The 72,089-nt window shown below is 41.4% G+C and overlaps 1 protein-coding gene across 5 annotated transcripts; it reads right to left on the bottom strand.

Moving 5' to 3' along the window:
• Positions 1–1,579: 1,579 nt before the first annotated feature.
• Positions 1,580–46,330, bottom strand: LOC120406648 (uncharacterized protein C1235.01-like). 5 transcript variants are annotated; one of them, XM_039541651.1, is made up of 6 exons: positions 46,173–46,330; positions 17,101–18,090; positions 7,913–7,939; positions 5,070–5,152; positions 4,299–4,374; positions 3,812–3,867 (listed from the first exon to the last, which is right to left on the bottom strand). In XM_039541651.1, the coding sequence occupies exons 1-6, from the start codon at positions 46,210–46,212 to the stop codon at positions 3,851–3,853; spliced, it is 1,233 nt and encodes a 410-aa protein (XP_039397585.1). In that variant the 5' UTR covers positions 46,213–46,330; the 3' UTR covers positions 3,812–3,850. The 5 variants fall into 5 exon arrangements, with proteins under 5 accessions (XP_039397588.1, XP_039397585.1, XP_039397587.1 ...); XM_039541653.1 differs by lacking the exon at positions 46,173–46,330 and adding an exon at positions 26,514–26,532; XM_039541650.1 differs by lacking the exon at positions 46,173–46,330 and adding an exon at positions 26,057–26,279.
• Between the last annotated feature and the right edge of the window lie 25,759 nt (positions 46,331–72,089).

Genomic DNA, 72,089 nt, shown 5'->3' on the forward strand with positions numbered 1-72,089 from the left:
GATAGTGTGGCAGAGACTTTCACCCATTGCCAGTCTAAACAAATAAGCTAACATCTGCAATTACTAATCCTCTGAGTCCTGCAATTCCCCTTCACCCACTCCTCACCACTTCCCATCCACAAGACCCTTTTTTTCCCTATAGTGTTAGGCTGCTTTAGACAGTTGGGCAGTGGTGAGTCTGCAGCTGGCATGTTCAAGAGGGCGTGAAGGGAAAGGAAAAGAGAAGTGAACCTGATAAAGTGAACGTTAACAGACTGGAGGATGACTTTGCATAAAAAAGCATTGCTCCCTCAAAGCCCGATATAGTGTACTATGATATACTCCTACATAGAGAGAAGTACTTGGTACACTGTGCACTTAAAAAAAATGATGGCTATGTACCAGTCCATTGTCTGATCCGACTACATACTTTATCAAGAGTCAGTCCCTGTTATTTTCTTTTGTCTACCTTTTGATGTGTCTTTGTTGCACTCCACACCACCTCAACTTTAGTGAAGCCAGTTATGTGAGGGCAGTCATGCCAAAGAATTTTGCTGTACACAGATATTGCAAAGGGGAGCAAGGGTGGCATTCTGGGCCCATTGGAGCCAATGGCAAAAGTCTATTTATTTCATCAACTTCTGTTAGAAGGCATTTATAGTGATATCACTGTAAGATGTATAATTGTTTTAGCTCCTTCTCCCCAAAGGCATTTTTAACTAATATAGAGGAGTGCTTTAATACAGCTATTTTAAATTATTATTTATAATTTCCAAAGCATCATAGCTGAGTATAGTGCAATTTTTAAATCATGTGAAATATAATTACAAATGAAAAATCCCCAACATTATTACTAACGTAGTATATATATTTCTTGCACTACCTTCCTAGATAAATTTTCATTTCTTATGTCATATTGGCACCAGCAAAAAGAAGTTTTAAAAACATTTCTTCACTTTTGTTAACAAACATATGTGATTAGTGATATTAGCTAATATGCATGAATAGACATCTGGACCATATTCAGTACCTGACATAGAATGTTTGGGCCCAAGGCTTTTTTCAGAATGCAGATTTCAACTATACTTATACAGGTTATTAGCAAACTACAGCACTGTCTAGTATTTTCTTTCAAATGCAGCATAAAGTATAGTGAGATTTTGATTAGAATAAAAACCAAACATAAATGTGCAATATTTGTCTATTGACTGTAAGGCGGTAATGAAAATATTCCTTGATATTACTGAGAAAGGCCTATCATAGGTTGCTACTCTGATTAAAAGGTACAGGGAAAGTGCATTGTACTTTTTTGACAGTGCAGCCATAGCACAATACACCACTAAATCCATGTTCACTGATGCATATGCTTAATTTATATAGAGTAATCCCATTGCCTTGAATTGGAATATTCTGTGAGCCTGCTTCTGCAACGTTCAACCAGCGCTATAGGACCATACAGGGCAATAAAATCTAGTAAAGCACTTAAGCATATGTTTAACTTTCAATTAATCCAAATTAACTATGACATTTCTTTAACAAAATACCCTGAAATCTGCAGACTATGTCAATATCAAGCAAAACAAAATGATAGATTGCTCTTCCAAAATTCGGAGTTTATTATTCTTTTTGTGGAAATGAAAATTTAATTATAATTGCAATTCTTAGTAAGACTGAAGTGAAACACAATTCTTGTAATGAGCTCATTCTTAACTCAGATCATGTTTACAGAAAAGGAAGATTTTAGCTCTCATTCGTTAAACACATAGGAAAAAAAGTGGCCAACATTTTCAATTACCCATCTGTGTTATCAGTCTTATCCTGATCCACTGAAGTCAGTAGTAAAATTCCCTTTGCCCTCAATGGTACTGAACTAGGTTTCATCTTCTCTTCCTCTCATGCAAGGAACTTCTATGCTTTAGATCTTGCATCCTCATAGAATATTGATTACTGGTTGAAGGCTGATATAACTCAAGTCCATATTATTATTAAGAAGGAAGATATCATGCCTGAGCAGATTTGGAAACAGGCCAAAACCTCTGATTAGATTTTCTGGATAGGGGACTTGCAAAAGCACCTGTTACCTGAGCACCTCAATCTTTAATGTATTTATCCTCACAACATCCTTGTGAGATAAGGAATTGCTATTCTTCCTGTTTTAGATATGGGGAACTGAGGCCTAGAGAGACTAATTAGCTTGACTATAGGCCACACAAGAAGTCTGTGGCAGAACAGGGAATTGAATCCAGCTCTCCTAAATGCTGGGTTAGTACCATACCCACTGGATCATGCTACCTCACCTTGCCACTTTATTAATATGACAACTTTACATAGTATACTGAGACTAATGTATGAGACTACTAAGTGCTGGATTCTGCACTCACATTGCATAGTACTTACTCACATGAGTCGTTCCATTGACATCAGTAAGTAAATAAATGCTACCCACTCAGAGTAGGGTAGTGGAACAAGGCCCTTAGACTGTACTATGAAATTCAGGAAATGCCAGATTCCCAAACTTAACTGTCACCTTTTTATTTATTATTGTTATTTTTAAGCACAGGGGCTGAATGAGATAAAAGAAAACCACAATTCCTACTCTAAAGAGTTTCCAATTTAAAGCTTGCACATTTAGGGGCCTGATTATGCATTGATACTAGTTTTTGCGCAGGTGTATCTTCATTAGCTCCGGTGGAGAAATTCTTGATTTATACAGGTGTGAGAGGAGAAACAGACAGGCCCCTATATTACAAAAGAGTTTTTCCATCTAGGATCATACAACTCTGATTAAAATAACACTATTTAGCAAATAACTTCATACCAAGGAAATGAGCTGCATTGTTTTCTTACATTATGTTTGTAAAACTGTAAACATGGTATACAGGATTGTAGGCTTCCATGTTAAAACTACACATTCTTTTATAACACTCTATGAACAAATACAACATTTTGTGTTATGATTAGAGAATAAAAAAAAAACCTACTGTGCAAAAGTGTCTCTGGAAACCTGAGGCCAGATCTTCAGCTGGTGTCAATCAATATGGCTCCAATGAAGCCAAGGAAGCTATGTCAGTTTGCACCAGCTGAGGCTCTGGTCCCTTAACTCTACATTTTCTGATTTTAGTGAGCATAACATTTCAATCTTAGCAGTGCATCAGCATCATTTTTGCATTTAATAGAAATACACTGTGCTGAGACTCACTTTTACTTAGGTCATTTATTATAAAACAAGCTATGTACAAAGAATTAGGGGCTAGATTGTCACAGGCTTTTGGACGGATGAATCAGTGGGAGCAGAAGGCATAAGGAGTTTTCCCCTCACTCCTTAGGGACTTCACATAAGGGCCCAGAAAGACCCCAGTCCCTATACTCAGGGAAGCACAAAGACTGCCCCCCTCCGTGACTCCTTCCTGCTGTGCAACCTAAGGGCCACAAATCCTCTAAAGGAAGCAGGGAGGGGCAGGAAGAGGAAGGGCCATGGCATGCTTCTTCTGCATGCTGGAGAGCTGGGAGAGGGATTATGCCTCCCCCTGTTCCTCATGTGCTGGTGCAGATTTGTGCCTAAATGGTGGAATCTGGCCCTTAGATAACTATATTAAAGTAAGGCGAGCTTTTTTCCACAACCAAAAAGGAACAAGCAATGAATAAAGATTTGTAGCAGCCAGCACCAATGAATACCTGCTTATTACTATGACTAGATTCAGGAACACTCCAAAATGTGTCATTTAAAAAGAAGTTTACACTACTAAGAGTGCCCTTTTCCGTGATTAAGTGGATCTCTTTGAATTTCAATCCATTTTAATTTCTCTGATGATTCAGCCATATTAGTTCTTTCTGTGAGATCTTCTTGAATGGCTATTAAGTGAGAGTGCTTTCATTTCTTCTCCCCACCTGAAAATGATACAAAGAAAAACAGGAAACAGTAAAAATTCACATGAATTAAGAAAAAGATGGTTAACACACCCCACTGTAGTGTATAATATAGTCAAATAAAAAATATGGACCATAAACCATGGTTCAGAAGTGAAGCTGAGTCCCACAGGTTATTGTATGCTGTAGCAAATGGCTTTGACTGAGTCTTGTTTGGAGATTGAGAGGTTTTTTCAAAATGATACTTTGGATGTGTGAAACTATGTTGGGGTTGAAGCTGAAGAAAATGTCATGGATTCCTGTGAAGCACACAGCTCTAGTATGTAGGTTCACAGAGTGAGAGTAAAGCCGCAAGTAGATTATATATGCTCAATCATAAAGAGTACTCTCCTACTACATCCTCCATTTTAGTGGCCATGCAAAAGAACAGAACGAAACCAAGGACACTCTACCTGAGCTTGGTTCTTTTGTTTCAATGGAATTTAAGGGAATAGTTGCTTCCACTAAGTTCAAGTCAAATGAGCTTTTCTATACAGGAAATAGAAATATGTTAACATCACTGCTGTACACATTCAAGCTGTAGAAACCAAATGGAAATATTATTACAATAAATAAAAATAAAAGATCTGTTGGTCTTATTTTTAATCGCTGTAATCTATTTTCCTCATACTCATCAGTTTCAGTCATATCATTGCATGTTAAAATTGATCATGCTTTAACATTTCAGTAAGCATTAATTTATTTTTTAATATTAAGGTTACAGATAAATGGCTTGAAATGTTGATGTGCCGACATATTATTAACTTTCCATGCATCTTGCCTATAGTCATCAGATAATTATAGAGCACAATCGAAACTGGATAGGCTATGTTCACTTAGGGTCAGTGACATTTTCAGGTGGACTGTCATTTGCTGGTGCAGAACCCCCTGGTGACAGAAAAATATCTCAGAAAGGGATAGCATTGCAAACCAGGGACCAGCATTACTCCAAAAGAGGCTGGCTTTGGCCAGGACTGGAGTATAATCAAGGTATCAGGAAAATATGTATATCCTAAAAGGATTAAGGATGTCATCCACTGGCAGACTCTCACAGGGAGATCAAGCAGTGGGTGAAACCTCATTAAACAATCACTGCAAATCTGAGAGATCATTGAAGAAATTAAAAAATAAGAATAATATAATAAAAATATAAGAATAATAAATATAAAAAAGTTTACACTTACTCTTGACTTTTTCATTATACAGCATACACAAATAATGATGAGAGTAATAAAAAGCATCCCAAAGAAAATGCCGAGTCCTAACGCTGAATAAGCAAACAAATAGCATCAGTTACTGTGAGTCATCAAGAAAGGGAACAAACAAGTACATCCTTTGGCAGGATATAATGGCATAAGAGAGAACAGTTATAATAATACAGTGAAATCTCAATCTTCAAAAATGAAAGTGCAAAATTAAAAAAAAATCTTGATGATCACAGAAAGTAGCAAATCAGCTCAGGACAACTAACCCCTAACCTCCTCTAAGCGTCTGTTGAACTTCATGAAGGACAGCACTAAGTTTAGAAACATTTTCCCAAAGAATAGGTCTATGTTTTATATGAAGACACTCATGGAGCTCTAAACTTTTTGACCTGCCCTTGGAAAATGTTTGGAATACAAATGATTTGATTCCAAAACTTGGGTTTTGTTGTTTTTTGCCATCTTCTCCAGCATGGGCATGGGCCACTTGCAGATTTAAACTAGTGTAAATGATGGAGTCTCTGTAACTTTCAGTCTTTAAATCATGATTTGAGGACTTAAACCCCTAACCTCTGACTGAGTTATTGATTACAGGAGTGGGTGGGTAAGGTTCTGTGCCCTGCAACGCGCAGTGTGTCAAACTAGATGATCATGATGGTCCCTTCTGGCCTTAAAGTCTGTGAGTCTATGATTAATCCCTTGAGCAATAAGGTATCACAAACAGTGATAGGGGAAGTGTGAAAATTTTACATTTCTTTTTCATTCAGATAAGCAGCCTGTTATTCAGGTGTTAGTACTATGATTATCTGAATTTCTTGGGCTGTTGGTCAAATAAGAACAGGCTTTTTCAGTATTTAAACACTTCTTGTTCCAGTACCAGCCAGAAACAAGAATGAATGGGAGGAAAGTATATTCTATCCAAATATTTCATAGCCTAAAAACTTATTCACATTGATTTCAGTTGCTGAAACCCATACTAATTTCCCCCTATTGTTACTCACACCTTCTTGTCAACTGTTTGAAATGGGCCACTCATTACCACTACAAAAATGATTTTTCCTCCTTTGTTTTCCTACTGTTAATTGAATTGTCTCGTTAGACAGACCTCCCACTTGGTAAGGCAAATCCCATCTTTTCATGTGCTGTGTATTTATACCTGCTACTGTATTTTCCACTCCATGCATCTGATGAAGTGGGTTCTAGCCCACAAAACCTTATGCCCAAATAAATTTCTTAGTCTCTAAGGTGCCACAAGGACTCCCCGTTGTTTTTGCTAAAACAAAACAGAGTTTCTGCCAATGTGACCAAAGGGAAAATTTCTTCCTGATCCCAGATATGCTGGTCAGTTGGACCCTGAGCATTTTGGCAAGACTCAGTGGCCAGATACCTAGGAAAGAATTCTCTGAAGTAACTCGGAGCCCTCCCAATGTAGTGCCTCATCATCAGGCGGTGGGGATATTTGCTGCTAGTAGTCACAGATTGCCTACACTGGCATGTAGCCTGTCTTATCACTGGATCCCTCTACAAACTTATCAAACTCAGTCTTGAAGCCAGTCAGGTTTTTTGCCCCCAGTGCTTCCCTTGGAAGGCTGTTTCAGAACTTCACTCCTCTGATAGTTAGAAACCTTAATCTAATATCAAACCTAAACTTGTTGCTGGCCAGTTTATATCCATTTATTTTTGTGTCAGCACTGGCCCTTAACTTAAATAACTCCTCTCCCTCCCTGGTATTTATCCCTCTTGTGAAGTGCTGGGAGTTGAAGGTGCTTAGTACCACTTCATGGGATCTGACCCCCCCCAAATCCATCACAATAGATGTTTCTTTAAAAGCCAAATATTCAGGTCATGTAATGAAATAGTATAATTTTGACGGAGTATTTGTCTTTTCAACAAGAAGTCCAACCAATTCAATAAATTCCTGGATGTAACCACTTACAGAAGGTTTACAATACAAGGCAGAAATTCCCAACTGTTGGACCACAGAGAGCTGGCTAGTCACATATTTCTGGCTCCTCTTCCTCACTTCAGCCTGATAAGACAACTACAATATGTAAAACCCTTGTTTATTTCTCTATAAACAACCGCTGTAGTAGCCACAGAGATGTTATGTAATTATGGAGGGGAGAGGTTCCATGAAACAATTCCTCTGTTAAAAGATGGTCCACCCTATGAAAAAAACTCAAGAACCTTTGCTTAAGGCATCTGAGTACTGTAAAACCTCAGCAAAAAGTTATTTAAGGAGTTAAAATGAAAAAAACATCATATAGCAGGGGAAAAACACACTAATAACTATTGCTAGCCACAAAACCAAAAAGTACATTTGTAAAGTAATTGTAAAGTTTTCCTTCGTTTTGTCTCTCCTAGTCACTCACCACACTCTCCCAGTACTTAACCCCAGTCTTGGCGTACAAGGAGTAACATTATCATTGGAATTAGAGTACTTAGTGAGAAAAAAAGATATTGAAAAACAATGAGGAGTCATTGTGGCACCTTAGAGACTAACAAATTTATTTCCACTCTGAAAGATATTGAAGTTATTATTAAAATAAAAATAAATCAATAGTACTTCAGTGGTACTAACTACTAATATAGCATAATGCATTATTATTAGTCAGATGAATATACAACAAATATATTAAGGTTTGCACTAAATAAAAAGTCCTTTACAATTTCCTTTATAGATGCAGTTCTTTTCAGGCCACTGTGGGTATGCAATATAATGTCTGTTCTTCAGAACTAGCAACGGTAAAAGAAACCCAGCAATGAGAAAGAAATGTGTGGCCTATTGGAAAGTGGAAATATACATATTAAAGTTGTTGACATACCTAGTCCAGTTGATTGCTGTTCTTTCTCTATGGAAAAAACAAAACAAAAACAACAAATTTAATTTGGAAGGGGGAAATAGGCTCTTTGGAGGCAGGGGCCTCGCCTTCTTTTGCGCTTGTACAGCATCTAGCATGATGTGGGTGCTACCAGAAACAAATAATAATATGCAACTTCTTATCTGTCACAGTTAGTAATTTTCCTTCCAGCTATTAATTACTGCGTGCTTATATTCACTCTGACCACTTCGCTTCTATGCTGCATCCCATTTTCCCCTCCCTACATCTCTCTTTTGTCTAGACTGTAAGCTCTTTGGGGCAGGGACTGTTTCTTCTTACATGTTCATACAGCACTTAGTGCAATGAGGCCCCAATCCTGACTGTAGCCTTCAGCTCCACTCTAATACAAATAACTATTAATAATAATCTGCTACTAATGAGGTAAGGTGGATCCTGACAGTGTGGGTTGAGTTGGAGACGAGCATGAGGGGGCAGCCTGATTTCACTTCTCCTTCCTGACTTTCTTCTGGATACTCCACTCTCTGCCTCAGGTGTGTGTTGCAGTGAGAAGCACAGAGCAGACAACTGGGATAGGGGAAGGAAATCCAGAAGTCATCTGAAGGGCAAGCAGAATAGCTCTAACAGCTGTTAGAGGAGAATAATACACCACAAAAAAACCCATCAAACTCTGGCCTTGAGGTCCTGCCGTGACAAAAGCATAGCTCTCAACTTTTGTGAAGCTCTGTTTTTATGTAAATTGTTACTTAAGTTAATTTGCATAGATACACATAGCTTGCATATAGCCACAAGTGTCAATAAAAATTGTGGCATTAGTGCTTGTGAAAGGCATTGGTTTGACACCAGATTCCCCTGACAAGGTGTGACGTTATTGATATAAATGGGGACCATATAGAACATGGGTTGCAACCAAGGTCCTGTAGTGGCTCCAAATCCTAAGTAAAGGGGGTCATATAAGGTGTCTAAGACCAGGTTCTGGGTTGCTGATTATAATTATGCTGTCTATATGTCTGTATCATTTTTAGTTGAAGTTATGAATGTTGGCTCGATGCTGTCTGTATTTCAAGTTGGTGCTGTGCTTCTGAGGGAAGCCTCCCAGACAAGCTGGTGTTAGCTCTGCCTAGCCTGTTTGATGGCCCGTTAAGGACCATCAGCTACACAATGGACCCATGGAGCGAAGGCAGACACGCCTTGTGACTCAGCAAAGTATGCAGGGACTGGCCCATGTGACTCCAGGCTCCATTTTGCTGTAAATTTCCACAGTGAAGACAAAGAGATTCTTACACCTGGAAAAGCCTATATAAGGCTGATGCTTCATCTCCATCTTGTCTTCAATCCTGCTTCTGACCTCTGGAAGGACTTTGTTACAATCTGAAGCTCTACTCACGGGACTGACTGACCCATCCCAGCGGGGGATGTATTCCAGAGACTCAAATTGAACCTGCAGTTTACTCCATCACTGCTGCAAGCCTGAACTAAGAACTTTGCCATTACTGTATGTAGTTGATTCCCTTTAACCAATTCTACCTCTCATCTCTACCTTTTTCCCTTTGGAAATAAACCTTTAGATTTTAGATTCTAAAGGATTGGCAACAGCGTGATTTGTGGGTAAGATCTGATGTGTATATTGACCTGGGTCTGGGGCTTGGTCCTTTGGGATTGAGAGAACCTTTTTCTTTTATTGGGGTGTTGGTTTTCATAACCATTTATCCCCAGGACGAGTGCACTGGTGGTGATACTGGGAGACTGGAGTGTCTAAGGAAATTGCTTGTGTGACTTGTGGTTAGCCAGTGGGGTGAGACCAAAGTCCTTTTTGTCTGGCTGGTTTGGTTTGCCTTAGAGGTGGAAAAACCCCAGCCTAGGGCTGTGACTGCCCTGTTTAAGCAATTGGTCCTGATTTGGCACTCTCAGTTGGGTCCCGCCAGAATCGCTCCGTCACAGTGGCGTAGTCGGCAGGATCCACAGAACCAGGTCAATTAAGCTTTGGGTCAGAACCCCATGCTATCCAAATTTTAACTTTGGGATTGAGAGTTTGGTTGGTTAAAGATCAGTGACCATGAGACAGAAAGCATCAGGAAAAGCAAGGAAACTGCAAGCCTTGAGAGACAGCCTGCAGTTTGATTATGAGCAAGAACTGGCAAAAATTCGAATGGAAGAGAAGCAAGTCTTGGCCCAGCTGGAGAAAGAGGCGGCTGAGAGAAAGAGAGAGGCTGCTAAGAGAGAAGAAAAAGCTCGTAAGGGACGTCTGGAGCTGCTGGCTGCTGAGGAGGAGACTCGCAAGGTGCAGCAGGAGACTCACAAAATGCAACAAGAAACTGCTAGACTCCAGCTCCAAGTCAAAAAAGCAAGGGAAGAACGGCAGAGACTGTATCCTCTTGAAAATCCAGTTTGTAACAATGTTGGTATGTGGTATAACTCTGAGCAGTTGTCTGGGGGTAACCAAATGTACCCCAACAATGCCACCTTTTATGTCAATGCTGTTACTGTGTGTTCAGTAGGGGGTGGCCCCATAAATTGTGGCAGTGCTATGTATGAGAGTGTAAAAGTCAATGGTAAAAGCTGTTTAGGGCAAACTATGGCTTCTAACATCACTCTTGTTAAAGCAGATCTGGTCAAAGAGGAAGATTATTTACCAAATCAGAGTGTGAATATTGTGATCCTCTGTGAGTTTACTGTCCATGTGCCTTTAGCCAGAATCCACCTTGAGTGGAATGGGGCTCAGCATGAAGTGATAGCTGGCGTCAGAAAGTTATTGCCTAAAGATCTTTTAATTGGGGAAAATGTTAAAGCTTTGTTCAATCCAGGTAGCCAGTCACAGGAGAGGAATGATCTTAAACCTGTGTCTATTGTGAGCAATGATTTGCCTGAGGAGGGTTGCTCCAAAGGTTTGTCTGTGCAAAAAAGCAGTTTGTCTGGGAATGAAGTTTCTGAATGTCTGTCTAATGTCTCAGAAGTGAATCTGGAGTTAGATCAAGAGCAAAAAGATCTCATTGGGGAGGAAAATGTTTCTCAGGTTAAATCCCTAACTGAGGAAGGAGAGGGTAAATTTGTAATGGGTAATGGATTGGTGGCTAGTGCAGCTTGTAGAAGTAAACCTGAAATGGGTAACTGTGATTTGCTAAAAGTAGCTCAGTGTAGTGAAAAGAGCAGCAGCTTATCTGTTGGGAGAGGCAATGTGCCTGGTAGGGAAAGTTTGGAGGGGCCTAGGCAGCCTTGTGAGCTGATGGCTTTGTCTAATCAGCAGTTTGGGAAGGGAGGGATAGTGGAAGATGAGTGTCCATATCCCTTACCTGTTTCCTGTGTGGAGAAATGTGACAGTGGAGGGAATGTGCCTGTGTCTGTCAGGAGTATTGACTTGCCTATAAAGGAAGCTACCCCAGTCTCCAAGCAGTTGTCTGTGAACAGCCCTGTGTGCTGGGACAAGGGAAGTAAAATCCCAAGCTGTGTGTCTGGTAAAGGAGAATGTGTCTCCGGCTCTTCTGTGTCTGTGGAGCAGACAGAAGGTGCCTGTCAGCCTGTGATGGTTGAGGGTGATTCAGTTGTCTCGAAGTTGGTTGTAAATACAGCTAAAGCCCAGGAAGGGAATGGTCCTGAGTTTGGGTCTGCTGGGGAGAATGGCACTGTGACTAGGTTGCATCCAGTTAGTGTCTTAGCAAAATCCCAGAGAACAGACAATTCTGGTGCTTGTGGTTTGCCAGTTGCTAATGTGTGGTTGGAAAAGGGTGCAGCAACTCTGTCTGATCAGGGTGATACCCCAGCCAGGGCACAAGGAGAGCATAAAGGTGATTTAATTGTGTTACCGACTGACAGTTTGACAACTTGTAGCAAGAAGGAAAAGATTCCTGAACTTGTTCATGGCCAAGGGAAGGAGACTGCTTCTGACCTGTTATCTAGAAAGTCTGTAGCATCTGTGGTTGCTCAGGGAAGTGTTCCTTTAGAGCAAGCCCTAGGTGAAGAGGGGAAGGGCAGAATTTCTGAGAGGGGTGAATTGCTGCTTAGAGAAGCTCCTAGGGAAAGGAATCCTCATGGTAGCCTGTGCAAGCAGTTTACTGCAACTGAAGGGTATAAAAGTGATTTAATCAAGAAAGTTTCAGTTCCTAACAGCCAGAAATTTTCTGTTGTGAATGGATCCACTGACTTTCCTTTTGAGAGATCCAGTGTGGGCAGCTTTGAAAAGGTCTCAGGTGGAGTAGAAGCTGTTAAGGAAGTTGAGCAGCCCTATAACCACCTGGCTGTGTGTGGCCAGCTTGTTGGTGGGGAGACAATGCTGTTGGGACAGGAATGTCTCCATGCTGAATCTGTAAGTGAGCAGTCTGTGCTTCAGGATCTGAGGACAGATTCAGTTACTGGTGTTTCAGAGCAGAACAGTTGTATGGCTAAATGCTTGAGGAGGCAGGGGAGAGCAAGCCAGCTCTCACCCTCAGACCCTTTGGATTTGTGTGGTATCTCTGTGAGACAAAGTCCAGCCTTGGAATCCATAGCAGCTAAGAAGTTAAAAGCTAGTGTCTGTGTTGATGCGAATTACTTGGCTGGCAGGGAGAAGACAGAATTGCTAATAGCTGTTAGCACAGAGGGCCCACCCCATCAGCCAGTGAATTCTGTTAAGCAAGAGAAATCAGGGTTTAATCCAGAAGGAAAGAGAAGACTGAATTTTGCAAAGGGAAGCCACAGGTTAACCCTAAAATGCCCAAACTCCAATGGTATTGAGCCAAGGGTGTGGCATGACAAACATGATTGTAAATGGACACTTGCAATGAATTTGTTGTTATTGCTAATGCTAATTTTTGTAACTAATGTGTTGCTATGGCCAAGAACTGTAACAATGTACAATGTGCCTAATCTTTTGGAAAATCCCTTAAACATGTTGAAAGGAATACATGAAAACACACTTTATGTTAAAGGGCCTTGCTATACTGATGTTTCACAGTTAATGCATGTAAACAGTGTTGGAACTTTTCACAGGGGAAAATACATTCCAGACCTGATGTGCTGTATGAAAGGGGAAACTGAGGCACACTACCATATTGCTTTCATGGCTAAATGCCAAGATTCCTGTACTATGAACAACCTCAATATCTACATTGGTTTAATGTTATTTGGGTTCAAAACATTGGCCAGAACTGGTATGGATAAAGTAGCTATTTTCTTTAGCTCTTGGCAAGATCACATGAAACATACAGGAACCATGCTGCAAAAGCTAACCAAGTTATACCTTGAGTTTGTAAAGAGATCCATTCATGTTATTGAACATGACTTTGATAAACCATTTCGGTTATACACTGGTACGGCCTCTAGCCCAACACTAGCTGTAGTGAGACAGACCCAAGGAAAGGGGGCTCTTGGGATGCAGTCAGCGATGTTTTGTCATCCCTTCCTGCATCAATTTTGCGTTGGGGGTGTGACGTTATTGATATAAATGGGGACCATATAGAACATGGGTTGCAACCAAGGTCCTGTAGTGGCTCCAAATCCTAAGTAAAGGGGGTCATATAAGGTGTCTAAGACCAGGTTCTGGGTTGCTGATTATAATTATGCTGTCTATATGTCTGTATCATTTTTAGTTGAAGTTATGAATGTTGGCTCGATGCTGTCTGTATTTCAAGTTGGTGCTGTGCTTCTGAGGGAAGCCTCCCAGACAAGCTGGTGTTAGCTCTGCCTAGCCTGTTTGATGGCCCATTAAGGACCGTCAGCTACACAATGGACCCATGGAGCGAAGGCAGACACGCCTTGTGACTCAGCAAAGTATGCAGGGACTGGCCCATGTGACTCCAGGCTCCATTTTGCTGTAAATTTCCACAGTGAAGACAAAGAGATTCTTACACCTGGAAAAGCCTATATAAGGCTGATGCTTCATCTCCATCTTGTCTTCAATCCTGCTTCTGACCTCTGGAAGGACTTTGTTACAATCTGAAGCTCTACTCACGGGACTGACTGACCCATCCCAGCGGGGGATGTATTCCAGAGACTCAAATTGAACCTGCAGTTTACTCCATCACTGCTGCAAGCCTGAACTAAGAACTTTGCCATTACTGTATGTAGTTGATTCCCTTTAACCAATTCTACCTCTCATCTCTACCTTTTTCCCTTTGGAAATAAACCTTTAGATTTTAGATTCTAAAGGATTGGCAACAGCGTGATTTGTGGGTAAGATCTGATGTGTATATTGACCTGGGTCTGGGGCTTGGTCCTTTGGGATTGAGAGAACCTTTTTCTTTTATTGGGGTGTTGGTTTTCATAACCATTTATCCCCAGGACGAGTGCACTGGTGGTGATACTGGGAGACTGGAGTGTCTAAGGAAATTGCTTGTGTGACTTGTGGTTAGCCAGTGGGGTGAGACCAAAGTCCTTTTTGTCTGGCTGGTTTGGTTTGCCTTAGAGGTGGAAAAACCCCAGCCTAGGGCTGTGACTGCCCTGTTTAAGCAATTGGTCCTGATTTGGCACTCTCAGTTGGGTCCCGCCAGAATCGCTCCGTCACACAAGGTTACCCCTAAAGCAGCAGGAGCAGGTTTTATTTCTTATATCACTCAGAAGATGGGGGAGGTCTTGTGGGGACCTCAGAAGCAGCTTTGTGGAGAACCAAGGAATCACAGTTCATTGGCAGGATGGAGTCAGTGGGCTGTTGGAGTGAACCTGGCGGGGTAACTGCACAATGACATTAGCCCTATTCTCCCCTGTTCTGTTCTCCCATTAGATCATTTCCCACACAGCAGCTTCTACTCTTCCCTTAGCTCATGTCCCCTCTTAGCTCACTTCCTATCTCCTGTCCCCAATGTTTTCTGCTCCCCATCATTCCTGCTCCCTCTCAACAGCTCCTGCTTCCTCTCCACCTATTCCTCACAAAAAGCTCCAGCTGCTTTCCATAGCTCCAGTATCTCCTCCATTAGTCTCTCCCTACCCTGACAGTTGGGCACTGCAGCCTCTGCTGCTACCTCCTGCCTTCTGTGAGCCAGATTAAGGGCTAGACACAAGAGGCACAGACTCATTACTAAAATCCTGTGTTGACTTATATTCTACATTTTCATTTTTAAAATTGATGGTTGCAAAGAGAAGCTTGAACATGTGACCAGAGTATAATCAACAGAGTGATGTCTGCCTGAGTCTGCATAGAGGGAGGAGAAACTGCCAGGAGGTTGCCTGGCCTCATATCCACCATGAAAGCAGACCAAGTATGCTTTGGGAGTCAGTCTGATCAGGGACATGCTTGGATGCCCCACTAGACCTGTGAGAGGGATAGCTCAGTGGTTTGCACATTAGCCTACTAAACCCAGGGTTGTGAATTCAATCCTTGAGAGGACCATTTAGAGATCTGGGGCAAAAATCTGTCTGGGGATTGGTTCCCCTTTGAGCAGGAGGTTGGACTAGATGACCTCCTGAGGTCCCTTCCAACCCTGATATTCTATAAAAATTAGACAGTCAGAAATTATTCCATACTAGCAGGCTATAACTGGCTTCTCCTTGGACAGGTGTGAACATTCTGCTAGCTCTGCAGGTTTGGCTCCCTTCAGTGAGGTGTGGGATTCTGTTGGGAATCCACTCCACTTCTGGCCTTTTGGCTCCATGGATCAATTTGGAGACAAATGCTGGTAATATCTCCAGTGCTAGCCGTTCATGGCAGCAAATGGACATGTCCCTCACATTAGGCTGAGCAGTCCTTGTCCCTCTCTTTGTTTGGTGATGAAACAAGTTAAAAGCTTAGTATTTAAATTATCAACATTGAGCATCTGAGCTAACCCACCGAAGAGATGAAAGAGGCAGTTCACAACTCACAAAAATATTGCTTTAGGCTATCTGTACACCCAGGTGGATGTCTGTGCATAGGTTATACTCATTCATATTTCCATCATATTTGCTTCCTGGGGTTGAGATAAGGGAGAAAGAGAGAATACACACACTAGAGCTGGTTGGGAATTTTTAGACAAAATTTTTGTTTCCTGAAATGCTGAAACAGAAACTGTTTGCAAAACAGGGTCTGTTTCAACAGATTTCCCAACTCCAAAAAATGGAGACAGAAAAAAAAATCAAAATTGTCAAAACGTTTCATGAAATAAAATTTCTTGTCTTCCAGCTTCAACATTTTTATTTTAAAATTTAAGCTAATTAGAGTTTTTAAGAGGTTTAAAAAAAGACCAAAATGTAACATTTTGACTTTGAAAAAAACAACAACAAATTTTTGGTTCGTAACATTTTTAAGATTTCTACTTTTCATCCTGATTCAAAATGGCAAAAAGTTTTGAACTCTTGAACATATACATAGAATGGGAAAACCATTTATAGTTCTCCCACTCTCTCTCATACCCCTCCCACCCCGCCCATCCATGTACATGGCTTTTTCCTCCTGCATGTTGGCAGGATGGGGGTATTTTTCCCTAACTATTCTAAAATTAGAGAACTAAAACAATTTCAAAAATAGAACTGGTTGAAAAGCCACTGAAAATGAGCAATTAAAAATTCTACTTCTTTAATGTTTAAATTTTGGGTTATTTTGGTGGGTTTTTTTAGAAATAGAAAAATGTCATACTAATCTATGGCTGGTCAAACTCCAACCCCCTCCAAAAAAAAAGAGTCAATAAAAATTTTGAAATTTTCAGGGGGTTGTAATCAAAGTATTAATATTTGAAAAATTTAGTCCAACAATGTTAAAATAATTTAACCAGTAATGTTAACTCAGTCTAAATCAAACCATCGAGGCATTATAAGCTCTTTGGCCAGCAAGTACACTCTGACCAAAATTACCTCGATATAACAGCAGCGGCATCAGGCCGCAAAGGACTGCTTAGCTTAAACCTGAACTGAGCCCTGCATTTTCTGAAACTGGGGATAGCAAGATCGTTGCTGAATTTCTAAGACTGAAGTGCAGGCATTTTAACTCCACAGCACCTTCTCGGATGGTGATTTAAGCAGCAGGAGTTAAAAGCAGTTAAGAAAAGGAACCTTGTACCATCTCCATTGCACTAGCAAGGATGAATGGGCAAAGAAACCCCTTAATTCTTTTCTGTCTAAGCAATGTGACTTTGAGGGCGAAATCTGCTTTGAGGGGGAAATAGGCAAGAGTCCATCACTGGAGGAGTGGCAGGGAGAGCAGAAAATAGTGACTTAACAGGACTAGTATGTGTACAGTGAGGGGAGAATGGATTCAACATTGTAAGGAAATAATGAATTAAAAAAAAACAGACCTGGCCCAAAAGTCAGGTTGGTAGAGTTTGATCTGACTAACGTGTTCTCCTCCAAAGTTAGTTGTTTAGCAGTAGACTTGAAAAAGAAAGTTAATTCTCTACTTATTTTCACTGTAGAACTTGAGAAGCTTTTTACTAATGGCAGCCCTGAAGTTGAGATTTTTTTATGTCCAAGCACTATGGTCATTGTTGTCATAACTGGGACGGTTGCCTTTGTGATGGGCGCCACTGTCTTCCCTAGCTTGTCTGGGACGGTCGCCACCGTCTCTCCCGCCGCCTCCGTGATGGCTGCCTCCATGACAGGCGTCACCATCTTCTCTGGCGTGTATGGGACAGTCGTCTCTGTGACGGGTGCCACCGTCTCTCCCGTCACCTCCGTGATGGCTGCCTCCATGACAGGCGTCACCATCTTCTCTGGCGTGTATGGGACGGTCGTCTCTGTGACGGGTGCCACCGTCTCTCCCGTCACCTCCATGATGGTTGCCTCTGTGACAGGTGCCACCATCTTCCCTGGAGTGTCTGAGACAGTCGCCTTTGTGATGGGCGCCACTGTCTTCCCTAGCTTGTCTGGGACGGTCGCCACCGTCTCTCCCGCCGCCTCCGTGATGGCTGCCTCCATGACAGGCGTCACCATCTTCTCTGGCGTGTATGGGACGGTCGTCTCTGTGACGGGTGCCACCGTCTCTCCCGTCACCTCCGTGATGGTTGCCTCTGTGACAGGTGCCACCATCTTCCCTGGAGTGTCTGAGACAGTCGCCTTTGTGACGGGCGCCACTGTCTTCCCCATCTTGTCTGGGACGGTTGCCTCCATGATGTGTGCCGTCGTCTCCCCTGGGGTGTCTGGAATGGTCGCCTTTGTGACAGGCCCCACTGTCTCTCCCACCTTGTCTGAGACAGTCGCCTCTGTTACAGTAGCCACCGTCTTCCCCACCACGTCTGGGACGGTCGTCACCGTGATGTTGTTTGCCGCTGCCATCATGACTATTAAACCTTGTGCATACATAATATTAAAAGAAAAAAATTATTTATCACTGTTGGGGCTGGTAGCACTGCCTTTTATTAACTCTATCTGACACTTTCCTTATAAGACTCTGGTTTCAGCTGCTTATAACTTTGCCAAACTTTAATGATTCAGGCTGAGTTTTTTGGAAAGTTTCAGCTAAATTGGTTTATCCATTTAAGCAACATTTTACCCCTGTGAAAAATATTCTTACATCCTTTTCTCCTGGATGGGCTAGCACCTCCATGCTTTGGTGCAAGGACTTGATATTTGCAATAGATTCACACTGGTGTTGGGGTTGTGCCTTTTGCCCTCCCTGTGAAAATCTTCCTAAATCTGGCTGAGTTATAAACCTCTGAAAAATCTCTGTTTGCACACATTCAGCAGCATGAGCTGAATGCCCAGGGCTACAGGGACTGAGCAGGACTTTCCTTGCATTTGCTCCTCCTGCCCACTGAAAGCTGCTGTGGTTCCAGACACCAGAACTAAGAGCAGAGAGACTGTCTCTCACTACTCGGTGCTGGCAATACTCCCCCCTGCAGGCCCCCAGGAAGGGTGAAAGCTGCCTGATTTAAATCCTGAAGGGCCAGAGATGGGCTGGGAAGAAGTCAGAACCGAGGAGCAGAGATGGGTTGTGGGAAGGGGTAAGGAATAAGATGGGGGTGGGGAGGAGACAAACTATGGGATACATGCTAAAGGACAGGGACAGACAGAACTGCAGAAAGGCCTGGAACCACTGCAGCACGCTCCCTTCCAGAACCTGGACTAGAATCCAGGATTTGCATATGTCATCATTCCATTGCTGTCTAGCAAATAGCTGTAAAACCCACTGGCAAAGTGCGTGTCTGATCCCATCTAATGGCTGGTTCACATAGAAGATAACAACCTACCAGACTGCTACCAGTTATTCCATTAGTTCATATTTTAGAGTCCTGTGCTGTGGCTCTAAAGGTTACTACCCTGTTAATAACAAATAGGAGGGTCAGTATTGTTCCACATGATAGTTTTGTTATTGTTGTTTGTTTGTGCTTTTAAAAGTATAGGAAACTACATACAAAAATCTATGTTAAAAGAATGTTAAAGGTGCAAAGTCAAGCTTGTAAAAGTTAGGAAATACCAGAAGTCAGGTTGCCTGTCCACCTTGAATTCATCTTCCTTGCGTGTAAGCAGTATGATACACACTTTAATCACACTTTGCTATTTCCACAAGACCCCTGCCTCATTCAGTGTATGCACAAGGGGGTTCCTCTTTATGAAGAACAGAAAGGGGATGAAAGAAGAGAGAAATTTACATAAGTAGAAGGAAGGAAAAATTAACCAGAGGGAAAACAAACATTGGACTACACTGAAATAGAGAGACAGAGATAGAACAAAAAACGTAATGAGAGAAAAGAAGTAGAAAAAGAATGTCATGGTAAGTTATTATATTTTGTTATTGAAATGGCAGTGAAATATAAAAGATACTGTATAGGAAGACAAGTAAAATAATAAATATATAATGTACATCAAATACAATTTTATCTATAGCGTGTAATGCAATGAGAAAGATTCACCTGGCATCACTGCATGAAAAATTAAATCAATCTATGTTCGAAATAGTTAAATAGGTGTCATACAAATATCATAGATCGATAGCTTAAATATAATGGGCTTTTTTCTTGCCTTCCTCCTCCTTTTGTTGTTGTTTAGGAGTGGGCATGTCCTCTGTGACTCTGTTATAGTATGTTTAGTGGCATCCAAGCTGAGTCTACGGATTTTAGTTTAGTTTTAGACTTTAGAGATTTTTTAATTAGTTTCAAGTATCAGAGGGGTAGCCGTGTTAGTCTGGATCTGTAAAAGCAACAAAGAATCCTGTGGCACCTTATAGACTAACAGACGTTTTGCAGCATGAGCTTTCGTGGGTGAATACTTGCATCTGAAGAAGTGGGTATTCACCCACGAAAGCTCATGCTGCAAAACGTCTGTTAGTCTATAAGGTGCCACAGGATTCTTTGTTGCTTTTAATTAGTTTCCCCACTGTTTTTTTTTTAAATCCTCCTTTCTAGACTTTGATGTTACAGTGCTAGTTTTTGGTAGGATTCTTCCCCCGGAGGATATCAAACTGTTCCACTGGCTTCAGATGGCATTTAGTTTTTGTTGTGCTGTTTTCTTTTAACATGGATTCTCTGAAACAAAACCCAGACTGAACCCAGGTGTCCCCATCTGCAATTTAATTGACTTTGCAGCTTTTGGAAGAAGCATGTTTCCTGTGGAAATCCATTCTGATGAATTTAACAACCAAATGCTCAAGAAACTTGCAGAAACACTGCACAGATTTATTTACAGACAGTCACAGGACTGAGGGAACCAGAAAGAGTGGAAGGGAGAGAGAATATAGTGCCCTTGCTAAAACAAATTAATTAGTTTAATATAGGATGTGGGTGAAATTCCTCTCTGGGCAAAGAGCCAGCAGCACAAGGCCTCAAATTAGGGTATATGTAGGACTTCAATAGTGCATAGGTCTCATGCTGGCCCTTTGCACAGGGTGCTGCTCATTCTGTATGACGAGAGAACAGAGAGCAATGAGCATTCCCCTTACTAAAAATATGCCATTCTTAGATCATAAAATTTTTGGAGTGGGGATAGTGTTTATGTCTGTATATATACAGAATCTATCATAGCAAGGACCAAGTCTGATAGGCATCTCTGCGAGCTATTACAATATAAATATTAAATAAGAAGAACATTCAGACAACAGACTGGTACATCAGTTAGCTGTAAAGGTGTTAAGTTATTGGTGTCTGCATTTAATAATTAAAGTTACAGCACTATTTAGATAAATAGTGGATGTTCTCCAAGTCTGGGCTACTCTTTCAGAGTGAATTTCACCCCATTGCAGAAGGCCAGCAAAAGGCCAATGCCCCACTTAAGTGCCACTCAAGGCATATTTAGAAGATAAAAGTGGTGCATAGGCAGTGTGCTGACCTTCAGGCCCTCTTGGTGCAAAGTCAAGAAGAGAACAGTGCTTTATTTACTCTGGGAACATTACATTAAAACCAAATGGCTAGGAATGGTAGATTCTCATAAGAATTGCCATACTAAGTCAGACCAATAGTCCATCTAGCCCGGTATCCTGCCTATGACAGTGGCCAGTACCAGAGCTTCAGGGAGAGTATACAGAACAGGGCAGCTGGAATAACCACCCCTGTCTCCGCCTGTCTTCTGGCAGTCAGAGATTTAAGTTCTTCCCAACCCTAGGGTTGCATCCTTGACCATCTTGACCTATAGCTATTGATGGATCTATTTCTTATCTAGTTCTTTTTTGAAACAAGTTATACTTTTGGCCATCTCAACAACACATGATAATGGGTTTCACAGGTTAATTGTGTGTTATGTGAAAAAGTACTTCCTCTTGTTTGTATTAAACTTGCTTCTTATGAATTTCATCAGGTGACCCCTGGCTTTTGTATTGTGGGAAACGGTAAATGACACTTCTCTTTTCACTTTTTCCATACCATTAATGATTTTATAGACCTCTGCTATATCCCGCCTTAGTCGTCTCTTTTCTAAGCTGAACGACCCTAATTTTTTTAGTCTCACCTCAAATGGAAGCCATTCCATACTCTTAATCATCTTGGTCGCCCTTTTCTGAACCTTTCCCAGTTCTTCTATGTCCTTTTTGAGATGGGGTGCCCAGAACTGCACCCAGTATTCAAGGTGTGGATGCACAATGGATTTATATAGTGGTGTTATATTTTCTGTCTTATTTTCTATCCCTTTCCTTTAAATGAAGACTAGATCCCTTTCTAAAAGTTATGCTATATATCCAAAAGAAGTTATGATTATAAGGTGAGGTTCTAATCTTTAACTGGACCTGCTAACATGTGAAAACAGTAAAAACTTGTGTCTTCCCTAGAATTTTATCTCAAGTTAGTGAGCTCAAGTTAAGAACACATCTTTTTTCCTAATGAAAGCACAGCCTTAATGCTTCCCCTGATGGTAAGCAAGCAGAGTGGAAGAGAAGGAGATGGGCCTGACTGGAATAAGGAAGAAGGGTGAGGAATGCTGTGGGGGCTGAAAAGCAGGTTGCAGGGGCCAGAGGCGGGAAGAAGCAGAGGGGCAGGTGGTCAGGAGCTGATGAGGATAGACAGGAGCAGAGGGAAGGGATCTGGAGGGGCATATATGCACCGAGAGGGAGTGGGTCAGGACTGGGGGGGTCAGATAGGGTAGCAGAGAGGGGAAGGGAGAAGGAGTTGGGAGGGGAGCAGGTGATGAATCAAAGCTGTATAGTGAATGAAGCTGTTGTCTGTAAGACCCCGGACTCTTGTTGCAGAATTGAGAAGGTGAATGAAGCAGGAGATTACCAGAAGAGAAAAGATGCTCTCATAGCTAAGGAAGCTGAATACCACCCTAGAGAATTGGATTCTATCCCTGTCTTCCTATGTGATGCTGGAGAAGTCATTTTAACTAATTTTTTCACAGGTGGTCACTAATAGTGTGTTCCTCATTTTCTGGGTGCCCAATGTGACTCATGGGGTCTGATTTGTAGAAGAACTGAGAACTTATGTCTACAGCTGAAGTCAATGGGAGCTGTGCTTAGAACATATAAAGTGCTATATAATTCTAAGTACTTTGAAAAATCAAGTCCTAGGTATCTCAAGCTGGGGACCCAAAATTAGTGGGTACTTGACAATTTTGGCCTTAATCGCTCAGTTCCCCATGTGTAAAACAGAAGTATTAATCTCACAGGGTTGTTGTGAAAATAAATTTGCATTGATACTATAAGGATGAGTACCACAGAAAAGTCCCTATGGAAATTCATTTTGTGCTCAGTGCAGGCTTTGAATGGAGTGCATTTAAATAATGGCCACACATTCAATGAAGACGATGAAAATAAATATTGAGTAACTTCTCATTCACTGAATGAGGTGGGGGAAAAGGGTATGTTATCATGTAATTAAAGTCTCTCTCACAATGCATACACATAAGGGGGCAAATTAAGGTTGCGCAGGTAACCTGGACTCTGGTATTTCCTAATTTTTGAGTGCTTGACATTACAATTTTAATGCTCCTTTAATATAGTTTTTTGGATGTAATTTAAAATATATTGATGTATATCACATATTGGCATAGCATTGAGTTTAAATATTGGGGAGAGCTTTGTTACATTTTAGCATGCTTCAGTCATGGCAATCTCTCTGAATTATGTGTGTAGTGCATTATTACAAACTAATGGAAAATTAAGCAATAAGACAAAACAGTGTCTGGTATCAAGTTGTGATATCATTGTGGTGATATCACAACTTGATACTGCAAGTTATCTTAGTTCACTTCCACTTTTTGTACAGAACAAATTACATCTTTTTCCACTTTTATTGTAAACATTGCAAACATTGGGGCTATCAACAAGCATTGCCATGTTTGGGGAAATTCAGGGACCACAATCAGATTCCTGTTTTGGTGCATGTCACTTCTAAAGCTAAGTAAGTACTCAAAATATTTCTCACAAATTAATAACAGTTTACATTCATCTAGTACTTTTCACCGGTGAGTTTCTTAAATACTGTAGTCATAGGTGCTATAGAAACCTCTGAGACAGTTACAGTAGATTAGCTAGAACTCAAAGACTTTTAAAAAGTTGGGCAAACGTCATTACTCCATTTTATGATGGTGTAATTAACGGAGAAGGTCTATGTGCCATGCTTATCACTGTAGTTGTTGAGGGATTGATTTTTCTCTTATTTACACGAGTTTAAATCTCCATTGGAGTCAGTGGACATAAACTGGTATAAGGAAGTTGATAATCAGGCCCAGACAGAAAGTTTAAATGACTTGTCCAAGGCAACAAAGTCATTCAGTGGCTGAAGTTCAGAACAGAACTCTGCCAGTTAGTTACAGAATGAAATAACAAATATACAATTTTTTATAAAATCTTAGGTACTTTTAAGTTTACTTCTCAATATTCTGACATCAAAATTACTACTAGAGTGTAGCCAAGTTGCTATTTCCATTAATAAGGCTAGGTAACATACTTTTCACCTCTACTGGGGAAAATGTGCAAGAAAACAACATGAAAGTGTTTTCTAGAAGGAAAAATTCCCATTGGACAATACATTAGAGTCTTTTTGTGGTGCTGGGGTTTTCCATGAATCTTGTCAGTTTCTCCATTTTAGTGTCACCCTCCCAAACCAGAAGTGTTGACTCCAATATGGAAATCTGACAGAGAGCAGTGATTCCAATTATTTTATCTCAACTTCTGAGATAAAGAGACTGATGAAATATACATGTGCCACAAAGACAGCTTAGTTTATTTCTCACCCACTTGGTGGAACAGAGAAAAATTATGTTCGTATATGTACAATATAATTAGGAAACATTGGTTAATGTACAATACCCCTTTCCCCAAATCTTTCTACACTTTCAAACATACGATTACATTCAGAACTGTTCTCCTTTGTCAATAAGTACTGTATAACTTTTTTCATGACAAAAACAAAACAAAAAGCCCCAAACCCATTAATATGACTTTTTAATGGATACCAGTGTGATGGAAGGGAATAAACTTTGTAAATTGCTGCAACATTATGTGGATGCATCTTAAAAATATTTAAGTCATGATATTAAAAACAAAACAAACCATGCTTTATGGCAGTGAGTGAAGTCCCACACATGAATTATACATTCTGAAATGGCTTATGGGGCTAGGTTGTTGCAGCAAAGTTTCTTGGATAGACAGTTAAGTAAAAAAAAAATAGCATCCTCTAGTGCACATGCTAATCAACTCCTATTGCCTTGCCTGAGATGTCTTCCCATTTAGAAAGTTCTTCCTGAGCTATTTCAGGATCCTCAGATATCACACCTATAACTCACAGAGTTAATCAAAAGGTGATCACAGAGGTGTGTCTATGAGATTGCAATAAGGGAAGGCAAGGACTCTACCTCCCTAATTGAGATACCACATAACAGTTGTGGATCTCCAGATTCAGAATATACTGCACCCATTTGCAGTCTGTTTATGTTGTTCACTAGTTAGAGCAAAAGTGCTGCAAAGAAGGGTAAGTGTGCTGGCACACACATCTTGTTTCACAAGTATCCTGCTAGCCAGAACACAATTCCATGGGGTAGTCCTGAGGGAGGTGTAGTTAGGTGCACCTGCCTACTCCTTTGAAAAGGAACAGCATGAACTCTCAGCTAGCACGTGCTTGAGTGCAGTATGTGCACTAAATAGGAGACCATATTCCCATGTGCTAGTCTGGTGCATCGGCCGGACACCCTCCCCTCCTAGCACCCATCAGAGGGCTAAGTAGAGTTCCTGCAATACTAGTGCATGTGTAGGGTGAGGGAAGAGGTGGAAAGTAAGCTCCCTTTCCACCTCATATGCACCAACACAGCACATGGAAGGATCTTTCCCTATCTAATCAAGGAGGCAAAAACTTGATTAAAATTCAGAGGATAAAGGCTACTTAATTTTCAGTTGCACCAAATACAATAATGTTTCAAGCATTGCATTAAAAAAATCTTTCATTAGACATGGCTTAGGGCAGGGCCACTCCCCTCACTAAATACTCCTTGCAAACTCCCAAATAGCAAGTCCTAATAACACCAGTGGTAAGGGTGCTGGAAAACTCATGAAAGCTCATAAAGGGAGAGACCAAGGTTTCTCACAGCAAGAGACTACAACTCCCACTACTGCAATCAACAGCACTTTGGGATTTACCATTTAGTGGGGGGGACAAAGCTCTTGGAACATGAAGACAAGTGCTTCATATCTAAATGACCTGCACTTACTTATATGCAGCAACAGTTCTAGTAACACACTATTAATACATAGCAGTTAAACATCAGTATGTTATTGATATTTAACTCATATGTAATAGGGATCTAGGTATGTCTACATAAAATCAGGAGACAAGTTGAAGCAAAAGCGATTTGTAACTGACAAGAAAAGAAGTAAAAAGAACAAAAATGTTCACTCACCTGACAGTAATAGAATACAAGGAAGTATAGTTTTGCACATCTTCATTTCTCCTGTAATATCTAACCACAGAGAAAACTACCCAGAAAACAAACCAAAACTCCTCTCTTTGTTCCCTCCAACCAGCAAGCTATGTGTGATTCTCTACGCACAGGCAACAGACTAAACTTGCTATCTCTCTGCCCCTGTGGCTTCCTGGGGTTCTAATCAGCCAATAAGAAGCAGGCCAAGTAATAAATTATCTGCTGAAAATGGCTAACATATCATGCAGGATATGAAACTTTAGGCTTTTTCAGAAGTCAATTTCATACACTGAATTTCAAAGTGAACTGTGCAGAGCATATGAGAGTTATAAAACTACCAACTGAATGGCAAAATCACGTGTAAAAACAGGTTCTGAGCTGTATAGTCATTTAGTAATGCTTAAATTATAAGGACCATATCATATTTAACACTTACCGAGTGATGTTTATCCATAGATCTCAAAGCACTTTATAATTATGGATATGTATCATTAGCCTCATTTTGAGGATGGGAAAACTGGGGCCCAAGGAGGTAAAATGTTTTGAAGATCATACAAGACAATTGCAGTCCCTTGCGCTAATCACTAGACAACAGTATATTCCACATTTCGTGAAAATAATTAATAGGTTATTTTTTGAACCCTGTTTTGATCTTGGCCTTCACAACATCCTCTGGTAAGGAGTTCCACAGGTTGTGTTGTGTGAAGAAATACTTCCTTTTATTTGTTTTAAACCTGCTGCCTATTAATTTAATTTGGTGACCCTTAGTTCTTGTGTTATGAGAAGTAGTAAACAACACTTCCTTATCTACTTTCTCTACATGAGTCATAATTTTATAGACCTCAATCATATCTCCCCTTAGCCGTCTCTTTTCCAAACTGAAAAGTCCCAGTCTTATTAATCTCTTCTCATACGGAAGCCATTCCATACCTCTAATAATTTTTGTTGCCATTTTCTGAACCTTTTCCAATTCCAATATATCTTTTTTGAGATGAGGCGACCACATCTGCACACAGTATTAAAGATGTGGGCATACCATGGATTTATATAGATACAACATGATATTTTCTGTCCTATTATCTATCCCTTTCTTAATTATTCCTAGCATTCTGTTAGCTTTTTTGACTGCCACTGCACATTGAGTGGATATTTTCAAAGAACTATCCACAATGACTCCAAGATCTCTTGGGGGAAAGGGTACAAAAAAGTATTCAGTGCCATTAGGAACAACTACCAGTAAAAATGTGTGATGCAGGATTAGATGTTCCAGGAAATGTTCCTTCATGTCATTTCTGAAAATTGCACGTGAACTGTGTTGGAGACTCTTACTTGTGAGCTCCTGTTTTGGACTGATAAAGTGAGAGTGGATGAAACCAAACAGCTACAAAATGCAGAACAGAAAAGCAACTGTGTCTCAGTGATTATTTGGTGTCTCATAAAATGCTACCTCTACAGTATATGATACTATTTAATGGCCTCATCCTTCAAGTAGTCATTACCACTTACTAATTGACAAGGTCCAGCGGAAGTCAGAACACGAACTAGGAGTCTCCTCCCCCCCAGATTACTTTGCAGGATCTCATTCTTTACACGTACAATTTCATAAGAGATTCACGTATCAAAGTTACATGGAAAATCAGTGCAAAAATGCTAACGTTCATTAAATTTCTTACACATAAAACTTTCAAATATGTAAACTGCTATTGAGCAGTTACAAATCCTTATGTAAAAAACTGGTTACAAGTGCAAGATGAATTAGAGGGTGTGTCTGACCATGTATTCCTGGCACACTTAGGCCCCTATCCAGTAAAGAACTTGAGTGTGGGCTTAACTTTAAACACATAAGCAGGCTGTTATAGGTTTATTCCCCACTTTGAACTTTAGCGTTCACAAGATGGGGACCTGCATGGACTCCTCTAAACTAAAATCCTAGTTTAGATCTGGTTCTCGCTGCCACCAGTCAAGTTTTAAGTGTCTGACACACTCCCTGTTCCCCCAAAAACTTTTCCTGGGGAACACAGATCCAAACACCTTGAATCTCAGCACAAAGGGAAATAATCCATTTCCCCCACCTTCTTCCCCCTCCCCTTGTCCTTGGGAGAGATACCTTGATTCAAACTCCTTGAATCAAACAAAGAGGGATTCACTTTTCCCCCTCCCCTTCCCCTGAAAATCCAAACAAGGGAAGAAATCAATCAAGTTCTAAAAAAGAAAAGATTTTATTAAAGAAAGAAAGAAAGAAAGAAAGTACATTATCTCTGTAATACCAGGATGGAAAATATCACAGGGTCTGACTTATAAACCTGGAGAGACTTCCCCCTCCCTCCTCCTCAGAATAATCAAAGTAACAGCAAACCGCAATAAAGAATTTATCCAGCAAACACACAATTGCAAATACAGAAAGTAACTCAAAAGACTAATCCGCCTTTTTAACTAATACTCACTATATTGAATAGAAGAAGCTATTTCAGGAAACTTGGAGAACTTGAAGGATATGACTGGCATCTCTTAAATCCAAAAAGAGACTCAATCCAAAACAAAGGACACAGACAAAGACTTCCCTCCACAGAGATTTTAAATTATCCTGTCCCTTGATTGGTCCTCTGGTCAGGTGTTCATCAGGTTACTGAGCTTGTTAACCCTTTATAGGTAAAAGAGACCTTAACCCTGATCTGTTTGTTTATGACACAGGCCCATTGTAATCAACATGGCTAATTATGGGTCAGACTTCAAGTCGCTTATTCCCACTGGTAAGAAGTTAGCCACACAAGTAGCATCCATTGTCTTCACTGGGACTATTAATGAGAGTAAATGCTCACCGGTGGGACTAACAGGGTCACAAATTGATCTGTGTGCCCAAAATTAAGCACATGCTTAAGTGATTTGTAGGATTTTGGGCCTTAGAGCTCCCGCTGACATCACTGGGCATTTGTGATGGGCAGGGGATTCAGCAGGAGGAGGCTTGGTTTATAATAATCATAAAGCTGGAAGGAAAACACATGACTGAATTGTGCACTTCATCCTGACACCAGTGTTGTCCCATGTAAAGAACATGTGACCCCTGTACATAAGTGTATTGACTAAGCTAAAAGCAGGCACTGATCCTGAAAAGGAATCTGTGTGGAAGGACCCCCGTGTTCCTATGAATCTCTTTGCAGAAATGGGAAAAATGAGGAATTCAATTATGTGTAAATCCACCTCTTGTCTTTATTCCTATTCTTTCCTCACTAAGGACCCATGCCACTGAATAGTGGAAAGTGTCACTTTTGTCTGCATTGTTCCAGTGTGTAACTCTGGTTAATGAACAAAGTTAGGTAAAACGAATCTGGGCAGATCTGTGAATCCCAGAAGGCCTTGTGATTCCAGTACTATCACATGATCAGAACTTTTCAATGGGAGAACAAGCTTCTCTAGCATCCAAAATAACTATTGGTGCTCAACTGTTCCTTTTGTGCTGAGGTCACTTCTTTCAACTCTGCAGTGAGACATCCTGGCACATGTGTCTATATTTTTTTAAAATAAAACAGAGGACATTAGATAGTCATAACTCAACTACCTGCCTTCGGAGTCCTTGCATCTAGAGCATTATAGGTAATTATCTGCTTTTAAATAATAGCGGCCAGATTTTTCAGACTAAGGAACCTAACACTGGGAACAAAGTTTGAAAATTTCAGCCACAGTTTAGTATATTGAGGTTACATTTTTAAGTGCTAACATAACATGAGACACAGATCTTTTTAGTATTTTTAAAATACCATCACTGAAATTTTCTATTTAGACATAAGACAACAGCTAAAATATGAACATACAAATAACTAAGTACATAAATTAGAAACCACTTTCATTTTAGTTTTTACTTTGTTTATGCTTGATTCTAGATAACTCCTGTGAAGCCAGTACACAAGACCACTCTCTTTAGGTAACCTCCTGTGTTAAGAGGCAGCTCCAAAACATCTGCAGATATAATGGGATATGTTCTGCTCAGGTTTTAATAGAAGACCACCATAAACTATTTTTATTGCCCGAGTGGTCACTTAAAAATATTTTACTATAATTAAAAGAAATGGCAATCAAATCACCCAGAAAATGTCCAGTATGCACTAAAACTATAGTTAATTAGTCTCCAACAGGTTAGTGTTTAACTTTATTGCAGCTTAACAATTTCCCTATTATGAACTTAGAAAACATCCAAATATAAATGAAGAGAGAAAACATAGGAATAAAATATGTATCCAAACACAGGGGAATACAGATAAAGTGCAGAAAGACACAAAGAAGTAGGCTGTTCACTGAAGTTTAAATACAATAGAATCTCCAGTTGCAATGCTATGAAAGCCCTGGTATCCACAAAGATCAAAACTGTTTGTTGAGATAGTCTCTAGGGTAAGATGTTCATGCCCACTGTTCCATAACAAAAATCTCTCTCAGCAATTGGACACCATGGCCATGAGCAGACATTAATGGACATATGCTCTCGTTTTTGAGCCAGATTCCTTGGTGGGTCTGATGGCCTGTGTGAAATGAAACACTGATCCATATCACTGCATGGTCTTTTTTAGGTCATTGCTTGTCACATCATCCCCTCCAGGAAGGTCTGGGGGCAGAATGGAATGCTCAGCAGGGGCATAGACATCTCTTCTTGCAGAGGCTGAGGATCCACGAGGGAGAATAAACCCAGTTTTTGTGGACCTCAGCATGTGTTTCCCCTATAATACCCCCTACCACACAGACAGAACAGCAGTCTACCCTGGCACGCTACCACTGTTTTTACTTTCACCTGCTACCCACCATACCTCCTGCATAGTTTGTCAAGCTATGGTGTTATCTCTATTCGGAGCTGCCCCAAGAAAAGAAAAAACCCCATAGAGACTGTCTTGTGACTACACCCCCTATCCACTTAGCTAGCACTTAGCGCCATGGTGCTCAGGTTCCACGTAGGAGCCACAGAGGGGTGGGATTGGTGCTTATGCAATGGGATGCTACTGTCTAAACCTTCCTCCACATGTGCAGGGCCCTTCTGCATCTCCTTTCTTCCAACGGGGTTTTTATTTTGTTTTGTTTACTCATAATTTTCCTCCACTTTGTCAAGCCTGACCTTAAAAACCTCTAAGGAAGGAGATTCCACCACCTCCCTAGGTAACCCATTCCAGTGCTTCACCACTCTCCTAGTGAAAAAGTTTTTCCTAATATCCAACCTAAACCTCCCCCACTGCAACTTGAGACCATTACTCCTTGTTCTGTCATCTGGTACCACTGAGAACAGTCTAGATCCATCCTCTTTGGAACCCCCTGACTAGATGATCACAATGATCTCTTCTGGCCTTGGAATCTGTGAATATATAAAATAATCTTGTTTGGGGAGAGTGGGGAGATGTGGTGCCGCCAGGGTACCTTAGGTTGTGGGATCTGATATACTGATGAATGTTCAATGGTTACTCTATGAACAATAGGATGTTATAAAGCAGACACCAAATAGTTGAGTCCTCCTCATCTCTAACTCGAAAGAAATATCTTCATAAACTGGACCATAGTGAAGGGAAACCTGTACAATAAGTAATTTAATTTGTTTTTATTTTAAATTAATTTATTGTTAATGAAACATGACAGATTGATACTAGAACTCCTTTGCTTGGCAACAAAATCCTGAAAATAAATGTGTCTATTTAAATACAGAGCAGATAGGTATCCCCATGGTGCTCCAAAAACCTGCCTCAAAGGTGACCCCCTTGAAGGGACGCCTCCAGCCCCCTTTAGCAAAATTGGTGGTTGCATTTTATGACAACTGAAGAATGATTGCCTGGCTCTGTAACAAAATGAGATTGTTCAGACAGATTTGGGAGTCCCTTTTGGACAGCATAGAAAGGAAAAAAAACATATGTTGCTACACCTACATTGCTGTTGTGATTTGGAGTTGGAGAATGACCTCTAGTGGCAGATTGGTAATGAGACATTTATTACTGAGAAAAGTGTCAACCATTCAATTTTGAAACTGTACTGTATGTAGCTATATAATTTTTCTATTACCACATCTTTAAGAGTAAAGTGAGCCCCTCACTCCCATCCTTTTCCACTGCCTTTGCACTAGAATACTCTCTGTGGGTCAGGTTAAGATGACTGCTATTACACACTGAGTCATACAAACTGTGCTCTTTTGCACTCTTTCCTTCAGAAAACTTTACACAGGTTTTTTTTCCCCCATAGTTGGCTACAAAATTTCATGCATATCTACACTGAGTTTCCTCAGAATCATTCCGATAGAAGCAGTGGGATTTGGCTCCAGAAATAAACAGATCTCGGAACATCCACAGAAGTAACTACAGAGAAGCTGAGGCTTTCTGCACTGTTCCCTAAGCTTCCTTCTTCCCTTGTGTGGGAGGGTGGGCAAACTTTTTGGCCTGAAAGCCACATTGGGGTTGCAAAACTGTATGGAGGGCTGGGTAGGGAAGGCTGTGCCTGGCCCCCACCCCTATCTGCCCCCTCCCAGTTCCCGCCCCCTGACTTCCCCCCTCAGAACCCCAAGCCATCCAACCCCCGCTCCTTGTCCCCAACTGTCCCCTGGGACCTCCCCCATCCAACCCCCCTGCTCCCCCCTGCTCCCCCTGACTGCCCTGACCCTTATCCACACCCCAGCCCCCAACAGGTCCCCTGGGACCCCAAGCCTATCCAACCTCCCCGTTCCCCGTCCCCTGACCCCTATCTACACCTCTGCCCCCTGACAGGCCCCCTGGGACTCCCACACTTATCCAACCCCCACTGTTCCCCATCCCTGACTGCCCCCCCAGAACCTCCACCCCATCCAACCACCCCCTACTCCCTGTCCCCTGATTTCCCCCCAGAACCCTCTGCCCCTTATCCAACCTCCCAGTCCCCTTACCCTGCAGGAGCTGCACACGCTGCTGCTCTGCTCCGCAGGAGCCTGCAGCTCCGCCACCCAGAGTGCTGCCCCCGTGGCTGTGGGGGATGGGGGACAGCAGGGGAGGGGCTGGGGACTAGCTTCCCTGGCCGGGAGCTCAAGGGCCATAGTTTGCCCACCTCTGATGTAGAGGGAGTTATGTCTAGTTTGACTAGCAACAACTCCTAGGTGGATTGTCACTTGGAAATCTACCCAGAACTGAGGGATCAGGAGGTGGAGAGAAGTGGTTCCTTGCTCTCTTTGCTGGTCTTAAGTTGTGAAACCCGTATTAAACAAAGGGGCCTTCAAGAAAGCTGGAGGCAAATAAAGGTCCCACCTCAGATTTGGGGACTGTTGCCATGTATTTTAACACCCTCTACTTTTTGTACCAGAGAATAACCCCATGTGTAGCCCTGTGTATTTTAGGTCTGTCTGTGCTATTGCTTTAACCAACATGCAAGGAAATGGAAGATGGTAAAGGGTGAACCAGCGAAGTTCCGGTCTGAGAATTATTTTAAAAAGAACTAGAATACTGAACAATAGTAAGTATGGTCACACCATTGTAAATCAGGAATGACGCCACTGAAGTCAATGGAGTTTCATTTATGTGAAACTAGCATAAAAGAGAGGAGTATCAGGTCCCCAGAGTACTGCTCACAGCCGTGCCTGTAAATTAAATCATTTCTACATGAAGAGCATGAGGCTATTATATTAAGAAATTGTTTTAATATATTCTGTTAAAGCACCACTCAAATTCTTCTAAAAATATTTTATTAATTTAATACTCTGGGTCACGTCTCAGGTCTGGTGCTTTTCTTGCTGGGCTCTGCCTGACTTCTCTAGTCAAATCTCATGTTCATGAGATCTCTGGGTCAGTGTATCCCAGAATGCATTGCTACTCTTCTGACTCAAGTGAAGAAACAGATTCAGGAGATCTAAGGACGAGAGTTGATCAAGCGGAGATTGTCAGGTCCACTAAGAGGGATTTCAGCAAAATTACTGGAGGAAGATTTTTGGGAAAAAGAAAGGAGTTTAAACAAATGGTTGCAAACCTAGCCAAGAGTTTAGATATGGTTCTTCTTTCAATTTGGAATGAGGGTTGGACAAGTTTTTATTCCTTATGAGCCATATTAAGCATATATAAGCAGTTTCTGCTTTTCCAGGAAACACGGACTGTGCATGTTGCACTTTGAAGAGAAGGACAGAGCTCTAACTGGAGCAGTGTAAAACTCGGTCCTGTGGTTCACAATGAGTTTGAACCTTTTATGCTTTTTCGTTTGTTTGTTTGTTTCATTTATCTTGGGGTTATGCCTGATGAGTTTCACTTTGAATTTTGCATTCAAACTTACCCCAAACTCAAAGCCAAACTTAGCTGAAGCCAATGATTTTGTGTGGTTTCATGTAGAAATCATTATTATTATTATTTATTTGTATTGCGGCAGTGCCCACTCAAGGACCTGTGCCCAACTGTTCTAGACACTGCTCACAAATGTAATGAAAAGACAGTTGCTGGCTTGCAGAGTTCATAAGTAATGTGAGACTGTCTAATTTCTCATGCTTGCCACCCAAAATGATAGATCCTTCTCAACTGCCCATGGAAAGGGAAGATTTGAAAACAGGCCCAGATACAATCAGAACTAAGCCTGAAATATAGCTCAAGTTATTCAAAAGGTTTGCCAAGTTGGTTTCAGTAAAACAATGCCAAATTTTGTGTTCAAAACAAACCCCCAAACCTGGGGAAAGTTTTGGCTTATGTAACAAAAGGCTCACAGAGATCTTGCCCTAATGATTATCTTAAACTGGCCCAACTCGCCTCAGTTCACAAAATGAATGTAGTAGTTTGAATTCAGTGCCAAGACTAATTTGCAAAAGGACGAATGTTGGATTTTTATATGGACCCATTTCATCCCCAAAATGTGATATAGTTCAATCACTATTGACTCCAAGTTAAGGAGAGGCTGACAGCTAGCATGTCACTTATTTTAAGATATCTGTGGCTGTCAAATTCAAAACTCCAAAGAAAAACAAACAAAATACAGGATTTCAAAACCATGTGAAATCAGAGCTGTCATCTCTCTCAAGGATTTTCCATTGTGCCTGCTGTACTATTTTAAAGCTAAGATATCCCAGATGTTTGAGGGATATTTTCTCATGATGACTGCAACACTCTTGGATTTAAACTTTTCCTAATGTATTTTAATTAATTTAAACTTTAGCATTTATTCTGCAATCCCTGTTCTGTTACCATAAGAACAGCCATACTGGGTCAGACCAAAGGTCCATCTAGCCCAGTAGCCTGTCTTCCGACAGTGGCCAGTGCCAGGTGCTCCAGAGGAAATGAACAGAACAGGTAATCATCAAGTGATCCATCCCGTCACCCATTCCCAGCTTCTGGCAAACAGAAAGTTACCATCACCAGGGTAACTATAATACAGTAATGAAAATGGGGCTTAGCAAGTCTGGATGTCTCGGATAGGTTCTGAAAGCTGCTCGTTTCAAATTTGGGGGACATACTCTGCTATTCAGAACAACAAAATATGGCAGAGAAAACTTGAAAACTGTGGAAGGGGTAGAGCAGCGTCTCTACTGAATATTCCCTCCTGCCTTTCAGAGGCCATCAGGGGCGGCTCCAGGCACCAGCACGCCAAGCGCGTGCTTGGGGCGGCAAGCCACTGGGGGCGCTCTGCCGGTCGCCGTGAGGGCGGCAGGCAGGCTGCCTTCAGCGGCTTGCCTGTGGAGGGTCCACCGAAGCCACGGGACCAGCGGACCCTCTGCAGGCATGCCGCCGAAGGCAGCCTGCCTGCCGTGCTTGGGGCGGCAAAATGCCTAGAGCTGCCCCTGGAGGCTATGAAGATACCAGTGCTCTAACTTTGTCAGGGCCAGGCCTCTACTGCTTTGAGCCACGGTCGAGCAGAGGAGCTGCCACTCTCTATGGCATGCTACTTTAGATAAAAGGTGGTTTATTGAATGAAAATCCACTTGTAAGTTACTGCTGATGGGACTAACAGTAATTCTCACTTTGTGCCCCTCACAGGGAATGGGGGTTAGGGTGCCGCTAAATAGGCAAAAACAACATGGCTCCCTTTTGAGCTATGTGATCATGGTAATGGAAGGAGGCCAGTTAGCTGTTGGGTGGGAGGATGCAAGTCAGCTTCCCTCACATCCCATACCCTACCCTTTCCATGCCTGACTCCAAGCCCTTCACTTAGGGGAGAATTAGGCAGAAGCTTCTCGAGTTCAAGGTTTTAACACTCTCTAGACTCCTTGGGAGGATAGCAGTTGGCTCCTGGGTCAGAAGTGCCAGCAAATGTACTGTTTTTCTGATGCCAAAGAACCACTAAAGATCACAATATTAAAAGACAGCAACAAGTCCAATCTCCCCAGAGACTTAGTATACTATGAGCCCAGCATGAATTGTATGCAATCTCTATGTAGCGGAGAAGCCTAATAGGGCATAACATTCATGGATCAAGTAGGGCACCAAACTATTTATCTTAATGTTTCTGAGTCTTGCAAATTGTTCTGGTTTGTGTTTGGGCTAAAATTCTAGCTGGTCATATTCCTTTAAAATAAAACCCGTTCACTCATCCAATACTATATAGTCTCTTTATTAGGCTATTGCAAATCACTTTATTTTGTCTCTCTTGCTAAACCCATACATAAACTGCAGACTGATTTAAATGCTGTGGCTAGATTGCTTACATTCACTGCCCATAATCACCATATTACATCAGAAACCAAGACATATAATTGGCTTGGACTTGCCTGACGTATTGATTTTAACTTGGCATTTATGGTCTGCAAGGGTGCAAATGGATTGGGCCTGGTGTACACTGCTGGCAGATGGTTTCTTGTCGCCTTCTCTCTGCACTCCCTTGCTCTGACACATGCTAAGATGTTTTTCAGTGAGCTAAGAGCTGTTTGTTGTTTCATCAGTAACGGTAACATTAAAGTCCTTTGAAGCTAGGCCATTAGCCTCTTAGGGGCACGAGTTTAAAAATGTTCTATTACTGTTTTTAAAAACAGCAGTTTTGCCTCGTCTACACTGACTCAGCCAATTGTTTATCCCACATGGGCAGAAAGCATTTGCAGACCTCTGTTGTAATAAAGTAATTTCCTAGCAAAGATAAGACTTCCAGTGTAGACAGGGCCAGACCCACCAAAACTCAATGTGAAGCCACGTCAAAACCTTACGTTAACATTGTTTTTAATGTGGGTAGCTGACATTTGCCACATAATGATGATGGCTGTTTTCCTATAACCCTCTGAGAGGTTACTGAAATGAGAGGCACTGTAGAATTAAAGCTTAGTTTGTATTTTTTTTACACTCATACCACATCATATGCTTATACCTATTTTCAAAATAAAAGACAAACAATTATGGTACAGATGATCTATAAAATATGGTTTATAGGGCCAGTTACTGTATGGACAGAAGAGGACAATTAGTGTAATTTTAAAATGGCTTATTTTTCTGCTAACTTAAAAAATATGTGGCTAATTCACTAGCTTAATAATATAAGTGGGCAGATGTCACCACATTTTTTCAAAAGGATCTGAGAAGAGACATATCTGAACAATCCCATGTTCTTATGAAATGGAATATTTTTCCACTTTTATTTTGAACTTCTATATGCTGCACTGTTTCTTGTCTACAATGATGAGACTAATTAATAAATTAATTCAATAAGTTTATTGAAGTTTTAATTGAAGATGGAATGGAATACAAAACCAGAAGGGCTCTGTTTCCTAGATCAAAGTTTAATACAGCTCAAAATAATAGCAACCTCATCAGAACAACTGGTTTCCATCATTTGGGAACAAAATCTTGCAAGATTTTTAGTACCAAATATCAAAATCCTAGTTGTAGTTTGGCCTTGAATTTGAATTCTAGCCTAAACCAAATATAGAGCCAAACATCTTTCTCCCTGGGCTAACACAGTGTGAAGTTCTTTAATCTCCTACATCAATATAAAGTGTATATTTTCAGTATCTAGAATATATCTCATTCTTCATCTTATGCCACAGGATTTATTTTATCACTCCAGACTATGTTCCACTTCCTTCATCATTACTTACAGATAAGTTTTAAATTCCAAATAGTAGAGCTGGTTGGAAAATGGTAAATATTTTCCACAAAATAATTCAAAAGAAACAAAAATAATAATTTTCACAGATATCCCCTAGTTTTTCAACAAAAAACTGAAGATCTATTTTATTTATTACTATTTATTTATTTGGCATTTTGGTAACATTTATGGTTTTGGGGGGGCTTTTGTCCCCCAAATTGAAACATTTTGAATGAATCAACAATTTCCTGGAAATTTGTTTTTAGAAGAACAAGGTTTTATTAGAAAAAAAGGGTTGATAGAGAATTTTCAACCAGCTTTACTGAATGGTGGTTGGTTATTAACTAGTGACCGACTTTGGAAGTTTTGCAAATGCATTAACCCTCGTCTTGGGGAATTGTTTTCTTTACTCTTTGTTCATTTCTTCCTTAAAAAAAGACAAAAACACAATCTTGGAAATTATGGGCCAAAAAACAGTGCATTCCCTAACACAGTGCAAAGGTTGCACAGTTAAAATCACAAAGTCAAAAAATAACAGTAAGGGCTGAAATCCTGACATCATTGAAGTGAATGGCAAAACTCCTACTGACTTTAATAGGAGTCATGATTTCCTTCAAGGTCCCAACAACTATATTAATTTAGCAGTGTTCACCATAGGTGCCATTTTCTATCCCTCTTTCTTGTTAAAGAGAGTTAGTATACTTCTGTTAAGGTTGACAGATGTGTATTATGCATGACAGCTTTTAACATTGCAGTTGGAACCTTGGGCCAGATCCTCAACTTGTATAAGTTGTTGTAGCTCAGTTGTAATTAATAGAGCTGTGACATTTTACCCCAGCTGAGGATCTGGCCCCTTATCTTTGTCGTTGCCTGGCCTTTTGTTATTTTAACTGTACAATTGTCAGATTGTCCATCTAGTGCAGAATCCTTTCTCCAAGGGTGGACAGCGGCAGATGCTTCTGAGGGAAGTGCCAGAAACAGTGCAGCAGGCGGTTATGGGATGACCTACACATAAGGAGAGTTCATTGCTATTAAAGTTTTACTGAAATGGGGAGCCCCACTTTAAGGAGGATTCCAGGGGTCACTTCATAAGGGGGTCCAGTAGAGTCATGTTGCTGAAGTGTTTGCAGGTTCCAAGACCAGCATAGATGGTCCTTACCTCTAGTCATGTCGGAGAATCTGTGGGCTTTGGAGGTAGAACTGCAGTTTGATCCAATGAGGCACCCCCTATTTGATTAAACAATTTGGAAGGAAATCCATGAGGTGAGAGTTTTCCTCTCTATGTGTCTATCCATAGGAAAGGTCAATCTGGTCCTATGTTAGGGACTATTATGCGGCTGGAGGTGTCATAATGCCTAAAATCTTGAGTTCTTGACCACTGGATATTTTTGTAACTGAAGAGACTTAACCTCTCACTTTCCTGGCTAAATTCCTACTGGCTAACAACAATGTGGGCTACCTACATTTCCTCTGAAGTTTCAATTCCATCTTGAATTGTTGTATGGTGTTGCTGTGCATTGATCGTGAAAACATCTCTCTGCTACTGCACAAGTGGCTCCCTTTCACTAGTAAGGGAAGTGATCCAGGTATGTAAAGCTTGGGGAGCACTTTGGGATGCTTGGATGAAAGAGACAATATAAATGTGAGTACCATTATATGTAAACAAGTGTCACTGTCTAATTTGTTTTCCGCTACATGCTTCAGGAGGATATGACAACATTTTGAACTAGAGTTTTTAGAAACCCATGATTTTTTATTTTCATAAAAGATGACTTTATATTTTTCCAAATATATATCTTTCCTCTGCCCCATAAAAAAAAACCCTCCTTACAACAGCAAACTAAAATAAGTAAACCAAAACACAAATATAATATATGTAGGCTGTAGTGCGAAATTACTGACATTAATGTAAAGATTTAAGTTCTGTGTAGTAGTTAATGTATTCTGCATACAAAATATACATTTTCATCTCACTATATTAGGATTTATGACACTGTAATCATAAAATATGTTACAATATCGACAAGGTGGGTGAGGTAATATCTTTTATTGGACCTACTTCTGTTGGTGAGAGAGACAAGCTTTTGAGCTTACACAGAGCTCTCCTTCCAGTCTGGAAAACCAACTCAGAGTGTACCTCACCCACCTTGTGTCTCTAATATCCTGGAACCAACATGGATACAGCACTATGGCATGTTACTATATCTCATTTTGACGAGAAGAAAAACTCAGGAATTGAGACCTTGAACTAGTATTCTCTCCATTGAACACTAGAGGTCACCAAAGCCACAGACACAATTAAAGGGTTTGATTCTGATGCTTTTGAGCATTTCAGACAGATGCTTCAACCTCACTCCTGTGACTTTGATTTAGCTCTTACTGGAAGCCCTTTGGCTTCTCATTTTTAAGAAGAGTGAACTGCTTAGACTATTTCTTCCAAGCATTAAATGTCTAAAAGTATGGTTATGTAGCTAGTTGAAAGAGATGGGTGTTTCATGGTAATATGATTTATTTGTCCCTCAGATACTTGAGAGCTCCTTGGCTGATACCTGCTGTATTTGAGTTCTGAGTAATGTTGTTGAGACAGAACCACAGAACACCCAGCAGAAACACATGTCGTTTCAAATGAAACAGCATGGCCCATTTCAGGGAAGAAACAGTATTCCTTTACTGGTTCCATATGTGGTGTCTGAAGGGTTCAGTGAAGCAGAACACTCAAGAGCACCGATTGCATTTTTGATTAAGCAAAACCACTACCTTTTAATACATTCATGATTTTGAATTTCTAGAACCAGTGCTTATAACAAAATACCCCAGGGCCCATGAGTGTGGAAGAGCCAGGAAATGTTCAGATACCTCTATATCATACACCAGAAAACAAACACTCTTTAAAAAATTATATTCATCCTTCAACTATAAAAGATGGAAACCAATTTGAAGAAAATGTTTTCTACCTACCACATTGACAGTTTAATATTAAACAAGTGATCCGTTTGAATGCAAAAATCAACCAACTGTATTTATGTAATACATGATAGTGATGCAACTCTACAATAGGCTTTTTAGCAATGATTCATTTCATAGCAATATATAACTGGTGGAGTGTAATAAAAATACTATTGTACTTGTGGGCTTCTAACTATGATCAGCTGGTATTAGCTAACAAAAAATCTTCTCAGAAGTTACTCCTTCTTTAAGAAGCTACTCAGACCTTGCTTTGTCACAAAATTGACAGCCCTTGGACACTACAGCAATCCAAGATTGAAATTTTGGTACACCATTAAACCCTAAAAATTCAAGCAAGTAGCTATACCACATAGTTTTTATTCATGCTTGTTTTCATCATGTAGCCTTCATCTGACTTTGAACTTCATTTCACTTTGAGGTAGAGTACACACAGATTTTTTTTTTTAAGTTATGCAAAGTTAAAAGTTAAATCAGACAGGGGAAATCTTACCCTTGAAAGAAATCAAAACAACTGGACACTGTAAGTTATATATTTTCACTACTTTGTTTAAAGTAGCCCATTGCTGTACTTAAAACACTTCACATCAGTGTGTTATTTATGCTGCTGTAAACATATAGAAAAGCATGAAAGTCACATTTTCCATTGCATTCAAGGAGACAAATTTAATACTACAGCTATTGGAAATCTGTTTTATGATTCATGTGAAAGGTGTAGTTAAATGCAATGCTAGCTGCAGTCTGTAACAGCCTAAACACTGCAAGTACTAGACAGTTGTTAACTGAAAGAAAACATATTGGGCTAGATTCATTGGCAAGCTCAGCCTCTTTTGCACCTCTCCACAAAGCATTTGGAGTGTACTTATGAATCTGTCCCAGTATATTTAATAAATACATTCTAATACTGAGACAATCCATGAATGAAGAGGATCAATTATATAAAAATAAATATAGTGTGACCTAATGTGATCTAATATTAACAAGGGAGGAATCTCAGAAAAGCAGGGCCATCAGGGAACTGGTTACAGTTCCGTGATTCTAAAGGGGCAGAGATCATACACTGAGCCTGGAGCAGACTGGAGCATCTTGGAGACTCCTTTAACTTCTCCCTGATAATCCCCCTTAGAGGCCATGTGCCAGCGGAGCATAACCAGAATGCAGCGTGCTGTGACTACATCACTTCCCTGTTCATACCCAAACTCAGCCTATCCCCTGGGCTGGGGCAAAGTGTGAGAGAGGGAGGTGAAGGGGCCAGCTCCACACCAGCTGAGAGCTCCCCAAGCTAGGGAATTCAGCTCTGCTTGCTTTCTGCCCCCATCCGTGCCACTCAAGCAGTGCAAAGAAGCTGGAACATAAACCAGAATCTGGCCCCACATGCCTGCAGATCTACAAAGTGAGTCAGAGCCACTTTCTTTTAAACAATTGTTATAGTTTAGCTTAACCCCACTGTCATCGTTTAAAGCCCAGTATCTCTGCAGAACTAACAACTTGAAAGTCAGAATAACTCATTATGAATTAAGGACCTGATTCAAAGCCAATTGAAGACAATACGAGGCTTCAAAAGGCATTGGATCAGGCCCTAATTATTCCCCCTTGGTCTTTAGCACCCAGTTTTGTTGATGTTCAGGGCATGCTGCAAAGCCCATCTCTTTTCTCAGGCTTTTGCAGATGGAGAGCTGAGCTGAGGGGTGGGATGCGGGATTGTGAATGTGGAGTCAAGGGCATTGCATACTGGTTTCAGGGAAGGTGCTGACTGCTTTATTGTATTAGTTTATCATAGTCTTACTATTTGGTAAATGTGTCTAGAGCTCTGGAAAAGCCTTGTGTGTGTATATGTAATTCTACAATAAATAAGTCTTATTTCCTTCATATGTGACTCTGTGGCTCTGGAACTAGGAGAAGTCAATGGCAGATCCGACAAATGTAATATCTCATGCACATAACCATTTTGCTCATATTTTTGCTCTTCGATTTCACCTTCATCATGTTGTAAAAGCAGTTTGGATTTTAATTCCCACCCCCCACCCCTAAAAATAACCATTCTGTTAGAAAGATCTGACTCCTACAACTGAAAAATGTGGGAAACACCATCTGGGGGAGTTTATTCCAAGGAAGGGAGAATCCAGCACAGTCCGAAGTTTTGCATTGACTTTTGTGAGTCCTTTTTTCTTCATAGATGAAACCCAATTGATTTTCAAGAGAAAAATCAGTTTTTAAAAAATTACCTGGCAAGATCCTCATCCGCACTCTAGCTGCAGTGCAAAGCTGCCCTAAAGCAGGCTCCCTCAGCCACCTGAGATTCCCTGTATGCTGTAGCAGTATGTATGTATGTATGTATGTAATTTCCCACCCAGTCCCCGGCTCAGGATCTATGTTCAAGAAAAAGAGGATCTAGCCAAGGCACTCTATGGTTAGAAGTCCCTGGCTACTAGAATAACTTTTTGGGGACCCTGTTCAGCCTGCATAAGTCAGGACAACCCTGAGGCACTGGACCGTGCAGCTGGGCCCCCAATTTGGGGGAAGGGGTCACAAAGGTGGCGTAAAGGCCCCTCTGAACCTTTCTGATCAGGGTCTTCTGACCATGTACTGAGCGCAGCATGGCAGGTCAAGAGGATGTGGCCCCATGTTTTTTCCTACCAAGTCTGTGTTATGCCTGCAATGAAGATAACAATGAAAGATAACTTTGTGTTCTGATAGCAAGGCAGGGACACTCTCCCAGACCAGTGACCAGCTGCCCAGAGACAATGTAGCTGCTAGATTGCAATGGAAATCAATGTGCCACACAGAGAATATACTGTATGTGTTGGGGGAAATGCACAAAATTTATGGCTGCCCATTGCATAAGAAAGTCTGGGTGCTATTTTTGTTTCGCTGGTGATCATGGAACTGTTAGTAGACTTTATCCTAATTTAATGCATATTTCTGATCCAAAGTCCTTTTATGTGGCTCTGCATGGAAAAGGGCTGTGGTATTTGTCACAGAAAGTTGCAACTGATTAATCTGCTTTTAGAATTTTTAGTGTTTTATAAATTAGAATTGTTAATGAGACATAGTTGTGAGTGCAAACTCTTGGTGGAGACAGGAGCCACAGAGTCGCAGCGGAACAACTCTTTCAGCCACTTCAAATTTTCATGGCACAACGGAAACAACAGAACAACACAGGCAAAACCAGAAGAGAGCATGAACACAACTAACCCCTGACATGCAGTGAAACATATCTCAGTCATTGTTCAGTTTTCTAGACAGTTATGCAGCCTCTCCAACAAAAGTAAACTTCTTGTACTATGAAATCTTGGCAGGTCACATTTAAAAATGCCAGATGCTCTGCACATTCTGGTAGCAATCTGGATCTTGGGTTTGTTATATTTTCTTCCATGCTAAAATTATATTCAGAACATCCATGTGTCATGGGTAGTTTAGCAACTCAAAGGTTACACAGCCAAGATTAGGTCAGTGTGATTTTTCTTTCCTGTATTCAAAGGATAGGATATGATACCCTTAAGTGGTTCACTGAGGCAGCAGGACACCATTTCTGGTGTGGATTGCTCAACCTGCATCTAGATTATCAAAGAAATTACCTGTGACAGATTCTTTCTAAAGCTATCTGTGAAATGCCCAATCAAAAAAATTCTGCTATTGCCACAATTTTGAAATACTGAATACAGTAAGGAAGAGCTTGAGATACTATTGTGCCAGAACTCTTATGCCCTTTCTTGACACTCTAAATTCCCTGCTTAACAAATCACTGTGATGGTTTTTTGCGAAGTCCTATGGAAGCTATGGATCTAAGCTGTAAACTTTGGGTCCATTAACATGGCAAACATATGTCAATTTGCACATGCCTTGCAACCTTTCAATATTTCACCGATGGTCAATGATTTTCTGAGCCACACTGCTACATATCCAGTGTGGTCCTTCTTCAAATACATTAAAACCATTAAAACACTCTGTGAAAAGTAAAGTTGTTTGGACAACATTCTGTAAACTTGTTTTCAACATTTATTTCCTGTTCCCTCCCCTCCCCAAAATGCAAAATTTGAAAGTCAGAAATTGGAAATTTCATCAAATAATGAAAAATTTTGACCATCCCTTATGAGAACAAATTCATGTTCCAGAAACCCTAGTGGGGTTATGACTGGACTTGTGGAAACTGTTTCAGTTTAGACAAGGAACTTGTATAATTGCTGTATCTATAGCTGTGCCTGTTCATTAATATACCTACAAAGCAGAATTGCATCTTTTTGTAATATACCGTATCAGTGCTTCTCTGGGTCAAATTTATTCAACGAACAACATAGTCATGGCTCTGGGAGAACAACTAAAATGATCTGTAAGTTTTCTGGACGTAGTAATTTAATTCTGTACTTTCCACTCATTTTCCAGAAATTCCAACAATAAAATTAATACAATGTGCATAACAAAGGACATGCCTTAGGATTTTAAGCAAAAAGCTTCTGCATTTGGCAAAGCAATGGTTAGCATCAGCAGTAGCTATGCACAGCTGTAGAAAAAAGGCTTTCCTCCTCACACACATACTTTGCTTCATTTAGGTACCTACTGCATATATTTGCTTTGATCTCTGTTTTTAGTCAAAGGATTTTACTCCTTTTTGCTGCTACGTTGCAGCCTGAAATATATATTTGTTCTTTGCTTTGCAAAAGGTATCACCAATTATTAGACATTGTAATGACTAAAAATATCATCCACAGTTACATTATACAGGATAAAAATGTACAAGGGATATCAGTGCTTCAGGGCATAAGACAATCACTAACTGCCTGGAGTTAGGAAGGAAAAAATCCAAAACAAAAACAAAAAACTTTGCCTATGAGCAGATTATTGTGTTAAATTAAGACAGAATAAGGCTTGGAACTGGAGGCAAAGGCAAGGGAAATCAAGGAGCATGGATAAATGAACAGATTAAACTCACAACAATGAGTTTCTCCCCAAATAAAAATATCCCTTCTAACAAAAGTAATCAAAACCCCACCTAGCTGGGGTGCTGCAACAATTTATATAGTGGGGATGCTGAGAACCATTAAATTAAACTGTAAAGCCTACATATATAATGGAAACCACTTCAAGCCAGGGAGTGCACCATCACCCCCAGCACCCCTAGTTCCAGCACCTATGCTCACAGATTTAAAATAAGCATAAGCCTAGAGCTTACCTGCAGGATTCAGGTGAGTGGAGTATACACATTGTCCCATATCTGGAGCTCTTTAGGTATGACCAAAAATTAAATACAGTTACAGGTACAGAAAAGTCACAGGCCTGACAATTGCTTGTGTGCAAGGTGATGCCTATACAAACTTTCAGCTCTGTGTGAACACTCACCAGGCTGTGCACCTACTGTCACTGAACCAGACTTTCCTCAGCCTGGAGACCTTTCCTAACTAAGAAGGTGCAGAGAGCAAACAATGGATGAGGAACCGGCTGTGTCATCTTGCTACGAAGCAGGCAGACTTCTCACTGAGCAGAGCTCAAACCCTGGCCTTTCCTTGGCCTCCAGAGCAATGGAAGCCTAACTAGTGAGAGACTTCTGCTAGATATGGACTCCGCAAGCTTTATCCCTTTGCAGGTGACTGATAGAGAGAGAAGCCAGTTCTCCCAGTCTATCTGATACTTATAATAAACAAGGCATTTCATGACGGAGTGGGGACAGTCACCCCCTTATGATCTGGGTAGCTTCTGGGCAGTGAGGTATCTCTGGCTGAGAGATAATATGAAATTCTCTCCCATACTGAGCAGAGAGCAACTCCGGAGCTACACTTCTTTCTGTGGCTGGAAGCTAATACTCAGCAACCAACTCCCTTCCCCCATGTCTGTCTACCATATTTACTGGAGATCTTTGGGCAGGTTTCAGCCATGTGCAAGCTGTTGGGGTTCAACTTCTGCAGTTGATTGCCCTAGCATATCAGTCAGGCCTTTGGTAACTCCTCCCCCTTTTCTCTGTTTCAGCCCCCACAGCTGGGTTGCATCTCAAACACAGGTTACACAGGTAGTTCCAGTTCCTCATCTTTTGCCTCTGTGCTGCTCATTGTCTGTGTGAGCTGCTGGAAGCCGTGTCTCTCTAGCCCTCAATAGGGCCAGGGGGCTACATAAAGAATCTACAACTGGATCATAATTAACAATTCTGCTGATGTAAGAGCCAGAATAGACGCTCACTCATACTCTCCCAGTTGTGTTGGTTTCATAGGGCTAAGCTGATTAAAAAATAGTAAAACTTTATATTAGTCATTATTGCAAGCAGCTGTGATTGTGAATGAATGCAGATAGCAGATTGGTTCAGCAAGAAGCTGCCACTTTTACACAATCACTCTTGTTGGGCTCAGTAATTCAATGTATTAGCACACTAGCTTTTCACCTCTGGAAACATGTCTAAGGACACAAGTGACGGTGAATTTGATGGATTTGTTTTATTCGGTTTTGAATGTACCACAAACCCACCACATGATTTAATACCACTTGAGTTTCTAGTTTAGGAGAAGCCCCGGGGTGGAATAGCAAGGGGGCGAGAGATTAGAACTGAGATGCACTGTCAGTGATATGTGAAGAAATAATGCAGTAGCATCCGCATTCTGCTGGAATAAGCAGTAGTAATAGATATCTTTGTGAGAACAATACCTTATATTGTGTTCTCTCTCTAGACTGTAAGCTTCTGAGGCCCGGGAGGATGATTTCTTAGACACATTATAAAGTATACACACACAGGGTATACATAACATTTCCCTTTCCCTTCTGGATGCTCAAAGCAGAATAATGAGACAATCCCACCGGACCTTCCTCCAAGGCCCTTCTGCCCAAAAAGTATTTAAAGAAGAAAACAATACATCTTTTTCCACCTCCCAAGCAGCCTGACACTTGGTTCCTGGAGAGGAGACACTGAGCCTCAGTGTTCATGATACAACTGTTCTGAGTATCAGTTAGGCCACTGAAGCATCAGTAAGCTCAAGGGCAGGGTTTCTCAAACAGGGGTCGCCACTTGTGTAGGGAAAGCCCCTGGTGGGCTGGGCCAGTGTTTTTACCTGCCCCATCTGCAGGTCTGGCCGATCGCGGCTCCAACTGGCCGCAGATCGCTGCTCCGGGCCAATGGGACCTGCTGGAAGCAGCGGCCAGTAAGTCCCTCGGCCCGCACCGTTTCCAGCAGTGCCCATTGGCCCGGAGCAGCGATCAGCAGCCAGTGGGAGCCGCGATCGGCCAGACCTGCAGATGGGGCAGGTAAACACACCGGCCCAGGGCTTTCCCTACACAAGCGGCGCCCCCTGTTTGAGAAACCCTGCTCAAGGGTCTCATGTGGCCCCTAGCCTAATACAGAAGCTACTCTAGGTATAGGCAGACTGGGCAGCTGCCTAGAGTAGCATATTTCTGAGGACAGCAGATTGGTGGCTGCAGGGGATGAGGCCGCCAGGGCTGCCTGGAGAAAGGGTTGACCAGCCAGGGCTCCGAGGCGCAGGAAGTGGCCCATACCTGGGCTGCCGGGCAGTGGTAGTGCTCCCTCCCTCTCCTCAAACACTCTTCACCCCCAGTGCAAGTTAGATCATGTGCATGGCCAGGGCTTGGAGGCCGAGCAGCTCGGGGCTGCATCAGGTGGCACCATGAGCACTGCCAAGGCTTTATCCACAAGTGCAGTGACCCATCTGGCTCCATGTTGACACCCAGCCCACCCCAGCCACCCCACATCCAGCCCCTGTGGGCCCTGCTGCCTAAGAAGCCCCCAGCCCCTACCACTGCTGCTTCGACTTGACTGTTTCTGGGTTCAGGAGATTCCTTGCTTGCCTGACACATTGTCCCTGAAGGGGTTAAGTGAGATGCTCAGACTGCCAGTGCTGAGTTGGAACTCTGAGGGAATGTGTATAAGCTTGTGAGGGCTGAAGCACTGGTTTGGAGGTCTAAGGCAGCCAGGCTGCAGAGCCCCAAGTCCCAGCGAAGGGTGGCAGACATGAAGTCTGCACCTGGAGTATGCCTTAGGGTATGTCTACACTGCAATTAAAAATGCACTGCTGGCCTGTGCCAGCTGACATGGGCAAAGGAACTGTTTAATTGCAGTGTAGACATTTGGGCTTGGGCTGGAGCTCTAGGACCCTGTGAGGTGGGTCAGTCCCACAGCTGGGGCTGCAGCGCAAGCCTGAACGTCTACACTGCAATTAAACAGCCCTGAAAGCCTGAGTCAGCTGGCACAGGCCAGCCATGGATGTCTAATTGCAATCTAGATATACCCTTGGCGGCCCGGAGTGAGGAACAGTGACCTGGCTCTGGAACTTTCTCGAAAAAAGTAAGTGGAACAACAAGCCATATAAGGAATGGTTGGAGAAAAAGCCTGTCAGCAAAGCATAAGCTCTCACTCGATAATCCTCCACTTGTGTAGAATATAGCATGCAAGAATACAGCACTGATAAGCAGTAAACGACATGCTACCATTTCAGGAAGTCTAGAAGCTTCATGCTTTTTGTTGTTCTCTGCCAAGTCATGATTTCTTCTTTTGTTCACACAGTTCTGTTTCGGGCGAATCTCTAAAGAGAAGGTTAGCTCACCTTGTCTAGAGAGAAAGAAAGGGGAGTTTGTTGATGACTGCACAGTTGGGATGAGTCTATATTACAGGAACTACTGTGTCTGACATCAGTTGTCAATCGCTGGTGCCCCCATTGGCCCAACCACGGTTGAACAGAGTTCACAGGACAAAAAGTCAAATCGTGGTTAGTACCAGCTGTAAAAAGCACTAGTGGTCCCTGTTAGAATGAGAGATGAGCACACCTCTTGCAATGGGTATTGAACATGGTGAATGCTGCCCACTGGTGAGCCTCCTGTTTGCAACTACCTAGTTTAGATTTTTATACCATGCCTATCACTGTGGTATCTAAGTACAAACACTGCCTTCAGCTGTCAATTGCAGCTGCCCCTCTCCAGGTCAATAACAGCAGGTTCTGTATTGTTGATACTGCCAGACAGCTCTCTATATAGCCAGATGCCACAAATTTGTTTGTAAGCAAATTTAGTGCTGTTTGAAAGGTGCCTCTATTTATCCACAGAAGAGATACAGCATGGCCAGTAGAAGTGCATGCTTCCTCGGTTTACCTCACCCCTGATCTGGAGCAACCATCTTCAGATTTCCAATTATCATACCGAGCTGGACTATGATTCAGCAAAACAATGGGATTCAAACACATGCTTAAAGTAGAGTTAAAGTCATAGGTATTTCCAAACCTCTGAGAAGCTGCTTATCTCTGGTCTCTTTCTCCTCCATCTTATCAAAACATTAATATTTGATATTGTTTAGTGTGATATACAGCAAATCATGTATCTTAACCTTGATGTATGTGCTAGCAGACTGATGGGCTGGTGTAAAGAAAGTTTAGCAATGCAAAATGTCAATGAACTGCCCTTCGGAAATGATAATGAGGCATAAACTATAACACAGTCAGGCATAAACAAACACAGTCAGAGCTCCAGTGTTTTTCAAGGGTCCATCCACCATTAGCAGAAGAGAGGGAATTTATTCATAGGGGCCTGATCCTGAACGGCCTCCCTGTGCAGAAGTCTCATTGTCTTCAGTAGGCGTTCTGAACAAAGAGGAGTTTGGGGAATTAAAACTTTAGTAATTAATGTCCTAAAACCCCACAATGTTACTAGTTTTATCTATTACTTCATGAAGAAACTCTATTAATATCATAACAGATATTGCATATCCGTTAACTGCAAAAACCAACCCACCCAAAATGGCTCAAAACAAACCTGACATTTGCCAGCGACTCATTTCCACGATGAACAAAGTTATTTAGTAATTCTGAAAAGTGTACCAACGTGAGCCTCAATGCTTTCAATTATTCAGATTAACTAAGCCAATACGCATATATATTGTTTTTTAAAAATCAACATGAATTTCATTTGATCAGAATGAGAACTGCATAGGGTTTATTTATCCTAAGTTTGTTATTTTAAAATGTAGCTTCTACTGGAATAGAGTCCTATTAAAATGTCTCAGTCTCTGAAGTAATTTGGTGAAATTGATACAATTCCTTCCAGAGGTGAATGTGCTCTTGTCAGATCATTAAAATCTTTGCATCTTTAAACTATACTTTTCCACTGTGCTATGGTGAACTGGACTTTTAGCCTATCATAAACTGAACATAATTAAGAGAGAGGGTTTAGACACTGTGACTTTTCCTGTGTCAGCCAGACTGTCAAGGTTCGTTCAGATTGCTGGTGTGTACCCATTACTATTTTTCTTAGTAGCCAAATGCCGCTTTTTTCTCCTGGGAAGAGTACTCAGTCAGCCCTGGAGACTGAGATTCTGCCTTTAATACCACCATCAAAATGGCATAAAGGAGGCATATTTGATGAGACAGCACTATATATTAGTTTAGCACACTAGGTATTCACTTTTGAAGCCTTTTAATATGTTTCTAACTCATCCTCCATATCAATAAAATAAAAACCACACAGGAAAATATCTTTTTTTCTTATTGGACTGCTAAAAATCCCCAAATTTAGTGATATCTGTTTCCAATTTGTCTTTATGGAATAGAGGCCAACTAGTTCCTTTTTTTCCTACATTCAGAACTCAGCCAAACTGTAGTTTAACCTGGGTGCACCCACACACATTCACCAGTGTGTGCCTTTTAGTCATGATTCTACTCAATACATTTGATTAGGTTAACAGACGTTTTGGAGCATGAGCTTTCATGGGTGAATACCCACTTCGTCGGATGCAAGCCACATCCGACGAAGTGGGTATTCACCCACGAAAGCTCATGCTCCAAAACGTCTGTTAGTCTATAAGGTGCCACAGGATTCTTTGCTGCTTTTACAGATCCAGACTAACATGGCTACCCCTCTGATACTTGATTAGGTTGTACAGCATTCCAAACCAGCAGCCCACAAGGCAGGTTCAACCAATACCTTTGCTTTTCTTTACTTTTTTGTGGTTCTCGGCAGGCCACCATGACGCTTGTTTGTATTTTTAAACCTGGGTTAAATTGTGGCATAACCACAAACCATTGTATGCTATTAACAGTGGGGTTACGATGAATGACTGATAAACAAAATCTTAGCACACTGAGCCTCCTTCTCCCAGAAGTAAACATATGTTGTTAATAAAATGGTTCTAATAGGCTAAGAAATTGGAAGCTTTTTCTTGATTGACAAGACTTTAATTTCTAAGTGGGCTAAACAAACAGCATAAAAGTTTTTGTTTTACTTTGTTAGAACGTGTTTAAATAAGCCACAAAAGTATATGTTACAGATTCAAATACTTCAGTGAATCTTTCTTCCCCAGTCTTGTAGCCTAGTGTAAGATTTCTACCTCAATATTCACTGTATGTCGGTCTGAACATAGAGGACTAAAAACAAAAGGAGGGCAAAATGTGCCTCCTCTGTCATTCTTCTAAAGGTACAAAATGGAAGGCCAGATCCATGGCATGTGTCCCACTGCTGCTCTACCACATCATCATTGGCACAGCTTGGCAGAGTAGCAAGCTAATAAGAAAAGGTACCAGCATGCATGTTGCATGGGACATGACACAGACACCCAGAACTACTGCATGGTAATATAATTCGGTTGTCAGCTGCTCAAAGCATTGTTTCCTGGGCTGGCCTGGGCAGTATGCAGTGGGATGGAAAAGATGGGTTTGCTCATGTATGGATACTGTAGTTTGTATTCTTGAATAAGTCTATCTGTGGAGATCAGGGAGAGCCAGAAAACAAAATCGCCTAACAGTGTCTCATTCTACCACCCATTTTTATATTAGGAACACACAAACTCCAAATTCAGTGTGATAACTTTTATGCCACAATATCCTATCACAACTTTCATCGCAACATTCAAGGCTACCGCACTTGACCTGTGATATTCTGATCTAATCTGGTGAAGCCAGACTGGTTTAGTAGGTTTATATTCTGAATGGTTCACCCAATCCTAATTACCATTGCACTGGAACGGAGGGAGCCGCTAACCAGTAACTTGTGATAGGCCAGGATGTTCTGATTACAAACTAATTTGTGTGCTCACACAGGAGCCATGGAGTCCTCCTACATAATCTCTGACCACCTACACAGTGGAGCCTTCGTTGTTACACTGCATAGAGGGACTTCTGTGCCCATAAGGGAGGAAATGAGGAGATAGGTTTGTCTTTCAGGCCAGGAGTACTTAAGTCAGCAAAAGAAGTTACATGCTCAGCACACTCATCTTCTTGTCTCAATCCCTTATCAGACCATGCCTTACTCACTGACTCTATGTAGAGACCAAGAGTGAAACATGGCTTTGGATAGATGGGAGGGGAAGATGAGGTGAAATGCTTGATAGAAGGATCATGTGCCAATCAGACAGGCTCACAGCATAACCCTCTTAAACTGCAGCCAGATGTTTCAAATGTTTCCTTTTAGGCTGAAGAAGTTAAGGACAGACCCTAGGCTCCTGGCCTGCTGCCATTCTGCTGCATCATCCCTTCTTGAAGATACAGCCAGAGAAGGACTAGATTTTGTAGCCAGGGTGCTATGAAAAGTTGAAGCTTGGGATCTGCAGTTCCTTGGGCTTTTTGTGCAGCTGGATCTCTCAGCTCTATGACACTGCTGCATGATGTGTCTCATTCCCAGTATGTGCATACCCTATCATCGGCTCTGAAAAACAGCTAGGGTGGTCACTGCTGCCTCTAGCAACAGTGATTTATGATACAACATACTTTGCTCTGATTGCCTACAAGGGATACTTGCACTATACAGGCCATGTAGAGTGTCTCTGATTCCTCCTATTTTGGCAGAGGAAAACATCTACATTAGAGGGAAAGTATGGAATTCCTCTGCATATCATCCCCTTCCAGCTTCCACCCTCCTCAGCAAGAATTGTGCCATTTAGTTCCCCTATCTTTTGAGCTATGGCCTTGAGCACAATAGCCCTGGAAAACCTCTAAATACAGCATAGACTAAGATAAAACTGGAAATTTCAAAGTATGTACTAATTTGGATTATAGGTCCAGGCTGTATCCATTCAGCTGTCTGATCTCAGTGTATTCTTGTCAATGTAAGTGGAACAAATGCTCAATTGTCCATGAAATTTGTGAACCAAACAAGTTCAGCTCCTCTTAAAGAGAAGAAACAAAGATGAAGTTGATGTTAATTTGAGAAAGCAGCTGTAGTAGCAGAATCAGCAACTTCTGACTCCATCTGCACATGTATTTCCCCACACTCTGAGACATCTTGTGTTCACTCTTATCCTGTGTAAAGTCAGTGGAGTTACTTCAAATGTACATTAATGTAACGGAGAGTAGGATCTGGCATTGTACAACCATTTTTTTCTCTTCCTACTAGTAGGAATAAAGCTGCAGCTGAAGTCAAAGAGCTGAACAGATATGTCAGGGGTTTAAACTATAATCACAAAGATTAACAAAATGCTATATTACTACATGGTTTGAGCACTGGCCTACTAAACGCAGGGTTATGAGTTCAATCCTTGAGGGGGCCATTTAGGGATCTGGGGCAAAAATTGGGCATTGGTCCTGCTTTGAGCAGGGGGTTGGACTAGATGACCTCCTGAGGTCCCTTCCAACCCTGATATTCTATGATACATTTGGCAGAATAAAGTTGCTTCACTTAGACATTTTTTTAAAAGTGGTTACTAGAAATTGATCTGTAGCTATGTTATACACATATGGATGATATTGTTGCTGTAGAAAAATATTTTCACAAGATTAACTGCTTTCATCTTACAGAATCAGGCTGTGGAAGTAGGAGAGAGATCTAGGCCCCCTAAAAGGTCAGAGTGCATGTCAGACCCATCCTCAGCAGAAGAACTGAGTCACTGGCATTCAAAAGACTGTTGTGTGTTGTTCTCCTCCCAGGGAGTGGTCCCTGCTGAGCTGCGTGAATTGTGATAGTTTGGACTTGGAAATGGTTTGGCCAGCCCCTTTTGTTTTACACCTTCTTAGAGTTTGGCTTCACATCTCTCAACTTTTAGAGACTATATGGGGGCAGAGAAGTGTGTATGTGGGTGGGGGAATGGTATCCTAGGGAAAGAGGGCCTGGAGGGAACGCAACAAGCTTCAGGCAAGGTCGTGGGGGGAATGTCCTGTGGCTTCAGATTCCTTTCAAAGTCCACTGAGGAAATGGCCTGCTTGCCCTGCCAGCTGCTGCTGGAGACTTTACTTACTGCGCCTTATGCTATGGAACCTATTGCATGTTCCTTCATCCATGCCTCTCCTCAATCCTTCCTGTACCCAGTGGGAATGAAACACTCCTTCCTCTGAAGCTTCTGAGAAGTGACTAGAGCCAGCAGCTTGGCTGTTAGCAACTCCCCATCTTCTCCTGCTCATGGCTTGCAGTAGCCACAATCTCATCCTAAAAGCCCCCTGCAGATTTTGGTCCCAAGAACTCTTTCCTCTCAAGAAGTGAGCAACCCCTCTTCAAATAGGCAAGGACTCAAACAAAAGCTGAGATTCTACCTGACTGTTCAATTAGCATTGCTATTATCTTCTGTCTCCCTCATAATCGGAGCAGCAGCACCCCAGCCCCATCCTTTACTTGGAAGCTGAGACAAAGCAAGATGATAGAAAATAACCTATATTTAAACTGCTTTAAAAACAAGTTTTTAGAATCCAATTTAGTCAGGGCATTTCCATATCCTTCAGATCATGGCGTAGTCTGAAATAAGGTGACATCCACACTTTAAGTCCTGGCAATTAACAGGGAATTGTCCTAAAGCTTTTACTTGTTGAAAGTAGCTTCAATGGGATTAATGGCTTAACTGCATTAGTATAAATGTTGATCCTCATTTTAATTATTAGATGACAGGCAAAAGGTAATCTGAGCTGTTGCTAACTAGAGATTGTTGCGTCTTAAAGACTAAAGGGAGAGAGAATCTGGAGTCCAATTTTTATTGCTCCAGGTTTGCTGGCTGGAACCATGGACTGATTCTCCCATCACATAGTACAAGCAGTTCCCACTGATGGCAGTTAGACTCACTTGTATTCTGTGACATGAGAATTGGGCTGGGCCTGGGAATGCTATATACTTTGTGTTGCTATGTAAACACCATGAAATTCATCCAGAAAGACAAGAACACAGACGAAACAGGCAATTTGCCGCATATTAAGTAATGGCATAAACGTCTGTGAGTGAGAGACAGAAAACAAAGAACATGCCCACAACAGAGAAAAATTGACCAGTCTGGCCACCTCAGTAATGCATGTCAGAAAGTAGAGGGGCCAATGTTATATTCACAGCATGCACACAGAGAAGCTGGATACAAACATAAAATACTCTTCCTGAAAGATTGTGACATAACACTACTTTATTTCTTATCATTCAAAATGATAACACACAAGAACCCCAAAATAGAGAGAGACACAAAGCAGGCTGCTCCCTAAAACAGACAGGCACAACTCACCACCTTACTCTTGGCTAGCTCTCTGCAGAATGGATTCTTATCGCATAATTTCCTACAATGCCCTGTAGCTTACAAGCAGAGACCAGGAAACCTCATACAAATGAAAGAGAGAGTTTGTAATTTAAACACAATGTCAATATACCAGAACCAGTTAGAATAAAATATAATTATTCCTCTCTTTCAAAGGATACAGCAAGAGCCAGATGGAATTAATGCAAGAGAAGCCACTTGTTGATTATGCATTTTGATTTATGACAGGGCAAATATTGCTTTCTGTTGGATTCAATTTTAGAAAATAGTCCCTATTTATGGGCCTGATCCAAAGCCCATTGGAGTCAATGGAAAAAATTTCAGTGGCCTTTGGATCAGGCTATAGCTTCCTTGCACGTATGCACAACTACCTGTTTTGTGCATGCAAATGGTAGTTAAATCTCTTTTCTGTTTACATGGGCACATCTTTTGTAGGTACAGCTTGGGTCCCTTTGTTTGAAAATGTGGCCCTATATGATCAAAAAATTCTTTGAAACCACGATACCTATGTGTGATTACAGTCTATTCTCCCGAGGCTTTCTTCTGTTGAATTCTGACATGCAGCAATGCAATATACACGCATTTTAAAATCTAGCAGAGTTCATTGATCAAAGAAAGCATTTTAAAAATCCATGTTTATGTTTAAACAAAGTTGTTCATGACACAAACACCAAAACATTTCTGTTGGTCCCATGGCACTCACGGTTTATGGCATTCAATGTATAGAATATCTTCCTGCCCTTTCATTTGTCAATAACTATTTCCTGATAGTTACTTTGTGTGTCTGTAGGGCTGGAGGTTTGTCATGGTGGGAAAAATGTCACAGATAATGTGATCTTCCTGTTTGTCCAGGAATTGTGTGTTTGTGACTCTCCCTGTAGCGGCATCTCCTGTGGCTCCTGTTGCCGGGGGCTGGGCCCAGTGCTGGCGGGGCATTGTGACCTGGCATGCGGGGTTGCACCACCATTCAGGTTCCCCACCTCCTCCTCATCACAACAGAATGGCCAAACTTAAGTGAGTGAGAGTGCAACTCAGCTCACCAGGTCACAGCACCACTCAGGTTTTGACTCAACCATCCCTCTGTCATTATGGGGTGGGGAGCAAATTTGAGCGGTGCAGTGACTCCATGTTCCAAGTCATAATGCCCAAACCGGGATGTCAGGCCCAGCCTGTGGGACAGAAGCTGCAGGAGTTGCTGGTGAAAGGAGGAGCACCAGGAGCTGGGCCCAGCCCCATGGGACAGAGGATCCACTACTACTGGTTGAGCGTGGAGAGGGTTCTCTCCAGCCCCACTCCGGGAATGACCCTCCACACCTGGCCGGAGTTAGGGTTCTGGTTCTGGGGCAGAGAGTGCTGGTGCAGGTGGGCGGCACCCCCTTGGCAGGACAAAGAGGAGGGCATTCTTTAATCAAATGATTTTTATTAAATGTAGCGTGACTGCTCTGTGCTTTTCGATTAAAAAAAATGATATGCCAAATCTGCAGCCCTCATCATCTGTTATAAAGCAATATGGCATAAAACCTTTTTAATTTCTAAAAGTTGGTGGGGGTTATGGGTTTGAGCAGAGAACTGGGGATCAGGAAGCCTGGCTTCTACTCCCATTTTTGCCAGCCACTTGTTGTGTGACCTTGGCCAACTCACTCGCCTTCTCTATTCCTCATTTCACTCGTCTGTAAAACAGTATGTACCTAGAAAGGCTGTGCTGATAGGAAAGGGTTTCAGCTCCCCTCACCCCCCACAATTTTCCATGTCATGTGGTGAGAGCTCCCTCATCCACGTGGCCAACTTCTGGGTGGGCTGGAGCAGTTTTCATGATTCCGCTCCCCCAGCTCACCAAGGAATTAAAAGCTGTTGAAAGCAGTGGTTGGAAATAGACTGGCTGTGCACTGGCTTTTTGTTGTGATCAGGGTGGGGAGCCTTGGAATCAAGACTGAGGGATAGAATCAAGCTGGTGAACTCCCATCCACATTGCCTGCTGCCGGGGGTAGGGTGAAGAGAAGCTGAGCTGTATTGGGGAAAAGTTATGGGGAAGCAGAGGAAGAAAGACGTATGGAGAACAAAGAAATCGGAGAGCACAGAAGGTGGGGAAGGGGAAGGGAATCAGAGGGGAAATGGAAGACAAAGAACAAAGATAAAGTAGAAGCTTCTCCAGTCTGAAAAAGAGGGAAAGTTTGGTCCCTCCTTCTTCCCTCCTCCAAGAAAAAAGTGTGAAAGTGAGAAAACAATACTGGAGAGGAGGGAGGAAACAGAGCTGAAATGATAGAAAGAGGAGGAAATTAACTGTAAACAGGCAAACAAAAAACAAGTGGTATCTAGGTGTGGAACACCCTCTTTATGATTAATACTAAAATTGTCCACAGGGACCTTGATTCTCTACTGCACCGTGGCTCAGCTCTCTCTCACCCTAGTCTCCTCATGCATATCTAGCTCTGTAAGATGTTAGCTCATCACTGGGAAAGTTGTTTGCAAAGGATGATTGGTGGGTGTATAAAGCAGGCATCTTTCAGCGAGCCTGTGTGGTGTTTACTTTCCCTTAATTAAGGGAATTTTGGGGGCCACAGTAGCAATGATGTTCCAATTACTGAAATGTCCTCTTTCCAAAAAAACAGCTCACATTTTGTGTTTGGACAGGAACTGAGCCTGCTAAAAAAAAGTAAAACATGGGTCACTGTCCTAGATGCTGTGAACTTGCAGGAAGATAGCAAAGAGAAAGAGAGAAACAAACAAGCATTCATTTCAGATTAGACCAAGACAGCACAGAAAGTATGTTGTTGTATGACACTGCCAGCAATGAAATTGCAAAGTGGAGTTTAAATTCAATTCCATAATAGAGTTGCATTCAATAAAATAACCTGACGTAATATTTTGTCTTCTGAGTCATTACTACACTGTCACTGGAAAAACAAACTATGCAAAGATGTTGGGTTTATTATTCATCTATTCTGAAACTTATCAAAAAGTGAAACCTCTTATACAAAAAGTTCTTTCCAGCCTACTCTTAATGACACAAAGCTGAAGCCGATAACTGTAGGAGCTGAATAGGATGAGGGGTAATAATACTTAACAGATATCTTTTTTTGGATGTACAGCCCACCTTGGCCAGTGTTTGCATACATTTCTTCTCCTTAGGGTGTGTATTTTGATGGGATGATTGGTTGATTGTCCTATCAACTATTTAAAGGGTTGAACACAAACAGATCCTTAGGGTATATCAGGGGAGCTGGAACAATTTGTATAGTGAGGGTTCCGAGAGCCATTGAACCAAACTGTAAACCCTGTATATAATGGAAACCACTTCAAGCCAGGGGGTGCTGCAGTTCCCCCCGCACCCTTAGTTTCAGTACCTATGGGGTATATTTCACAAACATAACTGTGCTTTAGATCATGATATTTCTAGTTTAGAAGATGATCATTTTATTTCCAGGACAGGGACTAATAGCCTATCACAGTGTACCTGAAACCTTGACTTAGCAACATTTAAGGATACCCATTGCCTGGTCACACACATTTCTGAGGTGCAGAATTACAAATCCACATCAAAGCTATATGCTGAGCAAGATCCATGTTTGTGAAATCTGAGCCAAATGAAAGGATAAAAGCAGAGCAATGCAGATTTGGAGAAATATTAGTTGGCTCCTATACTATGGTCCCTCGTTTTTTTATTAAAGGAAGAAAATAAGAAATAAAAACTCATGCCAACTCCAAATGGTACTGCTCTTCAGCTAACCCAGGTTGGGATCTTCAGCAAACTACAGCACTCATCATATAAAGGACAGCTTTCTTCTGTATGGAGAACCAGGGAAATGTCATATCTATATTTAATTCTGGGGGTGCAACTACCCACCTCCTTTTACCAGACAAGCCTCCTGTGGTTTGCAGCAACTGGACTCATCTCCGACAAACCAGAGGGGTGGCAAAGGCTGGGAAGAAGTAATGCTTTTCCCTGCTGCACCTCTGAGTGGCTCCTGAGTAGCCCTTTCTTACCTCAGTCCCTCTGCTCCTGGCATTGCTGCTGTCCCTTAAGCAAGGCACCCACCATCGCAATGTCTTTGAGCCCCAAAGACACTCTCTGGCTGATACCCCACTCCATATGCCTGTCCTTCTCCCATTGCCTTAACAAAAGACACAGTTCACACTTTTATTGGGGGCGTGTGGGGGGGAAATCCAGGAATAGCTCAGGGCACAGAAGAACGGGGAGGAAGCACCAGCTATTTCCCTTCATGCTCCATCTAGTGAGCTTCCTCTGGGAAGATACCTGTGCAGTGAACAACAGGAGATTCATTTGCAACAGAGTTCACGGAAGTGCTATTTTCTCAGGCAATGCAGAGCTGTTCATCCATTTCCCTACTTAGATTTCTCTGCACTTTGCAGCCCACTACAAAAGCTCATTCTCTGCAGTGCTGCCAAAACCTCCTACACACCTTGGGCTTGGGGGCTCACATGTGACAAGCTTCCTAGTGTTTGTAAGGATTATGGAATCCCTTGCAAGCGTCATACAGGGGCTGATTTACTTACTGCTTACCGAAGTGAAGCCCACCTGTTTGTTTGGATGGATAAGGTAGTGTGTGCATCTGGTTTTTGTTTTATTTTCAGGGCATTGCTCCAGGAGCAGAGTTAAGATAACTGAATCCCTGTCTGGCAAGTTCACTCTTAACTCTGCAGTTCCTAGGTTTGTACGGGTAGCTTTATTTAACTCTAACATTCTTGAAAAGTAATATACACTTGAACCACTGACACTTGCCTGCCACCTCAGTGAAGTGTGTGGGGGAGTGTAGGCTTAAAGAGTTCCCTGGAATTACAATGATTAACATCAAACCACAGAGGAAGCTGAATTATACAAAAGCACAAAGTCATCTGAAGGACTTTAATATTTCACTTCTAAACCTATCCAAACAGATCTGTCAGTAAGCAAGACCTTAGGAAAAATATGTAATAAACTTAAGGAAGCTGATATTAAGAAAAGCTGCTTGAAGCCTTAGATTTTTTTGTTTTTGTTTTTGATAAAAGACACACACAACACACAAAAATCACTTATCAACCAAATAACTTTGGCTCTCTGATAAACTTTGCAGATCATGAAAGTTCTCTTGCTTTAAGGATATTTTTAAGTGGTTTCAAATTGCCACAGATAATGTGCTGTTCTTTGGCCAAAATGGGGAGGGAAAAATAGTCATGTCTACTGTAGAAATTTGCCAAATAACCTAGAATAATTGTGAATCCACAGTGGCCCACCCACAGATTTGTAAGGAGAGCAGGTTAGTTTTACTGACTGCATCAGTAGTCCTTTCTAGTCCACAGTAACCTCTGCATATCTTTGATGCAATATGATAGGTGCATCAACATATCACTTTACACAATGGAATTTATGCAATATAATAAGCTATGTAAAGTAGGCAGCAGATTCCAATGGAGAGGGGCCTAGGCTGAGAGCCAGGAGATTTGGTTTCTGCTTCTAGCTGTGCTACTCACCTTCTCTGTGACCTTGGTCAAGGGACTTCACCTTTCTGTGCCTCAGTTCCCCCATCTGTAACAACACTTTCCTTTATGTGACACTTTTCTTGGGGTATCCAGGACCATGCGTCACCATGCTACCCTGCTGCCTCCAGCAAGGAGTTTTTCTTGTAGCTGGGACTTCACCTCCCTGACGCTGCCAGCCCTTCAGCCACTCAAGTGCTCTCCTCTGGGCTCTGCCAGCCCCTATTTTGCTTTGCAGGTAAATTCTTGGTGTATCCCAGGCCCCAAACTCCTCAGAAGCATTGCCTGTAGTGTCCAGCCCTGTCACTAAACACTCACAGTAAGGACCAGATTCGCTACTTCCAAGGGAATAGGATACTCACATCAGCTTGTTTGATTCAACTGAGTATCAGCTCCAATCTAACAACACAGCACTGTAATCTATTTATAGTGAAAACAAATATAAGTTTATTAACTTATAATGACTCTTAATGACTTACGAGATAGTGAGCAAGGGTAATAAGAACAGGTTAAAAATAAAAACAAAAGTACAACACACTAACTTTAACTTTAACAGGCTGATCTTGTCCAAAGCAATTTCTCACCTAAGCCCTTTCTTGCAGCATTTCAATCAAGGTTGGTTGAGATCCTGTTTTCATGGGCATAACAGCACTGTTCGGTTACCCCCTCAAACGCATGACAAAAAGAGGGGTCAATGTGCTTCCCTTCAATACCGCACAGTCCATTGTTTTTGTCTTCAGAGTCAGGAAGACTCCTTGAGGTTTCCTTCCTGGGGTGCAGGCTCCAAGGTGTCTTCCCATACTCCTGTTTGTTTCTCCACACCACCACCAGTCAACCTGCTTTTCCTGTTGACTTTCATATATAAATAAGACTTCCTTTGTGTTGGCTTTACCATGCTCAATTTACATATGAACCAAGGAAGGTGGTTGCACATCTCTTTGTCCGGCAAGACCAATTTGCCAACTGTACCAGTGATACAGATTCTAAAATCTAATTTCAATACATACAAGTTCTTAAATATCACCAGCACATACATCACATAACAAATTATGATGATCAGTAGGACGTAAACTTCCATTGGACACCTCACATGACCCTTTTTGGGTAAATACTAAAAAAAAGCAGTGTGTTAAGTGTAGTGAGTTTTTCAGGCCTGATAGGAATAGCTGTTACAGACCAATGAACACTTTGCCAGTCACAATTTGTCAACCACTTTGAGATCTACAGATCAAAGTATAGGAGCCAAGTATTGATGTTATGTATTTCATGTTGCAACAGATATTTACAGAAAACTGGGAGTTTTGCTAATTTCATGCCATAGTGTGATATTTGTTTCCCTGCTAATAGTCCATTGTGACATTTATTTTGAATCTATTGCACTGCCAACCTCCACTGGATTATGCACACCAAAAAAATCCCAACCAACCTACTTGAATTAATCCAAAAAACTAGAGAACAGATCCTCAACTTGTCATAGCCACAATTAAAATAATTAGAGCATCCACGAGCTGAGGATCTGGGCCTAGAACTTAAGTAGATGTGTATAGGGGTTACACAAAGGGAGCAATGTGCAAGTAGTTTTTTGTCATATTTTCAAGACACTGAGCTACAAAAGAGATACACAAGTTTGGCCAGACATATGGGATGAAATCCTAGCCCCAGAGAAGTAAATGGCAAAACTTCCAATGACTTTCATAGGGCCAGAATTCCACTGCTGATATTTAACAGGGATAGAAGTTTCTTCCTTAAAAATTGTCTGATTTATATAGGAAAAGCCAACACTGGAAACAGTTCTCACTTTAACTCCAAGGTTCACTATTAAAGCAAATGAAGACTATGCTTCAGTAGATTAAAAATAGATTTAAAAACTTCATTTTTACCCTATAGACTTTTACAACATAAAGCCTCTGCTGTCCAAAACACCAGGGAGCCAGGACTCTATTCAGGTTCTGAAGGGCATAGATCATTTTGCATCACGCTTGACTCTCCACACCCTATGGAGGAGACATTGCCCCACAAAGTCAGTGATCAAACTGAAGAACTGATTGCAGTGGTACTTGACAAAACCTGTAAATCTTGGGAGAGTTGTAACAATATAAAACAAGCAACCCCCTTATTTAGCTTTTAGTATTGAGGGGTGTTTTTGGCCTTCTTGAAAGTAAGGGATTGTTCTAGTCCCTGATTTTCCTTGAGCAGGGTCTGCCAAACTGTGAGATATAGAAAGCAGGAGCAGAGCAGCCGGTTTCTATAATTTTTGGTGGTGCCCAGAATGGGTCCAATTCCCACCCTCCCCACCCACCTGCATATTGGTGCACATAACAAAATTAATGGGGTGGGGCCGAGGGATTTGGAGTGTGGGAGGGGGCTCAAGTCTGGGGCAGAGTGTTGGGGTAAGGGGGGTGAGGGCTCTAGCTGGGTCTGGGGCTGAGGGGCTCAGGGCGGGGCTGGGATGAGAGGTTTCGGGTATGGGGGGGGCTCAGCACTAGGGCAGAGGGTTGGGGCCAGGGATGAGGGGTTCACAGTGCAGGAGGGGGCTCAGGGCTGGGGCAGAGGGTTGGGGTGCAGGAGAGTGAGGGTTCTGGCTGGGAGTGCAGGCTCTGGGGTGGGGCAGGGCTGGGGATGAGGGGTTTGGGATGCAGGCAGGCTGCCCCAGGGCTGTGGCCGGAGAGGAGGCCTCCACAGTTCCCCCATCCCTCTCCCTGCTGGCAGCAGTGAGCTCCAGGAGATCCCCCACCCCACTCCCCTGGCAGCACATACACCCGGCACCGGCACTGCATGTGCTCCTAGGGGCCAGGCCCCTCTCAGGTCCAGGAAGCTCCCTCACCGCCTCTGTGGTGAGTGCTGAGGGGGGCTGCTATGACATGTGCGCCTCCTCACTCTGCAGACGGTGCCGCCTGCTGCCAATGCTGCTCCTTTTTGTAGCCAGCGAGGGAGCACAGTGTGGAGTGGCAGGGCAGCCGCCTGCTGCCCAGGACACAGGCAGGGACGCTCCGGGGGAGGTAGGTGGGGTGGTAGGCACGGCTGGGAACATTGGTGGAGCCAGGACCCTGTGCCCTGAATTTGCTTGGGCACGGGCACCACGGGCCCATATAACTCGCTGCCCCTGAGCAGGAGAATCATTTCAGACTGCCAAACTCATTTTTTTTAACCCATTTAACCTGTGAAAAGCCAGTACATTAACCCACTGCTATGGACTGAGTTTTAGATCCTAAACGTTAATCCTTGCATTGTAAAACCAGATAATGCACTATACATAATGTTGATGAAGCTGATACATAAGCCATCTTTGTTCCAGGGGTTGAATTTTACTTCCCAAACATGGATGTCTAAAATCCCCATAGATAAATGTTCCTTTTATAGAAGTACGAAAATATTTCTAATGAGATTATTTACTGGAAGTGCTGTAAATGCATGCCCCATAGTAAAGAGGACTGGTAAATCATTCAGCATCTGCAGGAAGGATGGATAAGGAAGCCAAATGGGTGTCAAATTACTTCAGGGCTTTCCTTTGCCTGATCTGGGTGAGAACATGAGGTTTTATCATAAAGGGAGAAACTGCAAACTGAACTGACTGGCCTGCAATCCTTGAGAAAAGGCACCAACATCTGTTTCTGGTCTTTTGCTGAAGAATCTCTCCAGTTGATAATTTGGATTGGAAGCAAATTGGTTTGTTTTCATAGGTCCATTTCTTCCAAGCACAGATAAAACAAACCTCTCCTGTGGGTCCAATGGTTTGTACTCTGAATTCCTGGTTTACATGGCATGGATTCTCTGTATTATATTGCTAGCACATTATCCATCTTGACAAGAACAAAACTGGCTATGCTTTGGCAAGATTTCTATGGAATAGGACTCCCTGGTCAGATACAAGCATGAAAATAGGATTCTGATAAATTCCCTATGGAGAAGAACATATCTAGAATATACGTTATATTTATCACAAATGTCAAATTCAGTATTCTAGAAGGGAAGCTGTTCTCTGCTAGCAAATTCCGTCCTTAGATTTGACAGATTTTACCGATCATATTACAGATGGACCCGTGCCACAAGATTTGGATCTGGGTATGAGATTCCTCAAAGTTTGCAGCCATATGGATCAGGAATTATGGATCAAGCCTCATCTCTTATATGTGAAAGAAATTCATCTCCTTCCTTCTCCTTCAGAAACTTTCCTTGAAAGATGGAATAAAGGGGTGGAGAGGGCAAAATAATGGTAAAAATCCTTCAAGAATGGTTCCAACTTCTTATGCCTGAAGTAAAATGAAATCAAACCATGTAGTCTACAATGAGAAGGCGATTCTGAAGAGTCTCAAGGGGCTAAGTGCTTTCTCTTTTTAAAAAGACAACAAAATGCAAAAACCGTGAGAACCTTGTTTTGGAAGAGAGATTAATGTGCACCCATATTAAAGTTGTGAAATACTTCCTACAATGTCTTTTCCTTGAACACATCAATACATGATAAATGAGGAATTCATTTCTTGTACTGAAGGAGCCATAAAAATAGCCAGAGGAAGGAGGAACATTGGAGAACTTAACATATCGGAGAGAGAGAGAGAGACTATATTACTGATTTACTATAGTCTATGCCACCCACGTAATCTTTCAGCATGGAACCAGTTTGGGGCAAGCTATCTAGATTCTTAAATATAGGATATGGGTAAATATCTATTTCCCCAACTGGAGGGGCAGTATGTATTATTTTGTGATTTTGTTTTCCATCAGGAAACAAGCACTTTCTTTACAGTTATGATAGCATTGACCAACCACAAGAGAAATGCAAAGTAAAGAAATTCAGCTGACAGTGCCTTCTGGTCAGAGTGATGTGGCTGTTTGATGGCTCTTGGAAGTGACAACTGCAGCTGATGTGATTTCTAGATTACAGCTGATAATAAGCCATAAAAACCTGAGTGCAAGTCAGCTTGATGTGCAATAATGCAGTATCTTATTTGACTCAATGAGTTCTACCCTAGCTTCAGATTTCACATCTAAAATATTTGTGTGTATCTAAGAGTATGTCTACACTTAGAGGTGTAATTTCCAACTCAAGGAGACATACTTGCACTAGCTTTGACTAAGCTAATGCGTTAAAAAGAGAGTGTAGCCACAGTGGTGGGAGGGGCTAGCTGCCTATTGTCTCAGACATGTACAAACTTGAAGTGTAGACATACCCTACCTTTGTAGGAGGGGGAAATAGTGTGACATCGTATTTGAGAAATAATGTGTAATCAAATAATTAACAATCCAATACTTATGTGTATGGGGGCACAGTTAAGGCTGAATGTTCAAACTAGAGTTTTGCATTCTCTGGCTTCTGAGTATTATGGAACAACTACTTTGCATTCAAGTAGTATTTTTGCATTTTATGGTATAGTTATATTGATTTTAGTCATACACTCCAAGCACAGTTTTTCAGGACTGATGTTAAATTTGCTGATACTGTGTAATAAGAAAAGTGCTTGGAGCTATAAACACAAATTTCTGAACCTTTCATCACCGGAGTCATCAAGAAGCATACCATAGATGTGTATTCAGCTAGAAAAAATTGACATGGCTATTGCTCTAGTTTATATGCTCCATATTATATCTCCAAGAATTGTACTAAAGGTATTGAACTTGCTTCTGTCCTTGGTCCAAAATAGTCCAAATCCAGTGACCTGAGTATGCTGCAAAAGATAACTGTTGATAGAGTTTTTGAAGAGGGCTAAAGGTATGCTTCCTAGATGGAGACAGAAATGAGTTATTGTAGATGTCTCGTTGGCTGAGCTCCTGCTAAATTTATTTTAATACTGCTGAGATTTAATTGTATTAATGGTGTGTTAGGTCACCTTGAGCCTTGGACAGGTGCCTTTTTATTGTTATTTAAAAATAAATAATCAAAAACGTGTCAATCAAGAATGGATGATTTAATCAGAAGTGGCAGTATAAAACTACAAGATACAAACAAATCTGTCTATCTCACTGCTTAATGAGTAAAAGAAAGCCAACTGAAATGTATTCAGGCTTCCAAAAGATCTTTGACAAAGGTCCCACAAGAGGCTACCAAAGAAGTGTAGTAATCATGAGGTGAGAGAGGCAAAGTGTTGCTATAGGTCAAAAACTGGTTAGGTGACTGGTGAAAAGCGATTGAGTTTGTTTACACAGAAGTTTACAAAAATGTCAAAATGAAAACCTTTCTAATGAAAGGTTTTTCATTTTGAAATTTATTTTGTATTATAAACATTTTAAAATGTTTAAACCATAATGGAACATTTATATTTTATCAAAATAAAACATTTTGATTAACATAAAGCTTTTTTTGCAGAATTTTTTGTGGGAAATTTCAGTTTGTGGGTTTGCTCCATTCCAGAATGAACAATTTTGAACTCATGGAATTTTCTACAAAATGGAAAATCCAGTTCTCAGACACTTCACTGGCAGCTTCACCATTTTCACCCCTATGTGGATTAGGTCCGCTTAGTCAAGCCCAACGGACGTGGTACTGAAAATGTGTTGGCAGCAAATGGGCTCATAACATTGATTTAGATGACCCAGTGTAAGCAACAGGACATTTTCCCAAAATTTTCCTACCAGAAATAAAGCAGATCACAAAAGTCAGAATTTATTTAAATAGGGGATAAACTGACCTAATAGAACTGTCAGCTAGTCACAATGTCTTTTGGAACTAAGACTGTGTTTTGAGAGCTATGAGTCACAAACAGGATAATAAAATATGACAAAATAATGAAGTGCTTCCTCCCCACAGCCCATCATTTAAATTTGGCAGCCTAGAGTCTTTGAAGTGTTGACTGAGGAAGACTCAGGGGCCTCACTTTGGTTTCCAACCAAAGAACAGGTACAATCTTCTATATACAAAGTGCTACGAACACTTGTATGGCTAAATTACTCCTTTATTTTTTCTATTGTGTAAAACTGTTGAGTTTGGAACTTTTCTTATTGGTGGTGTTGTTACAAGTGTAACAAAAGTTGTTAACTTTTCTGGAAGCTGGGCCCTAGGTTTGCGGGCTAGCACATGCCTCCTTACATGAATATCAGTACATTCAACAATAATAATCCAAATAAAAAGATTGATAGGCGTAGGTACTGGTTTCTGCATTCTTGTAGGAAGTGTATCAGCACAAGTGCCTTGGGGGTAGGTGCTATATACTGGACTGTGTTTGTATAGTACCTAGTACAATGGGACCCCAGTCTTAGTTACTCCCTAGGAATTACCATAATAAATATTATGAATAATAATTGAGAACAAAGAAACTGAGCTTTGAACAATTCTAATTTCACATTGTGTGGGGAAGTATTTCCTTGTCTTGGTTTTGAATCTCCCTCCTTTTAATTTCATTGGATGTTCCCTTGTTATGAGGCAAGAAAAAAATAGGTCCCAATCTATGTTATTTATACCATTTTATTTCATATGGTTTATCATGTCTTCTTATTAACGTCCTTTCTAATCGTCTATGTAAATAATCTCAGCCTCTTTTAGCCTGTCTCCTAGCTAGCTTTTGACCTATAACACTTTGCCTCTCTCATCTCATGATGACTAAGCTTCTGTAGTAGCCTCTTGTCAAAGGCCTTTTGAAAGCCTAAGTAAATGTCAATTTGCTTTCTTTTACTCACAAAACAATGAGATACAAACAAAATCTAACAGTTTTACACTGCCACCCATCATTGCTGTATCTGAGCATCTTCCATGTAAAATGAATAGCAATAGTGAAATCTCTAATGGAGTTCACAAAAGGATATGTTCCAGAGGCTCCATGGAGCTTACATCTCATTTTTTGTTTGGATTCTAGCTAACCTAGTTAGCTTCTACAACACAACACTAGAGTCTAATCTTGAAGTGCACTGAGCTCCCGCTATTCCCCCTGACGTTAGTGGAATTGGTGAGTGCTCAAGCTATCCATGAATAAAGACCTTATTTTAGATAGTTTTCATCTATTGTTTAGAAATACCAGGCCAAATCCTTAGACCAAGCTGCCAAAAAGTCTGAGACCTTGCCTGAATAAGGACCAAGTGAAAAGTGAGTAAAGCATTTGGCATTTGGCCCTTAAACAATACAATGAGGGATTTAAATAAAGAGGAAAATAAATTAAGGGATAAACGTTAAGAGAAATTTTCAGATTTGTTTTGAGGCATCTAAAATCTAAAACTTGCTTAAAGAGAGCCAGGAGATTGTTCTTTAGCATAAGTAGGATTTCTATTGAATTCAGTTATTTTTCTTTGCTTATTGAACAGTAATTTGAATCAGTGAGAGACTGCCAATTGAAGTCAACAGGAGTTTTGCCTGTGTAAAGGCTGTATGACTGAATCCACAGGCATTCTAGAGGGAATGGTGGAGAAGACGGTATCTCCTACAAAGCATTCTTGATATTATAACATAGAAAAGTAGTACCAAGAGGGGATCTAGGGTTAGTAAACAGAAATAACTCACAAATTTAAAACTTGTGCTGATTTTGTATTTTGCCAGTGAATCTGGGTTCCAAATTAATTTTCATTTAAGAAAAGAAACCCCCTATTTTATGGTGCTGACCTGCCAGACTATTCTATGTGACTCAAAAGCAGCCTTTATAAAAGATGCATTGTATTCTACTGTAACTTCCCCAAACACTGCAATTTACCATACTGTCACCAGTCTGATTGCTGTAGAAGGCTAATGTAGTATATTTTAAATATGGGAAGTAATAAGAAAATCATACACGTAGATCAGGCCAAGCTCATCATACCACGTCAAAACATTTTTGAACAAAACTCCTTTCGTATTAGATATACTGCACTACATTTAAGAGTTAGCAAAAATATATGCAGAATTGCTAACCTTAATCATTCAAAAATCATGAGTCAGGCCCCAGTCAATCATAAGACGGTCTTAAAAAATCATTAGATTTTAAAAATAAATGGTGGTGGGAGAGGGTTATTGCTTCCTGGTTTTTCAGCCATGTTTACAGGCTGTTCTCTACAACCACAAGAGCTAGACATTAAAAACAAAACAAAAAACCCAAAGCTGAGATTTTCATGTAATCCCATGATTCCAGGAGCTGGGGCTTTAAGAAAAAAACACTAAATATTGTTGAAGTTGATAAAACTGAAAAATATGTATGCTACCACGAATGATTGTAAACAAATATTCACACATGAAATTACTATGAGGTGCGAGCTCCCAAATCCATCATGGGTAGAACAACAGCAGTCTGTTGCATTCTCTTCTTCTCCTAGAAGCATGGAGAAGAGTGCTCTGGCATACTCTCCCAATTACCAAGCAGGCATTCTCCTGAAAATTTTTGCTGGCAGGACCAGTAATAACCCCCTTAGGGGGCTCCACTCCTCTGCTGAGGTGGGAGGTCTGTGGGGGAGAGGAAAGGCTAGGGACAAGTAGGAAGGCAATTGATCTCTGTGCTGTTGGTCCTTCCCCTTGTGGATTTCAGGCCAGCCTCTGACATCTGTGGATGTCCTAACACCCTGTCATTTCCTCAGGGAGGAGCAATTCTCTAACAGGATAATTCTGAGGAAACTCTGCAAATAGGTACTCAGTTTCCTAGCCCTAATATGGCCACATCAATGAAAGGCCTAAGGAATGCAACACTTTAAACTTGAACTTTAATGGCTACAAAATAGTTGCATCACCTGCAGTGTTACACAGTCACAGATTTAAATATTTGTATATCCTATACCTTGGAATAGAGTAAATTTTGTTCAGGTATACTCCCAGCCCCTCCCCATATTGAGAAGATGTGAAGCACAGGCCTATTCCCTGACAAATACGCACTTCCAATGCCAGTCTGAGTTTTAGGGAAAAGATCAGCTCTTAATTCCTTGAGCTAACACAGGGCTCAACACAACCCCTGTTTGTACAGCTTGTAAGAGTCTCCTCGGGCCTACTTAGTCTCAGTGTCAGTCTGTCTAGAACCCTCCAGTTCTTCCTCCACCTTTAATAATGGATGTTTTGTTCCCTCTGCTTGCAGCTGAAAGCCTACCCAGCTGGTTATTCTGGCTGTCTCCTGAACAGTTTCCTCTCTATTTCTCTTTCTAGTCTTTTGCTTAGTTTCAACTGCCTCTTTCACCCTCAAATTGCAGAAAAAATTCTAATTTATGTATAAATAAGTTATGCACATTTGCCTTAATTTTTTTAACATTCTGCATTTTCACTAAGCCAAAGCAAACATGTTCTATAGCATCCGATAGTGATTCCGAGGGGTGCCTCCTAAGAAGCAAGCTTTC

Source organism: Mauremys reevesii, linkage group 5 (assembly GCF_016161935.1).
Source record: "Mauremys reevesii isolate NIE-2019 linkage group 5, ASM1616193v1, whole genome shotgun sequence".
Lineage (NCBI taxonomy): Eukaryota > Metazoa > Chordata > Testudines > Geoemydidae > Mauremys > Mauremys reevesii.

Bases quoted from the DNA above. Each gene is read 5' to 3' on its own strand.
- LOC120406648 (XM_039541650.1), bottom strand. From the start codon at position 26,102: ATGAAGATGTGCAAAACTATACTTCCTTGTATTCTATTACTGTCAG. The intron at 18,091-26,056 runs GTGAGTGAACAT...TGTATGCACAAG, and splicing joins TTGTATTCTATTACTGTCAG to GTTTAATAGTCATGATGGCA. The intron at 5,153-7,912 runs GTATGTCAACAA...TTGCTTATTCAG, and splicing joins ACAGCAATCAACTGGACTAG to CGTTAGGACTCGGCATTTTC.